Source organism: Lathamus discolor, chromosome 11 (genome assembly GCF_037157495.1).
Source record: "Lathamus discolor isolate bLatDis1 chromosome 11, bLatDis1.hap1, whole genome shotgun sequence".
NCBI lineage: Eukaryota > Metazoa > Chordata > Aves > Psittaciformes > Psittacidae > Lathamus > Lathamus discolor.
The window spans coordinates 10,775,111-10,836,058 of record NC_088894.1 but is presented as its reverse complement, the minus strand read 5'-3'; the positions used below and the strand labels follow the sequence as shown (position 1 = coordinate 10,836,058).

General features: G+C 37.5%; 1 long non-coding RNA gene across 1 annotated transcript; it reads left to right on the top strand.

The window, feature by feature from the left end:
- Window positions 1–14,281: 14,281 nt before the first annotated feature.
- Window positions 14,282–42,245, top strand: LOC136020636 (uncharacterized). The gene is made up of 4 exons (XR_010615429.1): window positions 14,282–14,380; window positions 19,912–20,068; window positions 41,755–41,860; window positions 41,960–42,245. It is a non-coding gene; the product is annotated as an uncharacterized LOC136020636 (long non-coding RNA).
- The last annotated feature ends 18,703 nt before the right edge of the window (window positions 42,246–60,948 follow it).

Genomic DNA, 60,948 nt, shown 5'->3' with positions numbered 1-60,948 from the left:
TTCGGTTGTGGAATAAAAGTCATTTTAGTGCCTTTAGAATCATAGAATCATAGAATAGTTAGGGTTGGAAAGGACCTCAAGATCATCTAGGTCCAACCCCCCTGCCATGGGCAGGGACACCTCACACTAAACCATGCCACCCAAGGCTTTGTCCAGCCTGGCCTTGAACACTGCCAGGGACGGAGCATTCACAACCTCCCTGAGCAACCCATTCCAGTGCCTCACCACCCTAACAGGAAAGAATTTCCTCCTTATATCCAATCTAAACTTCACCTGTTTAAGTTTTAACCCATTACCCCTTGTCCTGTCACTACAGTCCCTGACGAAGAGTCCCTCCCCAGCATCCCTATAGGCCCCCTTCAGGTACTGGAAGTTTTGTTAATGGGGGGGGAGTACCTACGTATTTTACCTGAATATAACCTGAAGGAATCAAAACATAGCAGAACAAAAGTGTGTAAAATTGCTTTGACTTTTATGCAAGAATTCGACTACGAGAAGTACAATTGTCAGACTTTTTTTAATATAGTTCACCTGAGAGCACAATCCCACAAATTCTGAGAGCTAAGGTATGTTACCTCTTGAAGGACAAATGAAATTGAAGCACACAGCCCTGTGCAGAATAGAGCTCTTTTGGAAGCAGTCAAGCAAATATGATTAGGTGGGATGGAGCTGTCCCCTCAGGAAGATGACTTGCGTTACTATTGTAATTCCCATACCTGCTGCTTCTCAATCTGACATGGTGCTTAGCTAGTGACTGCATCAGCATAGTCATGAACATCTTACATTTCTGCTACCCTGTCCTTTAGATTCCCTTCCGTGCTGGCAAGACAGTTCAGGTTGTGGACTGATCACTGAAATGAACAAAGATATCTCATCATTAAATTAGTATGAAAGTGAAAGTTATAACTGAGACCTCCAAATCTGAATGCCTATTCACCACGCAATGTCTATAATTTTGTTGAGAACTTAAACCTCTATTTCAGCTGTGTTCTGCATGGTTTATATGCCCGTATTCATGTGGAACCAGCAGTTACTGGATGGGATGCTTCAGTCACTCATTATCATGAAAATGGCTTTTGTTCATTAATCTGAGTCAGAGTCTCTTAGCTTTGGCAGTGTAGGTACATCCCTGCAGCGGGGCAGTGCGTGCTTTACTATAGAAATAAGATTCTTGTTTGTTCTTCTTCATTGATGATGGTGATATGTATTCCACACCTTGGATGTGTATTTATTTACTGCACAAACTGCTATTCTCTTGCTGACCTCAGTTAAAGCTAGATCTACTGAATTTTGCCAGGAATCTACACTATGATCTTAGTGTTGCTATAACCTTTGCAACTCTGGGACAAGATTAAGGCCCAGGAAGCAGAGTATCACATTACACACAGAATACTGAATCCAGATTTGAAAATCCAGATCCTCCTTAATAAAATTTAGAGCATATTGTGGCTTTCTTTTGGCTATTGTGTACCACTCCTATGTGTGGAAAGAAAGCAAAATTATTTTCATCCTTTGTTTTTTAAGGGGTGAAACATTTTAATAGGTATCACTGGGAAAAAGTATTTAGCTAGCTTTCCAAGCAGCCTTTAGGAGAACAATATGTAAGCTTTACATCTTTCTTCAACTTTGCATGTAGGCATTCTCAACTTATCTATTAGTGAACTCTCTTTAATTTTTCTTCAACATTTACCTTTAAATCCTCTGGTGGGTTTTTTGCTGTTGGGGTGGGTTTGGTTTTTGTTTGCTTTCTTTGGAGGTTTTGAGGGTTTTTTGGTTTGGTTGGGGCTTGTGGGTTTTTTGGTTGGTTGGGTTTGGGTTTTGGGGTGTGTGGATTTGGTCTTCTACATGGTCTATTTTTCCTAAGGTGGATTGCATCATTACTCACCTTCCAATGCAGTAATACCGATAAGCATATAACCTTGGGGTTCCACTTTCTGCAATGTCTCTTCACTGAATACAGTACCAATATTATTGAAGTGACATGTAGATTTCTATGGCACAGACTCAAGTTACCTGTATTTCTCTTCTTAACTCTAATTTACATGGTTAGAAACAAAAAAATTATCTAGCCCTAGCCATGATCCAATCTTGAATCTTGTTACTTAATACACAGGAATGAGTATGTAATGCAATTTAGTGATCAAAGTCAACATTTGCTATGTCGTCAATGTTATGTATATATAAAAAAAATTAAAAAAAGGAAAGTGGCGTTCAAAAAGAGGATAAAAATGCCTCTTGTAGAAAGCTGAGTCACTGAAACAAATCCGAAGACTTTGGTAATTCGGTTTATGTTATAGCCCATTAATTTATTAGGCCACAAGGTTAGAATGTCATGAGTAGATTTTTCAAAATGAGAGAGCATAGTAAAAAAGACTTTACAGATAATTTGTTTGTACTCCTAGCTTTTTCTGATATGAACTGTAATGCCATTATATAGAGTAGTGTTCTTTCTGACTGCTTGTTTTCTGTATATATGTAATGAACCTAAAAAGTAATGGTTTTGTTAACATTAATGCTAAGAAATGCATAAAGAAAAGCTTTAGTCATGAACAGCAATAGCAGGGTTTAGTGATAAGACAGAACTGAAGCATGCTACATACTGCTGGGTGCCATCTCCTGGCCTTTCTTTCATAAAGTACTACATGCGTTCATATGCAGTGAAATCTTATAGTCCAGCAGTCTAACCCATAATCTGTATCATTAGACTTTATAGGTTTCCCACCATTATTTTGACTGTAGCCTTATTTTCCCAGACTGTACCTTAGAGTATGCAGGTTTCAGCTACTTGAGGTTGCTTTTTACTTAGTTCATCACCCAGATAATAGTGGTCAGAAAAATAAATACTGTGAATCAAAACTGAAAATGAATCATCATCAGGGTTCTATCATTACCTTGGAATGTTTCAATGTGTATGAACAAGCTTGTAATTTGATCTCTAGCTTCATCATTGTTCTGTATTAATAAGAGATTAAATAGTCAAGAATTCAAAGTCCATGGCTGGAAAAAGCAGTTCTTGGAGGCAATTTTCATTTGCAGAAGTGTAATAATTTCCTCAGTTCATGTACACAGCACTTGATGTTCGCTATGTCACTGGGAAACAACATGCGGTAATACAGTTTTTTCTGGCCAGATTGGATCAACTCCAGTATCATTTTTCTGCAGTGATGAAATCTGCCTCAAAAATTGTGTCCTCAAAATGCATTTCCTAGTGGAATTGTGGAATATTGTGTATGCAGGGGGTGCGTGTGTGCTCTGATAAAGAGAATGAAATAAAGAACTGAAGGCTCAGCCATGCATTAGTATCATGGTTGCTTCTTCTGGTGAAGGTATTTAATGTTTAACTTGACATGTATCAACCTGTATTCCTCAAACTAAGCTTGGATACAGCTTATATGTTACACGGGAAGACTGTCATGATGCCCTTTCAGTTGTAAGTGGGCTTGACAACGTGAGAGTGGGCAATGTTAACTAGCATTCATTTTAGTTTTTTCCATTAGTCTTGGTGAGACCCATGTGTGAAAGTTATTTGGTAACTTTTTTGTTGCTTTATTCTAGTCTAATGATTTTATAAATATCTGTCTATGACAAACAAAAGGTATTAATAAATGTCTTTCTCAATGAAAAATAACAAAACTAATTTAAAAGAGAATAGGCAAAATACCAGGTACTGGCAGACTTCATCACTATGATTAATATCTTCCCCATAAAAAGTTCAATTTTCATACTCCTACAGGGTTTTTTTTTCCTGATATGTCTTGATCTAACATTTGCCATTGAAATAAATTTGCCACAGCTGAATTGATGGTTCGTTGTCACTCTGTGATCAGGTAATACAGCCAGGTGCCAGAAATGCTTGTTATTCATCCCTAAGTGAATGGTTGTGCTGTTACATTTCATCCTATTTCCATTACTCCAGTTCTGAATGTCATCCAAATTGTCCTGTAGGATACTCCACTTTTTCCTTTACATTGATGATGTCTCCTAATCAGGTTTCAGCGCCAAATATCACAAGCATTGTCCCAAGATTTTTTGTCAACTTAGTAATTAAAATGTAAATAAAATGGTCCCTAACACTAATCCATAAAAGAATTCCACCAGCAATGTTCTTCCCTAAATAGGGATTTAACATGAGCAGATGAGTAACTCTGCTGGAATCAGAGGAATAAATTTTTCTTATGGGTAGTTTTTATTCTGTTGTAGGCAAGGTAAATGACCAGTGTTGTGAGAAGAGAGAGCTGAAATTGATGGTGACTACTTAGATGCTTAAAGTTAAGTGTGTGCTCAGATTTTTAGCTATAAATATCACAGGTAAAATTTCTCTGTTAAACTTTTTGCCTAGAGTGGAATCTTGTTGCCTGAGCATCCTGTTACCAGAGCAACTTTTACTGGCACTGGTACAGTGCAAAAATCAGCTACTGCTTTCAGAACAGACAAAACGACATGAATGTGTGCATTAGGTTTGATTTTGTTAAACACTCATACCAATATTATCTCCTTCTATTTCCCTTATTTCATAAAACTATGGGCATTTGTTCCCATATCTGGAATTAGTAGGGAGCAGTGAACAGGATTCCTTAGTAACATCCAATCAATAGCTTTTGCTAATTGTTCAATAATGAACATTATTATCTGAAATTATTTGCAGTGAGAGGCAATGTAATGGTATCAGTGTGATGTCCACACTGATAGTAGATCCAGAATTGTAACAAATGTAGCTTTTGATGGTGGAAGACTTGAAGGAAAATTTGCAGAAACCTTTTGATTGAGCCTTTGATCCTCAGCTGTACTCAGATCATAGGTCCGACATGCCTGAAACTTCCTAGATTTAACTACCCCTGAAAAGAGAAAGCAATCTCAAAGCATGCAAGATAGGTTATTCCCATCTGAACAGAATTTAGGTAATATATTCCTATCTTTTGCAGCTGAATGTCCTCAGAAACACACACTCCAGTGCCTCATCAATTAGATTAGATTTTTACTTTTCAGAGTTTCATCTGCTGCTATAGAAAAAGAATTAATGAAATTATACCTAATTGTATGTCTAGCTCCGTTGGGTTTTGTTCAGTACTTTTGTAATAAAAATAGCAAGTACTAAAAATTGTCAATCTTAGACAATTACTGTACCATAAAGAACAAAAAAACCCATATACAAACAAGTCTCTTCATCAGGGACTGTAGTGACAGGACAAGGAGTAACGGGTTAAAACTTAAACAGGCGAAGTTTAGATTGGATCTAAGGAGGAAATTCTTTCCTGTTAGGGTGGTGAGGCACTGGAATGGGTTGCCCAGGGAGGCTGTGAGTGCTCCATCCCTGGCAGTGTTCAAGGCCAGGTTGGATGAAGCCTTGGGTGGGGTGGTTTAGTGTGAGGTGTCCCTGCCCATGGCAGGGGGGTTGGAACTAGATGATCTTGAGGTCCTTTCCAACCCTAACTATTCTATGATTCTATAAATAGGAAAGGATCATCTTCTCTTAAACTACAATGCAGATTATAGTATACCATATACAAGATTTTAATGTTCAATGCAATTAAGTCGTCTGCTGTGCTGTAAATTTTACTGAACATGATGGTGAAAATAATACAAAAACTAGTCAGGTATTCCCAGCAGACTTGGAATGCTTTTTCTGGGTGTCGCTGCATAAATTAGAATGAATTTTGCTTCATTACAGACAGTAAAAAGGAAGGATTAATGTGGAAATCATTTTCAGGAGGAGTTTCAAGAATATAGAAAACAGATGATCTGAAGGACCTCTTGGTCTTGGCTTTGGGTGTTAGTAGGAAAACTATGGTCTTTCTTTTCAGGATCTCTGACACAATTTTTATATATTCTTTACAACAGTTTTCTTCTGTTTGATCAGTCATCAGTGATCTGTTTGGTCAGACAGTGATCATCTCTGTTTTGCAACGCCGGAGATACCTGTTGGCATTATTATCTTACTTGGTGTAAATTGTATAAATCTTTACTCATGGACAGTTTCATCAGAATAGCTTTTCAGTCTGGAAACATATCTGTTTCCTCTCCTTAGGGTTAATCCTGTTTCACACCATATAATGAGGCAAAAGATCTGTAAAACAGAAAAGGTCCCTTAGATAAACTGTCAAGAATTGATTGTCTTTGAAGTTAGCGTCATGTGTGATCTGGTCTGGTCATTACACCAGATGTCCTTAACTGGCCACATAACAGTTCAGCAAATACCTGAGCATTTTGCCTGAGTACACTGGGGTTCATACACATTTCTGAGCCCAAGCCATGAGTTATATTCACATGCAATATAATTCATTTTGATACCTGAGCATGTGTTACCTCAGTCTAACATCAGGTATTTAGAAAAACCAAGCACTCATCAGTAGTATTATCCCTTTCTCCTGAATCAAAAGCATTTATCTACTTTGCTCAGTTTTCTACCTGCACATTTTCCCCTTAAATTGTAAGAAACATTCTTTCACTATTCTACTGGGAAATTTATAATCACATGGTCTCTTACAGTCCACTTTGATCAATATTTAATGTTTGTCAGCTTATCGGATCTGAGATGTTCTTCCCTACAGGCTAGTACCAGGCAGCAATAACCAGAGGCCACTTTTTATGCCGCTAAGTAAAAAATACAGACATTCTCCCATGTCATCATTACAGAGCGATCAATTATGATGAAAACAGAAAATAAAAGGAATGCTTTCCAACTGTACATTCTGCAATGCAACAGAATTTAAGATTTATCCAAATTGGTCAAAATTTTCACAACTAAAGAAAAAACAGAAAATTTACTTCATACCTACCTAACCTAAACAAAATTAAATCCCTCCATAAGAAGTTCTTTACTGTGAGGGTGGTGAGGCACTGGAACAGGCTGCCAAAAGAAGTGGCAAATTCTCCATCCCTTGCAGTGTTCAGTGCCAGGTTGGGCAGAGCCTTGGGTGACATGGTTGAGGGTGAGGCATCCCTGCCCATGTCAGGGGGTTGGAACTGTATGATCTTAAGGTCTTTTCCAACCTAAACCAGTCTGTGATACAATGATTATTAATTTTCTCTTCAGTCTTCTAGAGTTCATTGCTTCTTCTCTCTTCATGCATTCATTAAATACAAAAACCAGCAAATACCTCATTTTACTACAGCTTCCTGGGAGCTCTCAGGTGTATCACACACTCTGCTCTTAGCAGGGCTTACAGCATTGGCCCACAACAAAATGACAGAGCTATTCCTGAACGTAAACCAAATTCTGACTGAGGTCTGCAGTGTTGGCTAGGAACTGAAATTAATGCTAGCCTATTTCCTGTTTTCTCAGCTTATTACATCAAGCCTTCCGTGGATGTTTTGAAAATTAAATTAAAGGTCAGTTGAAAAACCAGCTGCAAGTGTGCCTCTAAATCTGAATGGTTCGGTAGATTCCTGTAAGAACTTGTCTAATATTATTCAGCATTTTAAGCACAGTTGCTGAGGTTAATTAGATTTCTGACCCCTAAAAATTTTAAGTGTCTCTGATGACTTACTCTCCAACAGATAATTTTGTGTGAGAAACAGAAAAAGTATAACAAACAGACTATGAATAAACAAACTCTTCATATTCATTCATATGATGACAGAGAATATGTTTCTGACATTTCATTAGATATCTAAATGTCCACAACATCTATAATAAACCACTTTGCAAGACATTGAAATGTCAGAGAAAAACACATTTTACATGAAATGTTTTTCTACCACTGAAGCTGTGAAGAAGTTACAGTATTATTTTAAAAGACACAGAAACAACAAGCAGATATTTTATCTTGAAAGTACTTTCTCAAAGGCTTCTGAACAGCTAGTTGTTTGCATTATAATGAGTGGAATTGTTTTAATTTATCACACAGGAGTTTGAAATATTAGTTTTACAGATATGCCAGCCTGTTCTAATATAATTCAAGTTCTGAGACTTACACCATTTGATGCATAACAAAACTGGAAACACTGGAAACATTAAATTGATTCTCTTACTGAGGTTCACCTGGCACATTTCCCTGGGATCTGAACACTTTTTACCTGTATTTAAGTGCAGCAGAAAACCTGTTCTAACCTATTCCCCACATGTACACTACTTCTTCCTTCCTTTTTTGTCAAACTGTTGACAATATCCTCTGACCTGCTCAAGGGATGTGCTGTGTACTTTACCCTTGTAAATCCACCCCGTGGCTGTGATCTGGTTAATGCAATTGCAGTGAAATGTAATGGTTTCCTATCCCATTTCACATTTTGGGAAACAGGAAAAAATTGCAACTCCTTTCCTTCATTCATAGATTTATCCAGTAGCCCATTGTTAGAAAGCTACTTGCCAAGACAAGTGTTGCCATATTTGCTTTGACTTGTGTCTCTGCTTTTTAAAGATAAGTCAAATACATGGTATTTGAAAAACTGAAATTATGGTCAGAATGAGATTCATTTGCTAGTCTTTTTTTATGGTGGCACAGCGTTGCTTTTGAAATGCTGGGAGGTTTTCCGCTTGCATCAGGAAGACCATTGTATAGTATGGCCATAAGTTAAATGAAAGATCTGCAAAGTTGCCTGAACAGCAGCTATAGAAGAAAATATATGTGTGTCATCATTTTCAGAATGAAGTTCAAGGGAAGAGACCATGAAGAAAATCATACAGGCATTGTACGGAAGAAGGCTCAGGCTGTAGGTTTGCTTCTCTGGAGCAGGTACTTCTGTGCAAGCATATACTTTTGCACTGTATTTCTTTACATGAGGTATTAAATATAGAACTGAACTACTCAGAAAGGATGCATATTCCACTTGACTTCAATAAACCTAGCCAGTAGTTCCTGTCAGTTTAGAAGTGACATTCTGGCCATTTGTTTGGGGACAGTGGCAACTTCAGGTGACCTGTTGGTAAATCCCTCCAAAATACTATCTCCTTTAAACTAGCATATAGAGAATGACAGCACTGCATAGAATTACATCATTTCCAGTAGCATCATCCCGCCTGACCTGTCATAACATCATGCATATTGGCAGAATGCAATTCCTTCATCCCTTTGTGTTACCAGCGGGGGTGGTTAGATGCTGCTTCTTTCCAAGGGCAGCTATTGTAAATGTCATTGCATTTGCACACTGTGTCGAAGCAAATACAGTTGTTTTCACATGTCAGTCAGCACTGTGTTTCTGCTGTTACCTGTAGTGTAAATGGATAGTTAATTAAATTGCCTTCATAGAGCTTTGTAAAAGATCTATTAAACAAAGAATCACTGGTATAAACAAACGAACCAGGGTCACGGTTTCAGCTCTTTGACCTCTTTAGTGGATTTTCTGTTTTTACTAGGAGAGCTTCTTTACATTTTTCGTGATGTGCCACCAATATTTTAAAAGTGTTGTGTTGGTTTGGGGTTTTTCTTTTGCTTTTTAAAAAAGCAGGATAAGATTTGGCACTGATTGTTGTTAGTCTGTTCAGAATACAGGAGGAAGGTTAATTAGCTTTTCTGACCTGAAGAGTCTAGTAAGGTATCCCTGGTGACTCACTAATTGCTGCTCAATGCATAATAGTGTCTGTGAAGCAAAGTGCATGAAGCTAGACACTGATAATAATGTTACTTTGATTTAAAATTCTATACCTGCAAGGACATAATGCTGTTTCAGTACAGCATGCACTCCACTGATAGATCTAAATATTCCCCAACTATTCATTTATTTTATTGGCAATGCTGGTCACTAATCTTAATTTGAATTTCTACCAAGAATAACTGTTTCTCAAATTGTAGGTAAAATGCTATTTAGGGTATCATGAAATCATATTCTGAAAGTATTTTCTCATGCATAATAACCATGTTTTCCATTAAGACTGGTACATGTGTTGGAGCTGACTTATTTAACTTTGATGATATGTCACACAAAGAAAATACCATTTTTAATAAATAAAAATAAAGAATTAGTGCCTGCTAGGAAAAATGTCTCTAAACCATGAAAGACACGGAAATTGTGTCATCTGTATAATGCTGTGAGACCAGTGTAGCATAAGGAAGTTTAGGAAACATGAAATCAAGCTCACAGAGTATTGGAGAGTTGTTCAGTGTATGTATCCTTTCTTTTGGTTCCGTGAATGTATCCTTCCTTTTGGTATCTATCAATTGATACACAATGATGAGGATTTTTATAGGCAGCATTCATCTGCACTATTAGTTCAGTTAATCTGTAGCTGTCAGGTCTGTTTTTTAAAAGTCCACCAGGGAACAAAATACAAATTTCCTCTTCTTAGAAGGTCCTGTCATGTAGTTTTCTTGAAAACCTTTTGTTTAGAACTATTATCTTTTGTTTAGTAACTATAAACACGTCTTTCACTTAAGATTTATCTCTGGTGTTAGCGATGCAGCTTTCTTTAAATAGGTATTCTACAGATACTTACTGGATCAGTTAGAAAACATTTCTTCAGCAATCTGTCCTTCCATAATAGATTCCCACATGAACTTCTGAGTCTCATTTGCAGTAAGTATATTACTTCCAGTTTCCTGGTCCGAGTTGGAAAAGCAAGTGTGTCATTCACAGTTTTGACTACCTACAATTTGCTAAATCAACAAGTGGCATTCATTCAGTGATAAACTATGGGCTTAATTGGTAAATTTCTAATGTATAATCCTGAAGTTCTGGATTAACCGAAGAAAGTTTATGATATATTTTCCCTCTCAGCATCTTAAAACATAGTTTTAAGGGTGCTTTTTTTTTATAGTTATGCTGATCCATCAGTCAGTTTATCCACCACCTTCCTTCCTTTCATCTATTCTGCTATTCTGAGCCAGGTGATAAAATTGAGCCAGACCTCTACATTAGGAGGATGCTGACCCAACAAGAAAACCTCATGTACCTTTGGCAAAATCTCTCTATATAGGCAGCTAGCAGTAGTGACATAGCCTGGAGGTGAAGCTGTAGAAAGCAGAAGTTCAGACACTTCTTCTATTAAGGCTGGCACATTGTTTATTACTGTTCTATTTCTGAGCTATAAATGAAAATAAATAGCTTGGATGATACATCTGCCCTGTCTACTGTTTCTCTGTTAGGCGAGCTTGCCAGTATTTCAGGCAGAAAGAGGACTGTGGATTATTAGTTTCCATTTCAGTCACAGAACAAAATACCAGTTCTGGAAAGGTTTCTGCTTCCTCTGGGCAGACTGTGGACCTCCTGCTGCGTGGACATACAAGGACATCAAATTCCTATTACTCCTGTTCTACAAGGAACATCATTCAATGCTCTATTGAAGGAATGAGATACCTAAGTAGTGTTGGTAGAAAAGCGTAAGAAATGGCTGGTCAGATATCCTTTTTTTTCTGTTCCCCTGCTAAAGGCAATGGTGCAAATGCCATAATCCAGCATCCTACATCTTCATACCTTCGTTTCATACACAGTCCCTCATGCTGTCTGTCAGCTATGGGCAACAACAGGAGCAACACAGGTTTTCTGTTCTGTTGGGCAGACTTAACCTACGCTCCTGGGAACACTAATGACTTCGCCTGAGCAATCTGCAGGATAATATCTACTAAATGAGCATTATGGAAACCATATCTTTGTCCTACAGTCTTCTTTTCCCTGTCATTCTATTTCAGCTCAGATATACAGTAGCTTGACAGATAAGACATTGCCAAATCACAAAAGACCTTATATATATCTTGAATTTCCTGACTTACATTATTAAGTTACAATCTGTTGCACAGAATCACACAATAGATGTGTTACAATGTAACCTAATAAATTACTCCCATGGTAAAAACCAGAAGACATGCAAAAAGTGACTATTCTTCTTATCAGTCAAGCAGTTCTCAAAGCAAACAGGAGATCAAGTCAGTTGAATTTAGCATGTATTTAATTTAACAAAAATTAAAGCAGATGTATACTAATGCATGCGATATTATATTTAGGCTTTTTCTGAAAAGTATTCTATCTGTAACATAACCCTTTATTTGTATTACCTTACTGCTCATTGAATTAGAATTCTTTTCATTACCTAAAATGAAACCCTGAGTTCTTGTTCAGGTCCAAAGTTTTATTCACCCCTTAAATATTGTGCATGATTTAGTCAAAGCATGACTCTCCTGCCCCTCTGTGCAGGGGCTTTATGGCACTTGCATAAAGTCTCCGGTATTGGTGTTTCAGACTAGGAAACTAGTAGCCTAGCTCACTGTTCATTTTTTTTTGATTACTGGGATAGTGAAGATTTGCTCCGTTTCCAGGCCCCTGTGCTATACAATTGTAAATCCGTGCCAACTCCAGCAAGATTATTTATTGCCATATTGGAGCTTTGCTTCATGCCCACTTTCGTAGTTTCCTTTGCAGACACTAAGGTTACATGCAGTTACAACATGGCTAGAATGAGCTAATGATCCCAGCCAGATTTCCCTTAGATCCTGAGATTTACTTTAAATTAATATATATGTTCTCTTTTGTCTGCATTCTGTTCATTTGCTTTATTCATTCTGGTTTTATTATCCTATTTTTAAGCCTTTCTTAACAACAAGAACTAGGAATACCATTTAACAGAAGTTTAGATTTTCATCGACTCGATGGTTTTGCTTTACAAATCAAATTACTTTCAGTAAAATTACATTATTTGGTACCAATGTGAGACAGTTTCTCTTTTGAACTTTCACTGTTACTAAAACTTATTTGCCCTTCTTATTGTCATATCCTTCCTTTAGCATTTTGTAGTGCAGTTGTAAAAGCATGCACAGTGAGGTATATTAGATGTTTCAGAAGGTGCAGCTGCTCAGTTATAGGAAACTTGGGGACAGTTATGTTTTTTGTCAGTACTTTGAGATTTATACTTTCAGAGGCACTGTTTAGATACTCAAGATTTACACAGATTTTATAAACCAGCAACAGGCAAAAACCAGTTCCAAGCCCAAACATGGAAAGTTTAGTGTGGTTTCTGTATCATCCTCTGAGATGCAAGGACACGACAACAAGAAGGCTGAAAAGGAAGAAAAAGATCTTAAAGATACGGTACTCTGGACAGGAACTTAAACAGTCCCATTTGTGTATAGAATTTGGGATACATACGCTTTATCTCTACACTGTATTTCACTAAAGTTTATGCCATTCACTAACCACAACAACTGAATCAAGACTCAAACCACCAGAATAAAAAGCAGATACATTTTGTGAGATTTATTCTTATATGCTTTTCAGGTGAGAAGCATTCTGCTAGTGAGCCTTTACTGCTGCCAGTTTGCCTACTGCCATTATGGAAATGCATAGTAAGAGGGTACCTCCTGAAGAACAAAACAGTATTGTCCTGAGACAGTAAGCACTCTCCAAGCTCAAAGGACTATGCAAAACTGATGCTTGGATTCCTTGAGATGGAAAAGGAAAAAGAAAAGGATTGAAGGGTGAGGAAGAAATGTTCTGCACAGAGGCAAACAATGTTCCAGTACAGCTGAGGCTCATGTCACTTCTGCATCACCTGCATCAGTGCATGGTACAGCAGAGACAGCAGAAATAAAAGGTCAGATGGAGAAAGAAGAGGGGAAGCTTGTCTTTCTTAATCCTTTTCTATATTGTGGCTTTGAGACAAACATCATGTCTTTTCTCACAATCCTGTTCTAAATGTCCTTCTGTGTGTACCTGATTCTTGGAGCCGGTGTCTCTTGTGTGGAGAGGTTATGAGTCTGATTCTATACACCTGAAACAATTGAAGCCTTTGCTTTGAGCTTTAATATAATTGGAATCAAGCACTAAACTCTACAGCCGTAAGCAGAAACAGATCAGTTTCCTCCTCTCTCATAAGCAGCCTATGCCCTAGAGGTGAGATATGGATTTGCCTGTATTTCAGGCCAGGTTTACAGAGCTGGCCTAGACCTACATGATCACTGTCCTTGCTCAGGCAACACAGTTTCATCAGAGCAGGTAACTTCTAGCTGGCATATTGTCCCTAGCCCAGACATGTGATGAGTTCAGGCAGTACTGGCAGACAAGCTGCATGAGAAGGTGTGACAAGAGAACGACTAACATTGTAAATGTTAATTCATTATTTACAGTGTAAGAAAAGGAGGGAGGTAAAAATTGCGGGCAGGATACTCTGGGGAACTGGCGTCTTACCTAGGGGAAACTGCTAATTTTTATCTGTAGTCTATCTGAAACTTCTTTTGTTCTCAATACAGCACGCTTTGTTTTCAATCGGTAGAGCCAGAGCTTTCACAAATGTTACTTGTCAAGGGCATCTGGGGGAGGTGATTTGGTTTTCTCAGGTTTCCTGGGTGGGGGTTCATGCCAGAGTTCTTCAATTTTTCCAGCTGGAGCCTCCAGGTAATTGAACCTGACAGCACCTGGAAGAAGGGTTTCACCGAGCATCTCATTCATTGTGTAGAGGCATTTTTATGTCATCCCTCCTCACAGTGTCTGAGTAACGAGGACGCACATCTTCTTTGGGGTTAGTTTTTTTGTCTCCTATCTTCCCAAAACACTGCCATAATCCTGAGGTAACAACACAGCAGAGGCAAAAGATATGCACTAAAATGGGGTTCTTATCTGCAGTTTTATTATCCCATGCAATATTCTTGCAGAAAATTACTTTCTCAAATGTGCTAAGCTGCTCTTTAGCTCTCCAGGGCTCTGTTCACAATTTTCTGTAAGTGATTTTTGTTTAATTTGTAGCAATATAGGAAGAGATATCTCTCACCCTAACTACCATCAACTTAATTGTAGCTATAGGAAATGTAAAGGCTATCTGACTGGTTTTATTACTGAGCGAAAAATAATGGGGCATTATTTGGTTTTCCATTTTTTGTATGGCACAGTAGCTAAACTGGTTTCTAAGTTCATGTGACTTTGTCCCACATAAAGCTTCATTTAATAGGAATTAATGTTTAGCTAGAGGAAGCTATGTTGCCTGTAGTCCTTTTTCCTAATTGCTAACTTGCCACCTGGAACTCAGTCATTAGAAACCATTAGCATGAAGCCATTTACAGGTGCTTGTATATGAAGGTTGCCTTTTGCTGTTCTGCTGCTTCTGTAAGAAAAGCTGTATAGACAGAAGTTGCTCTAGCAATTAACAGGAGCAGGCTAGCTGACCAGTTAGTGTGTTCATTTTGTGCACATTTGCACACTCCAGCAAAGCAAGGAAACTAGAACAGGAATATGAACTGGGTTCTGCTGGTTCTGTTGCAAGTTATATGAGATTTTATATCAGGTGGAGGCACAGCCTAAATTTCTGTAGAGGAGTATAAAGTATGCTTTATACTCTGCTGGCACACCTCTGCCACGTAGGAGCTTCACGGCAGAAAGATGAAGCAGAGGGGGAGCTCAGACTTCCACAGCCTTCAGAAGTAGGCTGGGGGTTAGGTCTAAAATGTTAGGGCAGCGGTTGTGTCCAAGGAAGCAAAAGGGTGGGGAGGTTGAAATACAATGCGTGGGTTATGAGGATATGTGGATCAGCAGAGCCTGCTGGATTCCATGGGGCATACTTGACCTTTGTGCTTCTGATGTAGAGGGCTCCCATTTTGCTGTGGAGAAATGCATTTTTCACCCTTATCAGCTGCATTCTAGGTTTCTGTTTTCAGAAAGGAAAAAAGTGTGTATGCTCCCCTTTGGCCAGAGAGGAACAAGAATGACCAAAAATGTACAGGAAAGACTGAAAGGTTTTGGGGATTATTTAGTCTGGAAAGTGATGGGTTTAGCCTTTACATGTTGCAAAAAGGAGAGAAATAAACCACTTTCCACAGGCATGATGGAAATGGCAAGAAATAATGGGCTTAAATTGCAGCGAGGAGCAGACATTCAGAAAAACTTCAATGGTAAGGATAGACGAGCAATGGCCTCAGTAGGGAGGTTACAAATTCTGTCACTGGATTTTTATTTTTCCTAAAACACACTGTACTGATGTCTCTTGGGAATGCTGTATGTACTTCCTCTAACGTGTAAGAAAGGACAATGTCCGTTTATGTGTTGCAGTTACTTCACATTCCGTCTTGTAATTTTTCTGCACTTTTATAGATGGGGAAGTAGGTATACAGAAGGCAGTTCTGTCAAGCTAGGCTCCCTCCTTAAGAAATCTCCTGTATAAGACCTGTTCTGAACAGATCTACTTTGCAGATGTGAGCTTGAGTAAGGAACACCCTAAAAGAAAACCTACTCAAGCAAAACCTACTCTGCCTGCTGAGAGTCTCCATTTCTTCTTTTAGGGCTTTTATTTTAGCAATATGTGTAGGATCTCTCAGCTTCATGAAAATGTGTACTGTGAATTTTAGTGTTACAGGGTGGGTCTGAGAAGGAAAGGGAAGATGCCTCACCTTTGCCATCTGTCTTATGTCTGTAGTATTTTTAGGTAGCATCTAGCAACTTGTTTTAACCTCATCTACTGTATAGGAAGTTGCTTCTCCCCCCGCCTCCCTTATTGCATCTTCAAGGGTAGATTCTCTGTCACATACAGAGAAGTACAACCTTCCTGGGTTTCGGAAATTCTGTGCAGTATTTCAAACTAACATGCTTTCACACAAAGATTCTGGCATGTTGCTTATTGCATCAACCCCCCAAAAGTACGTACTGATACTTTTTGGGTGGATTTTATAACAAATCTTGTTTGCAGCTTTGAAAACATTCCCCACATCCAATGAAAAGCTAAAAATATCTATGAATAAGTTAACACCTGAAAATGTAGGTTTCTGTACATGGCTTGCATAAACTGTGAAAGGAAATTTTTCATCATATTTGAATTTCATGCATAAATCTCCTTAGGAAAAAGTTCCATCCCAGTGACAACAAGTTTTAGGCTAAAATAAACCTTTTTCTCTGCAAATTGCATGCAAAAACTCTAATTTGAAATTACTAGACCAATAACTGCTGTTCTCCCCTTCCCCCAACCCCCCCATTAATCCCTCAATTCTCAAGTAAACCACTGCAAGAAGATTTTCCAGCAAACAAGTGATGGTTTTTCTTTGTACTTTCAGTGTGATTCCTGACTTAGTTTCTTTGAATAAACCAGTCTAATAGTGGTTGACATAACAAATTATGGGGTTTTTTCCCCTAGGTTTCTTATTTAATCTCTGATTGAGGTAAAAAAATGAGCAGAATGATAGCTTTTTAAAAAAATATTAAAAAAATATTTAAAAAGACACCAAACACACAAATTCAGACCCCAGACCCCAGGGTTTAGTCCACTGTAAGCAAATGGGTGATTTTATTAATGCTTGTGGAATCATTTGACCAAAATGTAACATAAACTAAACCATGTTTAGATATTCTCTGCTTTTCCTCCATGGTAATTCATCATAATGTATTAATATATATCATCTTTTCATACTATTAAGACTCCATACTGTGACTAATCTTATTCACTTTTACACTCCCTGAAGGAGCCATTACATTATACTTTGTGAATGAGCCTTTTATAAATGTCTCCACAGGGCAGATTGACACAATATACCCTAATGGCTGCTTGGAAGGTGTCGTAGTGTGTCCTGGGGATGATCTATTTAATAGCTTATTTATACTATACACTGAGCTCACAAAATGTATTGTGCCAAGAATGTGTGAAGTGGCATTCCAAGGGTACATCAGAGCAAGCTGAGCTATGATGTCCTTTGATGCAGTAAAACATCTATTTGGAAAATTCAGAGAAGTAGCTGGCCTGACAATTGACAGAAGTGTGCTTGCAGAGAAGAGGTAGAAAGAGAAATTTCTGCATTCTTCATTTATCTTGGACAATAATAAGCATGAGGATATAAACCAGCATATGCTTCTCTGAATCCCCTGAGATTCGGTGTTACAGCCCACCCGAGTATCTTTCTTAACTCTCTGCATAAGAACAGCCTAAGTGGAGAGTGTGCTGAAAGAGCCATTTGGTTGGAATATCTCCCTCCTATAAACCTTCTGTGGCTTTCTACAACTGAACACATTTTAGCATAGTTATGAGACTGCTTTAATTTGTACCAGCCTACGTGTTGGCAGCAAAGTCATGTGAAATTAATAAAAGCCATCAAGCACCAGGAAATCATAAAACTGTTTCTTATTTTCCTATTTCTTGTAAATTACTCTAGCCACCTTAATTCATTACACTTTCCATCAAAGTTCTATCATCAGCTCAGAAAAATGGTAATATTAACACCTGTCAAAACTTCTGTATTATTGCAGATCTGGAATTCTTGGTTCTTTGAAATCATGAGAATCTTGTTTACATGAGCTCCTTGTATGCTCATCTCCAGCCTGAGTCATATTACAAAAAATATTTGCAGGGCTCAAACAGCAAAAGGAGTTTTAAAAGCCACTACTGATTTCACTAATATGGTAACTCTGCTTCATCTGAATTATTTCCTTCCATTAATCCCTCACCTCATTTTTATAGGTTTAATCAAAAATCAAGACTCATCTAAGCGAATTTGACTAGGCGTGTAAGCCACTCCAAAACTGCATCTTAATTTGGTTCTGTTGACATAACATCTGACCTCACTACAGCAGATGGCAGTGCATGTCACTTTGGGCATGCTGAAAATATAATTATTTCTCTGCTAGTGTAGTGGCAAAGAAAAGGTAATGAATCAAATAGCGAAGTTTTAGGAAAGATAACATGCAAACTTGGAAACTACTGTACTTGCACGGTATTTTTGAGAACAAATCAAAATCTTCAAGGTATAATCACATTTTCCTGACTGCTCGTACCTCATGGCATTTTTACAGCCATTTGCTGGAGTAAATGCTCGACTCACACATAGCACACTGATTGTAGAATCAATCTCTGAATAGTCATTGGAAGCTTTTGTCTGTTTACTGTTCCTGAGTGAAGTTCCTGTTTTTCTCTTCACTGGTTTTAGTTTCCAGAAGTGTTTCTACAGAGTTTCAGAAGTTAGTTTCAGCCCAAGTTTGAGGTTTCAGTTCTGTTTACATCTTTATTCCAGTCTCTAATGAGACTCCTAAATGGTTACATATTCTGCATGTATTCATCTCACACATATATATGGAGTGGCTCTAAAAAAATATTAAATAAAAATCGTAAAATAGTGAGAATTAGGTTTTATCGCTCTCTGCAGCTGCCCCGTTGGAGGGTATAAAGAAGGTTCAGCCAGACTCTTTAAGTCTTCTTTAGTTCTGTTAAATACCATCAGTCTAATATTTCTGGCTGAAAAGAAGTCTTAATAGATGACTTCCAACCACTGAACATTATGGAAACTCTGCATCCATAACTTAAGTTCACTACATAAACTTATCTTGATTACAGTATAAGCAGTCGTGTGAATTCTCTCCAGCTCTGTGTAGTATGCTGAAAAACAGCTTTGCACTGACCATAGCTGCTTCCAGAAAGAAAACAATGTGTAAATCTTGAGAAAGAGAAATACAGCTTTAAAATGTATTTCTTGATTTAGTCCTCCATCACTAAATTAAAATTCAGTGGCTCGCTAAGAAAATGTTTTCTTTTTATGTGCTCCCATAAATTGTGCATTTCAATGCTGTATGTACCTTTTTTTATTATGGGGGAAGATTAAAAATAAAATAAATTAATCAACATAAGCAATATTTTGGCTCCTAAAAACTAGATTTTCCAGACACTTAGGCTGCATCAGGTCTGAAAGTGGAATATTGGAATGACTCCAAGCAATAAAACTCAAATATTATTAAAATTGTTTGTTTAACAAAGGGTATGAACATATATTAAGAGCACTGATTAAACTATGTTACATCATCTAGCAGAAACAAAGTACTACAAGACAAGTAAATGTGCCTGCCCTATGTGGCTCTTCCTCCTAATAACTTACCATGATTTTGAATAGTTTACTGGGCTGCAGTTTATGGCTTCATCATAATTCTTTATATTGCAAATTTCACACCAAGGACTACTATTTGTTACAAGATATGCCATTCCCTTGCAGTTACTTGTTAACAATCTCAATGGGCCTAAATCAGAGAATTAGATGGTTTTGTATAACTCATATTTTTGTAACTAGCATACATCCTTATTGTTCTTCTTTGCAGGATTTGAGAAATTGAATCCAGATGAAGCATAAATCATTCCTGACAACTGTACTCAGCAAGTTCTTTAAGCTGAAATCTCAGGATGCTTGCTTTGAACTTTGGGTGACCAATTTCATCCTTCATTGTTTTGCTGCAATACAGATATATTCAGCACCAGGTATGTCTGTCTTGAAACTACCTGTCCTAGTCACTCTTACTAAGATAGTGGTTAAAAGGCTATATTAGTAGGTCAGCAATGTGAGTGTCAGTATCTAGAGGCAGATATTAATTCTGCTACATTGAAGTACAGAAGGCAGAAATTCACACGGCACCTGGAAATTTTTCACCTAACGTATGCAGAAATGAGAACTAGGAGATGGCAGTCTCGAAATGGTAGGGGAAAGAACTGAGTAGTGTATTTGCTAAATGGAATGACTTGGTAACCACACTGCTATTACGGTGTAAATGTAGCTTGAGACCTTGTTGCTTATTAAGATTTTAAAGCTCTGTTGGTTGGGTTTTCAGCTGTATTCTTATAAATGCTTCCAATGGGAATTTAGCAGAGGAATAGAACCAATAACAAATTCGGAACACTTCAGATCTGACTCAAGGAAATACACTTCCCTAGATGGTGTGTTTTGGCTGTTCAGTTCTACAAGCCTCGAGTGCTCTGACCTCATATTGACATCAGTGGCACCACCATTTACTAAGCACTCACGAAAATATGAATTGTGTGTATGAAGCTGCAATCTTTAGTCTTAACTTCCTGTAACCTCATAATGTTTTTGTGCATAGCAGAACCGTATGAAGTGACATGTCTATCAAATAATGTTAAAGTAGAATGCATTTTTAGTATTTAGGTCACGTTGCATCAGTAGCCTTGCTGTTAAAACTGTTAATGATGACATACCTAGAAGTCATGTTTGGGGAATCAAATAGGTAAATGGGATGGGTGTTGACAACTCAGCAGGTATATCAATTTTTCTATAAGTCTGCTATTCAAAGGTGGTTAATGCCTTCTGCTGCTATTTATATTCGTTTCGAAAGACTGCAAGTGCTTGACACTGTATGAAGCTAGGTCTTACTGAAGGCTGCTTCACCTCCACTGCTCCTGTGGGAAATCTGGAATATGGAATTACTGTATTTTGCAGAAAGTATTTCCTCACCAAATAGTATACATTTTAAACCAAAATTACTTGCAGGGGGAGAGGGAAACTTGCTGTAGACTTTTATAGCAAAACTTTGGGTTTGGTTGTTTTGGGTTTTTTTTTCAACAAATGATAGAATTTTGTTCTAGGTAGGTTTGGTTTTGTGGGGTTTTTTTCCCCCCTCACAAAAGTTTCTTGGTAATTCAAGGTGAAGAATAACTTTCTCTCAACCAGCTTTATCTTCACAATATTAAATATAAGCATGCCTTTGACTTCTGTGAATAACAGTAAATGAATAGCTTTTGGCTGCTGCAAACATTTCTGTGGATCCATCTTCTACTTCTGAAAACTCAGCTTTTGATAAGAGGATATAACTCTTCTTAATTATGGCAGACTATTGAAAAGAAAAAGATAAGAACACGACTCTTCTTGCACAGATTCTTTGCTGAAAATTAGGTGGCAATCTTAAATTTCATTGAGACTGACACTTTCTTCAGAACATTACCTAGGCTGACTAATATTTGTTCTGTCTTTCTGAGCCCCCAAAATGCAAATGCAAGGCGTAAAAGATCTTTTTCACAACTTGACTCCAAACAGTTTATTAGAGCTGCTATAGTGCTAAAGGTACGGTGGGGCCCAGAAACTCTTATGGGAAATAAAATACAAGGTTTATTTTATTTTGTGAACCATGCTTTTCTTTTTTTTTTTTTTTTTTTTTACTATTTCATATATATTGTACACCTTGTGTTTTAGAATTCCCAAATCTGGGTAGGTGCATGTATTTTTTGATCGTTTGATAGAATCTTGCCTTTCAGTCTAAGATATGTCTACTTAGACTTGGAAGCCACATCTGCGTCATGCCCAGGGCATGATAGCACTTGTGATTATTTAGGAACACAAATGACTGTCTTGTCTGCCACTTAACCACTGCAGTCTGATTTCGTTCAGTAAATGTTGGATTATCAGTCTTTACCCTCATTAGTGATGTCTTGTGATTTATTTCATTTACTCTCACATACTATCAGAATTGTAGCAAAGAAGAGTATAGAATTTTCTGTGTGCAGTGATTTGTTCTAGAAGACTACTTTCCCATGACAGGTTGTATCACCTGAATACTTACCAAAGCTCATCACCTTTTGGTAGCAAAACTATTAAACTTTGCTTTTTTCCTTGTTGTTCCCTGGTTCTACAGATTATAATTAAACTATTAATTATGGTAGCTATTTAAGTGTGACAAATTAAGTTGACTATATGGCAAAGTCACTCAGTACCCTTGAGAAGTGCAGCCTTGGTTTAAAGATACGGCACTAAAAATGGAATATTTAACAACAAGCTCCATCCCCTGGTGAAACTGCAATTAAAAACCACTTGCTTCACACAGCACAGGGCCTATACATAACCTCTTCCTCCTCTTTATTCTTCTCACCTACCCTGTTTTGCATTTTGATCAAGGTTTTGTAAACCATTCACACTAATGTCATCTTACAGCTATTTTAAAGGCATAACTAAGAATCCTAATGTGAAGGTCAGTATATGGGGAAGTGACAGTCAGATGAAAATCAACACTATTGCATGGAAATAAGCTAGAACAAAAAGAAATCATTTTCACAACATGGGCAATTCCAGATTTTCATATTTGTTTTCTTTACCAACTTTCTGAAAATTTAGACAAACCTTTTCTGTGTAAAAATAATGAAATTGGTAAAAAACGCAAATGTAAAAATATTTGCTTTTAAAGGAATGAAAATTTTTAAAATAAAATTTTATCTTTATTTTTCGAATTAGTTTTTGTTTTCTTTGAATATTAAGGAGACAATGGCTTTGCTTTTAAAATAACAACAAAAAAATACAGTTGTTACCAAAAATAGGAACAGATATTTTTTAGCAATGTACAGTTTCACTGCCAGTAGAAATTGTGGTGTAGGTTTCTTTATACCTTTAAAGGAGTTTATAGCTTCAGTATTGCCAGACAAAGAATTTATTTTGCAGTAAAGATATTTCCTGTAAATCTTGTGTTACTTAATGTGTCCCAAGCCTGATAAACAAACTCCACAGCATTTTAAAGTAAGGAGAAAGTTTCAAATGCTGCTTGCTAGGAGCCCACACTCCAATTCTTCTGCCAGTTGGCATTTATCACCTTAGTTTTGTCACATTCTTTGCAGCAGATTCAACCTCGACACTCAAGTCACTTCTGGAAAGGCACTGGACCAAGACTCTTCCAAAAATTCAATTTTGTGTTCCAGTTCTGTTGTCCTTTGAGGTTCCAAGTATGACTTTGAATCTCTTTGACTCCGTTCTCCATCAATAAAATTGGTTGGGTTTTCTTTACCTTTTTTAGAGGATTTTTCTTGGCTTGAGTAAGTGCTCTCATTTTATTTCTGTTCTCTAAGTGTCTGCAATAAGAGTTTAAACTGAAGGAAGAATGAAGAAAGTGCTCTGTTTTAAAGAACAATTTTTTTTTAAGTGGTTCTGTTATTTCTGCCCCATTTAATGTTCAATGAAGCTGTTGAAGTAATTTGATTCTTCAGCTGAAGACAAGCAGAGGCTCATACTTGGACAACACTATGTTATTCAGTATTGTTACTTTATTGAAAATGCTGATTATATGGAACTATCTCGTGCTAAATTCAGAGAGGATAAAGTCATCTCTTCATAAGTATGTAACAGAGCTCATAAATAAGGAAGTCTGAAAGACAGCTACAAAATTCCTCGCATCTCAAATTTTGTCTCTGTCTAGAATGCACCTAGTTCAACTACCCTACTCAAAGCAAGGTCAACAAGAGCAGAGTATTCAGGACTGTGTGCATCTAGGAGTTGAATATTTCCAAGGGTGAGGACTCCACAACCTCTCTAAGCGACTATTCTGATGTTTGACTAAGCTCACAGTTTAACAACGGAATTCCGTGCCTTTCAGTTTGTTGTCCTTCAGGTGAGGCTGACTGGTCTGTAGTTACTTAGACCCTCCTCCTTGTCCTTCTTGCTTTCTTCCAGTCCTCAGGTATCTCCCCTGACCTCCACAGTCCCCTGTGTTTTCTCTTTAAATTCAGCAGCCAACTTCTGCTTTGGAGAATTTCTCCTTATAGTTTAAAAGCCCTTCTAGTACTTTGGGTATTCATGCACTGAATACCCAGTCCATCATGCTGCCTCTTGATCTTCACTTTGAAATCATGTTTTTGAATTTCAGGAAAATTCATGTTTTGGGGAGCAAAAAGGGGTGGAGGAATCAATCCCAGAATATTACTTTTCTGGTTTCATGCTGCCGAATCCGAAAAAACTCCCACTGACTTCAGTGAAATGAAGTCTTTTTCTTTATGGTTTCTCCCCGAACAAGTTTGTCTGTTGTAGTGCCAGTCTAAATTTAGATTTCTATCAGCAAAATCTGTTTTCTTCCTTTCGGGTGACATATTTCTGAATCTAGAACTCCTGAAGTTTTAAGGCTGGTTGCCTTAAGCCAAGCATTGTCGTTATAAGCGTAATAATGATTCAAGGTCCCCCTAAAACTTCTAATAGAAACATCTGTCTGTTAATGAATTGTTTGGCTGGGTCGCCAACTTATCAGACAAGACATGAATCCTTTTGTGGCTTAGTTGAGTAATTAAGTTCTTTGTTCACTGCACAGCCCTCACTTAGCTTGTGAACATCAGAAATCTAAGCAATGCCTTCAAGGAAACAACCTTCTCAAAGAATGAGTAGCCTGCCAAGGTATGGCAGTGGGACGGAGTAGTTGTCAAACCATGTCTTAATGTTTACATTAAAAAAGCCCAAGTAGTTACATGAAACAGTTGCATAAAAAGAAAGCAGAAAGGCTACTGTTAGGATGAATTAGGTAACTTGAAGCAGAGCATATGTGGATGAAGAGAGTAACCTATTAATCCAGTGCTTTAAGACACTGTGTAATATATGTTACAGGCAGCCTTGAGCAATCTTAAGTTATGATATCATCTGATTTTCAGTAGACTGTTTAGGACAGGTTGTTTTGATCAACTGTAAGAATAGGGGGTTTTGTTTCCTTTTATGTAACAATGAAAGTAGAATACTTTGTCTTGGCTTTAAGAGAAGAATTCCCAGAAATGGGCTGAATGGTGTAAAAGACTGTGATGCTGACAATGAAAACAAGAGACCAAACAGCCTTGGTAGACATTCAAAACACTAAGTATGTGGTTCTCTCTTATCAAATGGCAAGGGGGTGTATCTATGGGAGGACTGGTTGGTTGTTTCTGTGCCTGACAGTGGAATCCCAACGTAGGAACTGGCTGACTAGCACCACAGAATAACATATCCTCCTGCTGTATCCTGGGAGGGAAGGCTTTGAAGCCACAGTGTGGGTGAAGCTCTGCTTGCCCACACTAGCATGACAGTAAATGATACTTCACTTGCTTTGGTATCATTCACAGACATGGCATGTTTAAGTTACTTCTTGCTTTCTGCTTGTACCTTCAACTGCGTTGCCGCATGGCCATGCTTGTTGTTTACCTATGCACAACTCCTACACTTCACCTTTGAGAAAAATCTCTCTCTGTAGATAGCAATGCAGTGTTGGCATTCAAAATTGTCATCTTATTCAAGCTTCTGTGCTAATTTAGTTCTGTTGCATAAACTGATGTTGAACGCAGTTTACCTAAATTTGTAAAATAAGTTATTTCAAACAAGTATACTTACTTACTTGCTTGTACATGTAGTTCTGTCAAAGAATGCAGTGGATAAAATTCACTTCCCACAGAAGCAGTAGTGAATTAGAATAGCTCCATTTAAAGCTTTGGAATAAATAAATTTAGCATAAATAAATCCCCAGGCCAGAAATACATCTCTGAAACCTGAGCTCATTCTTTCTTTTCCTTGTTTAAAATAAAATTAAGCAAATGGTTGAATACTTTCCTAAATCAGGGCAGAAGACTGAAGTCTGATCCATTTAAGCTACTTGTTTAAGCTACTGTAGAAGTGGAATACCTGGATTCTTTTTGAAAGTAGTAAATCAATTATGAAAATTGAACAAATTTTTTTTTCCTGTTCAATTCACTACAGACAGTTCCATATAATATATTCTTAGCATATGTATCTGTACAGAGGTGAATGTTTATATCTGCGGTATCATGCGTGGTAAGAACAGGCTTTTATTCTGAACAGTGAATTATTCGTGAGGGGATCTGACATCTTCTAGGAAACCTAACTGGCGAAAGTAATAAGTAGTAATAAAACAGAAGGAATCTTTGTAATCTCAAGATTAATGGATAAAATGTTTATGCTGAGGGTTCTCTTCATCAACAAACTGCTGTTTCCACCTATTTGCATTTTAATGGTTACCCTAGTTCTGGAGTTAAAATTACAGACTTTTCCCAGCTGCTCTTTTAATGCTACATTATAATTTTGAGGAAGCGTCATACGTAATTATATTTAATAGACACAGAATTGATTGAAACACTTAACAAAAAGCCCAGACCTAATTTTGTAAACATGTTATTGTACAGTAACCCCCAATGAGTTTGTTCTTAAATCTCCTAATTAATTTTTAATTAAAAAGCTCAAAGATGCCATTATACTTCTTGTTGTAAATGGCAGCCTTATGCAAGCATAAATGACTTAGTTGCTCAGACAAATATCTTCCGTTAAAATCCACGTTAATGAGAACTCCTTAATACCATATTTCAGAGATTTTAACAGTGGCAGCATGAAAATAGTCTAAATATCACACAGGGGTTTGTTCTTTTTTATTCCTCCTTTTTCTTTTTTGTCTGAGAGATAGGTTTGTCCAGAACATAATAGGTTTGCACATGACAGGCTGTCTGAATTTCCACTTAGGCACATCAATCCTCTCCCCATTGCTACTACCAGACTATATTTAGCATGAACTAGCAAATGATAGGGTTGATCCAACTGATCTCTACTCATGTGAATGCAAATGGCTACCATATCAGTAAACTTTTATGCAGATTTGCTTCATTAAATAGGTGAACACTCCGCTTACTAAAGAAACACTAACGTACTCATGAAAAACACAGACTACCCAAATTTCCAACCTCACGGATAAGAGGGATGCAGCTTTCCAAGATTTTAGTCCATCTTCTCATTAAAATCAACCAGAGGATCTAAGCCAGTAGCTGAAACACTGTGTGTTGCTGTGGGGATGGGCTGATGTCACAAATAGAGGATTATTAATAGCAAAAAGCCAGAAGTGCTCCTTTTAGAGAAGCATCTTTAATAGCAGGGGGAAAACACTTGAGACAAAATCTCATTTGCTATGTTTTTCTTACATTTTTAACCAAAAGGGGATGGGAGGTGGAAATGCTGTGATTTCTATGGCTTAATTATCTGTCTCCTATATGATAATTAACACTGCACACAGAAGAAGCAGAATTTAGAAGGCTGGAAGTTGTAAGCTCAGTTTTGCAAAGCTGCAGTTTTCATTTTAAAACATGTAAAGTTTTGTTGTTAGGACAAGGGATTAAAAATAGTGATGTTTCCTCTTAAAACAAATTCACAGTAGCTTCCCCCTCATAACTTTTCTTATCGGGTTCTTGATACTGTCGAAATGGAAGCTGGCACTAAAATCACTCAGGCTGTTTAGGACTAGATTTTTTCTTTAACCATGCTAGGAATAGATGACAATACATACCTTCAAAACCAGGAATGTCATCCACTTAATTCAGTGTCAAATACCAGATGCATACTGTCCTTTGGGTGCAAGACAATATTTATTGTAGTGTATGTCCAGGGGAAGTGAGTGAGAAGCAGCTGCACGGTAGTTTGCTGCCAGCTGGGATTAAACCATGACATCCATCTATAGAAAGTACCCAATATATTTTTTACCTTTTTGCCCTATTTCTAAGAAGACAGATCCTCTTTTTTGAGCAGGTTATTAGTACTGATGCAATAATCAATATAACTGCTATGCTGGGAAACTTGTCTCGGAGGTCTTTGAAAGTCCTGTTAAAACATTTTTGCATTACCACTTCATGGCTGATGTGTTTTGTTATTCTTGCTTCAGTAAAATAAGCTGTGAGATAATTGGTGTCATCAGTTTCCGTGCACTGTATATTGTCATTTTGTGCTTGACTGAAGTATAGTTGTACTGGTGACTTACCTGTTTTGAAAAATCATATTCAGAGCATTTTTACTGCTGAAATTAGTACTCTTCTGGTGTCAAAAGTAGCAGTTCCAGAAACAGTCAAATCTTTTCCCATTCCTGGAATACTCCAGCTACTCCAGTATAGCTCAGCCTTTAAGATTTGATACCATAAATCACATGTGTTCCAGTAAACATTTCTAGTTGCTGATGGCAGACTTACAGCCAGGAGTGGTTGTCCTAACCTTTTAGGTGGTTGTTTTTTTGCTTAAGATCTGTAATAGTTACAGTCTGAGATGTAGCTGCTATTCAAATTATCTGTTCATAAATTGCGCACAGAAGATGTTTGCCTTTGAAAGAGCTTGATTGTGAGCGTGTATAGCTCATTGCACTCCAAAATAAAACTGGTCTCTTTTTCAGAAGCTGCTGCAACAAATGCAGGTAAATCAGTACTAGCAAACCGTGTGCTGTAGCTTGGCTGTATTATAGATCCTTATGAAACTAAAGTGGGTTACATAAAGAAAATAAAATACTTTTATCACTTCTTATATTGTCCTGGGCTCCTACAGTTCTGGAGATCTGTGATTCTGTTCCTTAACAGACCTCAGACAAAACATTCTCTATTGGCTGAGAGAAAGAGAGCAGTGGAACAGGAGTCTCACAGATGCTGTGCTTTGCCCTTCCAAAATGCAATGAAAACCCATTTTCCCTCAGCAGTTCAGGACTGACTTAGAGTCAGTTTCTCATAGTCCCACTCTTTCCAGTCCATAAATAACTCCAACCAAGGGGGATCTGGGTGGTGTGTTTTGTTTTAACTGTTTCTTTCGCTTTCTCCTCTTTCTCCCATTAGACAGACACTTTTGTCATCATTAATCTGTGCACAGGCCCTTTGTGTTTCCTACTTCAAGCTTTTGGAAAATCCTCAACTTGCATGGCAAGCCAGCTACAATGGCTGGTGTACAATTGTGGTTCAGATGGTGGCAACTATTTGTTTGCAGAAAAGATGTTTAAGTGTCTAGAAGGCTATTTTCAATTAGACTTAACTTGTAACAGTGCCTTTTGCTAATCTAAGAAGAGATTTCACCTCCTATCTTTCTATTATAGAGGCCAAAAGATGTGGTGAACATCACAGTAGAGTAGTAGCCAAAATACTGAAGTACTATGCGTTCACTTGAGCATCTCTTCTTTGCTAGTGCTTAGAATCTCCAATAAGAACACCAGCTGTGCAACTTGACCACCCATCTGATAGTACTTCAAATCTGCTTACCTTCAGAAATTACTTGCCTGTGTAATCTAATTTTACCCAATGTTCTGTTTAGAAATAAGTCCATTTACCGCTCACAGATTGTTAGTTTCGTGATTTAATAGTGAAATGTTGAAGAAAAAGCAGTGTTTCTCCCTCATAACTCATGCTTTCATCCCACTTGTTCATACTCCAGTAATTGAAATTACAGTCTTATAATTGTGCAGACATTGATGATTTTGAAAATGGAGGATTATTAATAGCATAAAAACAAGAAGGACCTCTTCTCAAAATGTTATTCCAGCAAAAAAAGAACCAGAAAAATATGCTTGATTATTTCTTCATTTTTTGTGCATTCTGCACATTTTAATTAGGCAGAAAAAGTAGATAAGATTTTCTTTCATCAGCGTGAATATTAGTGAAACTTAGCAGAAAAGAATCTTATGGAACATATTACAAGTAATGGACTTAGATTTTTGTAAATTCTATTGAGTTTAAGATTAAAAAAATCAAAACAAAAAGCCCCACCTTGTTTCAGAAAGTAAGTTTACAACCTGGAACCAGATCTTCACTGACATTTCAGTAGAAATTAATTTTTCATGCATTTAAGTAAAAAATAAGTACTTTGTTTAATTTTACAGAAAAGAGAAAATTTTGCAGGTATATAGATACTTTTGTCAGGTTGCCAAACCTGACATACATAAATACTTTGCAACTGACAGGATCTTCTGGTAGGATCTTCCAGTCTTTTAGCAAATTCTAGGTGTCAAATCTATGTATTTCTTAAGTGTTTGAATATATACTTGCAAGTGAAGAGCTGGACAGGAAATCTTTGCATGTTATTCTGCTGGGAGATCTGGGGGATGGATCTTAGCTTTGGAATTCCCATTTACCAGTGGTGCTGCCTCACAGCAGTCTTGCGGCTGGAAATCGCAGCCAAGCATCTGCCCTGGAGATGCTCTGGCATACGTCCTTCCTCTCTGCATGCCCAGTGTGTGGTTATTCCCAAATCCTGAGCCCCAAAGGGATTCAGATGAAATAGTTTGTCAGAGGACAGTATCTGGACTGCCAGTTAGGAAAAGGTGAATAAGCAACAGTGAAGGAGCCAGGGGACAAGATCACCAGAAAGCACTTTTAACACAAATAAAGGAAGTATCATCTGTAACACTTACCATAACTGCACTATGAATTAATAGAGGATACTTGCATGAGGATACAGTAATGGTATGAATGTACTTCGTGGCTCAGCAAGTTCTAAATTGCTGTCACAAGTAAGAGAGAATACCATGGAAATGACCCTTTTTCATACTTGCTGCTTTTCTTACACTCTTTCCCTGAGTATTTACTTTGTTGGATACTGAATATGGAGAGAAATGGCATTTTTGGCCTAATTCCATCCTTAGGAACACAATTTGACTTTTCCGTTGTACTTGATGTGGTTTTATCTTAATTTTGCATATGTATATTTAGCAAAAGCTATTAAAAATCAACCATGCTATGAGCACCTCATTGCTAAGCAACATCTATTCTTCCCTCCTATGTGCCTTCTTGCTGTTCCTTGAAAAATAAGTACAACAAATGTGTAAAGAGTGGGGTGCTCTCCTCTTTGTAGAATACTTCATAGAGAGGCGTAGCACGGAGCATTTCTGGTCATTTGTTTCTGATACAAACTACTGCTGCCGGCTGGTTCTTACCTAAAGCAGAAATGGTCTGTATCCTACTGCTGCATGCCTGGAAACTTTCCCTGAGATCTCTGCTTGGGCATAAATTCTTCCACACAGAACATTTTTGCAGTTTTTGTGTACTGGTGGCCATGTACTGTTTGGAATGCTTTGAGGTGCCCTACTACTGTGTGGTCTGAAGTACAGGAAGGTGGACCTTTACTTCACTTGCAGAAAAGGAGGCTTGTGGCAGCTTTATTCATGAACACACCTTATAAATGTGTTGGCATGTGGTGTATTGTTTAGGGATCTCCTGTGGAGTATTGCTATTAGCTATTTTCACATCGATCAGAAGACAGTAAAGTTGTAGTGGGGAGGGGAGAGGGAAGAAATGTGCTTTGTCAGCTAACTGCACTTCTGGAAAATGTTTGTCAAACCATCTGTTGTTTCAGTATCATTCTGGAATTACAGCTCTACAGTTCAGAAGCCTTAAAAGTGGTTGTTTGTTGTTGGGGTTTTTTTTGTGGTTGTTCTCTATGGTGATGCTGTATTGTTTCAGTGCTCTTGTGAATGCCTTCAGAAGCTACCGGTGTATTCCATGAACTATAATTTTACTTTGTAATATTGGTACTGTCTGAACACCACTGAAACAGCATTGGCAAGGTCACTTTGTAGAACTAAATGCTGGGTGTTAAATATGTTCATGCAGCTGTAGCACAGATTGAACTAGAAATGTTCGCTGGCTTAGAGTTTGTGCCTGAACTGCTATACATCAGATTAGGAGAACGGTAGTATTTTTATTCAAGAGTCCCACAGCAAACAAGAAGGCAAAATATTTGCCATTTTGTGACCATGTCTTTCAGAGAGATAACTTGAGATGCAAATTGATCTTTTTAAATTTTGTCAAGTTTCCGATGCTAATAGATGTAGGTACTTGAATTTCTCAATAGTATCATATTAAAAGCATCCTTAATTTCGTCCTTCCCATAAAGGTATGTAAACGCTGTTAAGTTACATATATCCTAATTCTATTAGAGCATTGCCTCAATTCCTTTGTGAATTCTGCTTATCTATATGAGAAAACAGTTGTGAAACTAGCTCAGATGTGAACTTGAACAAAATATTGCCCACTAAGGCTTGATGTGGATGTCCAATTCCAGAAGGATTGAGTAGTGTAGTCTGGGATGGCTATTTCAAATCCCCTTTTTGATTGGTGATTATAACCTTAGCATGTAATGCAACAAACCATTTAAAAGACACTGGTAATCATACAGATAGATGAGAGCAGAACTGTTGTGCAGTTGAAGTTTCATGCTTTGTACCTATGTACTTTTCTAGCTAAAAACTTCAGTGGTAATATTAGAATTAGAATAGTAATTTTCTGTGAAATAGTATAGAAGTCAGTGGCAAAACGTGGTGATATTTTCAAGATCAGCTCAGTAAACTACCAAACATTTGCATACGTGGAAAAAGATCCCAAACACCATGCTGTACTCCTCTCTGTACCTTTTTCATGGGCGGGTAAAGAGCAGGCAGGCAGTTAAGTGGAGAGTCATAGCTCCCCCTAATGTGCCAGGTAACAACTGAGATAGCACAGAATGAAAGCAGGTTGCAGAACAAAAGATACAGAATTCCCTTCCCCCTAGAGCAAGGGAGAAGCAGCAGCCACAGTATTGATCTCCTATTCAGAATTTATTCCTCTGTTGCTCCTCCACTGCAACAACATAATGCACTTTAATCAGAGCAAATAGTTAATATTCTGTTTAACCTACAGCAAAGTAAAAAAAACATGTCATGTGCCAATGAGGATACAGTCCATGTGCCCATAATTCTTCTATCCTTACTCTTCTCATACATTTTTAATGATCATTTTATGTTTTCCCCTTATTTCTTCTTCCTATGTTATTATATACACAAGGGAGAAGAACGAACAAAGTTAAATTGTTTCTTGGGTTTGCTGAGCTGCCTGGTGGGTAGATAAAAATAGCAAATGCCAGTGGCAAAGTCTCCCAAAAAGTGCTAGCACATTGTGAAAGTGCTAACACATTGTGCTATTGAATCAGCACTGAGAAATCAGATTTTCCTCATGATGCTTTCTTTAAACTTAAGGTGACCTTTACGAATGCATTTGCATCAATGTAGAGAACCTTATTACTTTGTCATATCAAAGAGCAAGTGCTGTCGCCCTGAAAAGAGCTCAGCTATGGATCCTGGAAATTCCTTCCTTTTTCTAGTAGGCTTGATAGGACATTATTGATTCTGGTACCAGAATAAGCAAGCCACAGACACTCAGTAATGAGTGGTATTGTCTTTAGGAAGATATGATTATACAGTAATTTATAGGTCACTACTGCAGAAAGTTCTTATTTGTGTAAGGCTCCATTGTATCATTTCTGAAAACTTTTCCTTACACTTAATAATTCCACCTGTTTTCCTGAAATTCCACAAACCCTGAGGTTATCTACAGCACAGACACTGATACAATTCTTAGGCAGGTTTAGGGTAGCAGAACTATCTTGGATATGGCTGTTGTCTTGCATATTGATTATGTAGGAAAAGTTCTGCCTAAAGGGTCAAATTCTTAAACTTTTGCTTGTGGATCAAATTAGCAGAGATTGAGAGTTGCTGTGCCACCTATTGATTTTGAAGTGAGCAAGCATTGCTCAGAACTTCTTACAGTCAACCTGCATTGATCAAAGTTCTTAATGAAAGTATTATTTTATGCTTCCATGGATTTTGAATGAAGGTTTATATTGCAAACTAGACTCAGGACGGGTCATGACCAGTAGAATTGACCAAATACTTAGAAACTTGAGTGCTAAAAATTTGACTCTTCAGTCAAAAACAATGTCAAAAAATTAAATATTTACAGCAAAATAGAGGAGGCTCTAGATGGTCAGTGACTTTGAAAACAGTAGGACTTAAATAGCTGCTTAAATTTGGAATTTAAAGAAGGAAAGAAAGCTGAAAAACTGAATTTTTTAATGCATTGTAGCTGGCTTATATGTATTCTGTGTAGACTAAGGGCAGAAGGAATATGATTTTCAAAAGGCAAAGACATGTTTTCAGCACAGCAGGTAGTGTTTCAATCCCTGTTGTTACCCAAGATCTCCATTGAGCTGTACATGTGCTTACGATATACAGTAGGAGGCACAGTAGCATCAAAGATTAGCATAGAAACAACTACAGTGAGCTGGAATAAAATTGTCTCTAACTTTTAGGAGACTCCCCATGCAGTATTCCTTGACTCAGGTTTTTTTTGTTATTGTATTTTGGTCTAATATGCGTAGCAAAACTGGTCCTGAGAAATCACTGTGGAAACTGGATAGCTAGCAGGTAGTGGTCTTATCTCAGTCTTATGTATTAGTTTAAACAACCAAGTAATACCTACAGAAATTTAAAGCAGATGGCATTAACATTTCATCCCATTTGTGACTGAAAGCCACTGCAATTTTTATTAATATTTAGAATGCAAGAATACCATGACTGGCATATAAGAAATATTGATGTCAACAAATCAGTATTTTGCTTTGTCAGGGCATTACTTTTACACTGATCAGGGCCTCTTGGTTTCTTGTTTAGTGATATTCACTCCTTTTTCTTTCTTGTAGCTTAATTCAAACATGAAAAAATGAATACATTGCCAATATATCAGTAGGTATTATTTTTCAGTATCTTCAGTTTATTCAGGAAATGGCAGAGATATTTATCAATTACTTAGCATTTATTTTACAAAGCAAAAGGATGATTATAAATAACAGTGAAAAGGCTTATTGAAGGCCAAAGGAGGTGTGAGTTCTGAATTATCTGATGATCAGAACAGTTGATGAATAATTCATTATCCCTGCCTTTTCCAGGAGCCAAACTTATGAGCAGTGGCCACTGTAATTGCGGACACCAGGTGTCATGTTATTAAGCTATTAATTTGCTTATACAGTGTCATGCCACATTATATCACATCAACTCTCTGTGTGGCCCAGCATAACAGGGATTTTTAAGTGTTGTAACGTGGTACAGCGCAACAGGGACACAAATCAAACCCAGCAGCACTTCAGTAGATCAGCTGTTCTGTAATGTGTATCCAGGCTATCACTGTGGATATCCATCTGTAATGAAACCATTAAAATAGAAGTGGAATAGAGAGAGTGCTGTCTGCTAGGCATCTCCATTGAACTCAGATACTTTGGGACAGACCTAATTAAATACACTAAGTCTAGGTCTGGACAACACACTCTCAAGAGTACTTGAAGGAGTAATACAGAGATGTGAGGTACTAGTCTGGATGATTTTGTGGGTGATTTCCAATTAGCTTATTAATTAGCAATTAGCTTAGAGAGGTTAACTTGCAAGTCTGATGGGAAACTAGCCAAAATATAATGGAGTCTCCAGCACTGCAAGTGTTGCTTCTATGACCTTAGATGGATTTTATGCTCTGAAGAACTAAAGCTTGCCATTTAAAGAAAGACATCTTTGCCTGCTCCCCTGGGTTTATCAGGAACCACCCTTGCCAAAACAGCAACCAAGCTGTATTGTGCAACTAGATGCTGCTAAAGAGTAGGAATAAATCAAAACAAAGCCCTAGTTCATTATTTAGTAGGGGAGGTAAGGAAGATTTCAGGATGTTGCTTTGTTCTACTCTATCACAACCTAAATGAAGCCGTTGTCAGCACAAATGCTAGAGTCTGTTGCAAGGGCTCTGCACTAAGCATACATAAGCAAATCATAACTGAGGAGCTGGCTTTTGCTTATGCAAGTGTTATAATCAATGAGAATTGGAATCACATTGTCATAGAAGTAGTTGCCCCTAATCTAGCGCAGGCATTTCAGTAACATGCCAGACATCATGTGTAAATCCTAGAACACAATATGCTAAAGGTAACATTTTCACCCACAACTCATACTTTCAATTTAGAATTTTTAGTTTCCTTTGTACACTAAAGAAATAACACATCTGACGTAGTAATCTGTCAGATTTCAGCAAGAAAATAAGGGCTTGGAAAATTGTAAAAGTTGTGAGAAAAGTTTATTCATGATAAGTTTATTGTCATGGGGAAAGAAGACTTTATTAAAGATATAAATTTAATAAAGTAATAACTCAAGGAAGAAATAAAAATCTTGATGAAGGTGATCCAAAAGAGCCTAACAATAAGAGGGCTTAATCTGAAGGCTTACAAAATCAGGAGTCAAATACAAACTATATAGAGCAGGTTCATGTAGCAAGTAATGAGCCTGCACCCCTGCGTAACAATGTCAGAGAATATATTCAAGGAGCATCAGGATGTAAATGAAAGAATTAGATGAGATTCTTGACACCAGGGATTAAGGGTTGTGGCATGAAAATAAGAAAAGGATCTGAATCAGTGAACACATGATTTATGTTGAGCCGATGGCTTTCCTGTTCTTAAGATTTTATTTGGTTTTTAGTGCTTTCCTTCTTGGAGGTAAAACACCACTATGGCTTGTGACCAGGCTCAGTCTCCTGCCTCTTTCACTGTCAGTCCATTTTCCTGTTTGTCTCAGTTTACTATTCTGCATCACAAAATTTCTTATTCTTTCAGAGTTACCTTTTAGGGAAGTTCACTCCAGGTCTGAGCACACTGGACCTTATCTTCAGAGGTACTCATTGCATCCAGATCCTCTAGAAGTTTAGAGTTTCATCTGAAAAGGAAGGTGTCAGCGGTCAGAGAGATCTAGTTTGAAATTGTTCACGCTGAAAATAGCTGTTATGCTACACGTTGATGGAGCACACCTGATCCCATGCTCTATCCATTTCCCTCCTTGCATTTTTCATTGCACTCTTTACATTTACCATGGGAGACCTAAAGTGGTTCTGTGGCAAGGATAATCCTGCATCTTTTTTCTATGGGCGTCTGAAAAAGTTTACAGAAAATACTTGACCTTGAAGTATAAAGATGTAAAGGCAGTGGATGAACATGGTTTCCTCTGATTTAGATTACAGTAAAATTTTCAAAGCTTCCTGACCCTTCTGATTCTTTCTTGTGGCTCTCTCAGCTGAGAATCACTGGTCTGCATGAGCCACCTGAGACATGAACACTGCTAAATTGAACCACTTTGCAGGCATAAGAAAGCACATTTAGAGCAGTTTGAATCAGGCACAGTTTTTTACTGTGTTGAGTGAGGGCGAGAGTTAATTAAACCTGGTCTTTCAATGGAAATTCTTTTAGCACATTTCTGGTATCTGTGGAGATGGTGATTGATGAGGCATAAATAGGCTGTTTTTACTGCAAGTTATTAACATTCCAGTCCTTGCTGCATCACCACTGATCCCGCTCAGCAGAGACCACTCTCAAGTGATGTCACTGCATATTTCTCCGCACAATTGAATCAATAGGTGAAGAGCACGATCATTACAATTACTACTGTGGTTAGCCCACTTCGCTACTTGAGGTAGTAAAAAATAGATGTTTCATTTGCCTAGTGGCAAATCCTCATTGCCAGCCTGTCAGTAGCAGGGAAGCAATATTTATAGTTGTCTTTAGGGAGCTCTATCCCATCGTGCAGTTAATTATGATAAACTGTTTTATTTGTAGAAGAGCTTAAAACTGCTTTGCACTGTGGCAATGTGTGACTACTATAAAGGAGCTGCTTAATTAGGATGGTCAAAATGTCTCCTGCAGTATGACAGGAAAAACATCGAGATGTGTCTCCTCTGAAAAAGAAAGGTGTGATTGTAGCATAATCTGGAAATGCATTTGTGTAATGACAACTGAAGACAAAGGCAGAGTTTTCAGTGTATTAGAACTGCAAACTGCACCAAGCATGCTCAGGTTTTCTCAGCAGCATAGGCAAAATTGGATTAAAAACCCCAGAGGAGCTAAGGCCCTAGCATGCCTATCATGTGGCAGGTTGAGACATGGACTTTCACCCAAGAGGAGTAACATGGAAAGTGAGACAGAGAGCCATGGAGAGCTGGATTATTGGTTTCTGTGGAAATGGAAAGATTGCTGGTGGCATTCACTGATGATGCTTAGTCTCCACACAGTGACAGTGGTTGCCACCTCAGCACAGTCCCATATGGATTATGCCTAAAGCTGTTTGGGTCTGCCTTGCTTCTTGGTGCTCTGACACAAACAAACAGGTAGCAGCATCATGGGAATTTTGTTGCCTCCCAACATCTGACTCCTGCCCCTAGGCCTAGGAGTAACCTGTAAGCATGTTAGCTAGAGTGAGTATGCACAGTCCAAGCTGAACTCGTATCTCCATTTCCCCATAGATCCACTATCATTGCTTAGGATCTGCATAAGCTCTGCACAAACAAACTGCTGAGCTCATGTAGAGTCCATGGAACTTAATGCAGATCCAATTTACAAGCATGGATTCATAGCAGGATCTGGTCATTAAGGACTTTTACAGCACCATGTGCAATCAGTGTGAGTCCTTACAGTGACTTCAGCAGATCCCAAAATGTTCTGAGATTCAGCACAAGCAAACAAACAGATAATTTATGGATGTTATAATGAAGGGTCTAGACGAGGGAGCTTGCTGGGGTCTTTTATTGGAGGAGATTCATTAGCATTTATACAGTAATAGTTGAAACTGCCTCTGCTGGCCCCCATCAGTGTCTTTCATCATGACACTGCAGAAAGCAGGCCTTGACAGGCCAGCTAAATTAAGGCTGTAAGAGGAAAAATATTCTTTTTCTGGGGGAAAGAAAGAAATTATAGTAATATATAATGCTCTACATGGAACATTCCCTTAGTACCCTCCCACTTCTGAGTTACTGTACTTGGAGATGTGATCATATATTAAGCACTATGAATTCAAGATCTTTTTATTTCTGACAGTTTGTCTGGAGCTGTTCTACAGAATGTGTTCAGCTTTTATATTCATCTCAAAACTGAAATTTATTGGAATGATACATTGGTTAGTATGTCTGGGAATATCTGAAAATATTGTACTTCTACTCTTCTCTTTTTGTGTTTCCTATACCTGTCAGAGGAGCACATGCACAGACATACACACTTTCCTTTGCAGTCAATAATGAACCAATTAGAGCATAATTAGAGCAACAATTGCTTTTCATTGCGCAAAATCATGAAGTCTCAAACGTGAGTCACAGGCTGTCTAGTGTGAGATGTGCAGGTCGTTTTCCTGAAGCTTTAATTAGGGCTTTTTGCTGGCATGGGATTTCAGAAACAGGGAAGTACAGTTCTAGACAAAGGAAACTCTTTTACTGGTCAGCTGCTAAATCAGGGGCAGAGCCACAGACAGGGCTGTGAACTCCAGGAATACAGATTACAGCCCAATTTCTTGATTCTTCAGTTACAGGCAATCAGAAACTTCAGAAACTCTCTAATGCTGCAAAGAGGCATTTTTTAACATAAATATTTTAGTTGTGTTTTCCAAATACTGCTTACTTTAAAATAGAGTTACAAGTTGGTATGGACCCAAAAACATTTTGTAAAATACAGGAATTACAGATAAAAAGTTTCCTTTTTATGAAGACAGATGATGTAGATAGATAATGAAAAGTTAAGGCTCTTTCATAAAGCTGTCCAAGTTTGAGGGTGGCTGGCTGAGCTCAATGGGATTTGAGAGCATGTTACTGAGTTCTTGGTACAGGGTGGTGTTTAATACAATCAACAGCAAGAACGCATTTAGAGAACATGTCTCTCAGGTTAAGATGCCAGTCTAGCTCATGGTACAAAAGAACTCAGGACAAACTCAGGTTGGATTAATGTAGGCAACCACTTGCATGGCTGCAGTGATACAGAAAAAAATCCATGCTGAGATAGTCCAATTAAAATTGTCTTTTTTTTTTTTTTTTTTGGGGGGGGGGATAAATCCAAGTCTAAAGGGGAAGGGTAAGGAGAAATTAATTTTTTTAGCTACATGGTGCTTGAATGTACTTTGAAAGGCTCTGTGTGCACGGGCAAAGAAAAGAAATTAATCTTACATAGCAATGAATATTTACAGTATTGGAAATTCCATGTAGGGTCCAGCTTTTGTTTCCTGTGGACACTGAAGCATAGTTTGCTGTAACAAAATAAACAGTTAAGTTGTTCTGGAGATGTATTTTCTTTCAGTTCAAATAAAAATTGTATCAGCGTGAGCATAAAGGTGTAGTTTGGGATGAGTGGGAAAAGCTCCAATTCAGCAATTCACCACTGCGAACAGTCTGCTATTAAAATGACTTCATGTGTAAGTGTGTTTCAGTTCTTTGCTCAGTAAAGACAGATGGAAGAATTTACTTAAATAACTAGTGAATACCTGGGGTTCAGTCACTCAGAATCATCCCTTCATGCAGAAAAGGTGGATTTTAAACACATGGCTAACAGTGGCTGGGGTAAAATCTTAGTTTGTTCAGTACTCATTCCGTGTTAAATATTAACCTTTGGAAAAAGGGTTTAACTTTACAAAAGGTTCAGGTAGCTTCCTTTTATTAAACTAATGCATTTTTTCCAGCAGATATATGGGGGAGTAAAACTTTTGAGATGAGTTTTTGAACAAAAATGAGTATGGCGATGAACTGTAAGAAATTCTGGTTTAATACTTGGTTGAAGAGCTGAGCAAACTATATGTCTTAACCAAACATAGGCATTTCTCTGTCTTTTTATATGCCACTTGAATTTGCGACAATGGAAATGCAGATGTAAATATGTCTTTTTTAATAAAAATACGAATTACTTGCACCAACTAATGGCCAATATGAATATGTTACCTTGTTTAAAGCAGTATTTGTCATTCCTGTATCTTCTTTCTAGGCATGCTTAAATAACTTGATACCATTTCTGAGAGCTGGATTTTATTATAGCTGATACATGTAGGCTTGCACACAACTTGACATGCACAGGAAAATGACAGGAAAGAGAAAAGCTAGAAAAACCTTTTTATTATTTTTTTTTTTACTAAGCAGTACATCATGTTACCTTCTTCAAATCAAAAGTTCTCTCCTCTATGTGTTAGCTTCAAAATACCCTCTCACACCGAATATCTATTCCCTAATTACAAGCTGAATCTGTTTAGTTGTCCATTAACTACTCTGAATCAGCATATTGGACCTTTTTACTGGGAAAAAACCCATCAAAACTTCATATTTCTGAGCATCTCAGATTTCTTCTTCCTACAGCAGAGATATTCCTCTGTAAGGATTTAATACCGCTTTTAGATTTATTTCCAAGACATCCCTACCAGGAATGCAATTTCACTTCCATGCCAGTATGTAGATCCTTAGAAATACCTATGTGAGATAAATTACATGATCACTTACTTAACATTATTGTCATATTACACAATTAAGAGCAATATATTGAGCAAAGGTTAATACATAGTAAAGTTGCCAGCTGGAAGTTTCTGATTTGTGAAGCTGTAAGCATGCACAGTTTTGCAAGTATCTTGTTTAAAACATAGAGCTATGATTTCTTGTTTAACTTTATTCGTGTTTTATGTGCTTACCAGATCCTGTGTTGCGCAGGATATTTACCATTTCCTGGTAAATCTGGTTCCCTATGCATTTTAGGATTTCTGCTGGTTTCCTGTATATGAAGAACTGTGCTGTTCATGAGATCTTTAGGTTGGTTTTATGAGCTGCAGAAAGTTCTGTTATAGCCACATAAACCACTGTGGTATATGCTTCTTTCTCACCTTGCCATGATGAGGATTCTCAAAAATTAGCATTATTGTAATCCTTTCAGACTAGAAAGAATAAGAAATAATGCAAAGAGCTCAGCTATCTACATCACATGGGAATCTGTGTCCTGTTTTTAATTCATTTTCTTGTATTTGTTGAAGATGCTTTTAAACCAGCATTAGTTATAGTCTGCTCAGCTTCGACCAGGGAAGTAGCTGGAGCAAAGGGCAAGACTTCGGAGATTTATATCATGCTGAAGCCTCCTTTGTAAGTCTCTAATTCCCTTTACACATAGCAATAGTGAAATCCAGTTGGAGATTATGATATTTAAATGCGAATGTCCTTTTCTTTTCTGTCTTCTTCCAGAGGGATGGATCACATGCTGGGAACCTTTATAAAAGAGAAATAAGGAATTAGTGATGCAAAGATGTTTTATGGGAGCATACTGCAGTCTGCTGATGCCTCATTGTTTTCTCACTGCAAACTGTGTGTGTATTTCTCTCATGACTTGCGCTTTTCAAGCTTGTTGCATGTAATTTGTCACAGTCTTATGAAAAGACAGTTCAGAAGTTTAAATGGTCTGAAACTAAAGTTGGCACAGGCCAAAGTTAAAGTCTACTACACCTGGTCATGTAGTGCCATGACAGGACTGATTTACAAGCAGAATCATGACTCAGTGGTCACATTCAGAATGCAAATAAAAGCCCATTCTTGAAATTTTTGATGATCAGTGCTCTAATCATATACATGAGCATGAAATTAGCTGGACAGACTGAATTGTACATGGGAAGCACCTTGACTGAAGTCCTAAGACAGGCTTCTATTACAATGATAGAAACTAAAAGCCTGCACTGTGTTTTACAGAACTAGAAGCTCTCTCTACATGTAAGAAATCTATGGAGAGCCAGGGCATTTATATGTGTGTATAATTTTTTTCTCATCCTTTCTTTTGTTTAAAATCAGGTAGTTCTCACATCTTTATCTCTTAAAAGAATACATCACTATTGATGTTCAGTGTAATTCTGGAACCGTTTTGTCAGGCTGAACGGATATTTATGTGTGTGAGAGTGCGCGTGTGCATATGTCTAAGCATATATATACATCCACATGAAAAAATCAATTTCAGGCATTAGGAGAATAAACACCAGCTTGGACCACATGGTAATCTCTTTTTTTGGTATACGGTCACTATTTCCGCCTTCATAATCCTCAGCTTAAAGCATAGCTAAGAGTTGCTTTATCTGTTGTTGCGACCAATAAACACAAAAGTATTCAGAAAATAATAACAAAGATAAATAACTTTGCAATAAAATTAAAATCTTTGCAAAAAATAAAATCCGGTACTTCCCCATTTATATTTTCTCACTGAATCATGTAGTCCCAAGCAGTGCACTCTTGTACATTTGGGCTGCATCATACAATGTAATTTTATATCTAATACTTTGCAGTGTGTCCAAAATATAACATCACATGCACAATGCATGACAGGGTGGTCGATGAATTACACAGAGCCTTTAAATAATATCGCTGTAAGTGTGATTTCATAGGCTGAGGCAATCAATCTTGCCATGTTGTGAGGAGTGAATTGTCAGTCAGGGTTAGATTTTATTTCCTTCCACCAGGAAGGTTTCTGAAGCTGTTACTTAATGCTACTTATTGTTGAAGGATGCCTGTTGAATATGTTTTTCCTGCGTGAAATTACTGATGTGTTCTGTGCGTCTTAAAGTTTAGATCTTGGTTAGCATAGCATTTTGCCAGAGTGCATTACCTGAGGCTGTAAGAAGTGTTAACAAGTGAAAGTGGAAACTTCAGAAGGAAGGAGGCAGAACTAGTAGGAGCAACAAAAGAATAGGTTTTGCATAAGAAAAGCTTGTCTTTGTCTTACCTAAGTATAAGTTCTCTTATCTTTCCCGTCTCACACATACTCCCACACACTTAGCTAAAATATGATTTGAAATGACAGCTTTACCATGTCTTCTGAGAGCAAACATAAAGCTGGACTTCCCTCTTTTTTCCATGCGAATGATTGGAATGTTTCTCCATATTCTTAAAATAACTGCAGCAAAGAGAAATGCTGTACTGACAGAGGAGATGTGATTTAGTCTTTGTCAGGTTTTTCACTGATGTTGCTTGCAGTGTGGTCCAAGTTGGCTGAATAACTGGTATAAGACACCTGTGCATTTCTGACAGAGTCATGAAGCCTTTTGGGGTTACAGCTGCCTCATTTCTTTAATGGAAACTTTGTGTAGCTATTTTGAGCAGTTATAGCTGGGCTCAAAACTACTGATCCATTTCCTATAGGCAGATGAAGAGATGGCTCTCGTCACATAGTTATTAATGTTACCTAGAGATCCAATCATGTTGTGTCAATGAGCCAAACACAATAAGACAGACATGTCAGTCTTCAAATTTGGCTCTTACTTTTAGGCATTGATCACTTAAGTCACTTCTCACTTCTCATTGTGTATCAGTTATTCACCTGGAAAGAAGCGAAGGCTTTATTGACTGCTGAAAACCTGACAGTTTCACAGGGAACTAATAGTATTCATTCACCACCAGCACATTGCAAAATAGGAAGTGAAAGTGGCAGAGGATGGACTACTCACTTCTCTACCTTATGCCAACCTCTGGAAGTTGAAGTTGAGGTTCTAATCTTTTTAGATTCTTTTTCTGAATTGAAAATAGATTAAAGGGAAAAAATAAATAAATAGGATAGCACAAAAGTCAGAAAACTTTTTAATTTCTAGGAATTCAGTAATCCAGTGGGGCAAATACATTTTTCACTTGGTTATAGCAAGCTTAGGGATAACGGAGACAGAAGAATTCTGTGTGAAATTCTGCTTAGTTTTTACCTAGATGCTGTCATCTTCTCTAGAAACAATTGCAAATGTGGGCCACAGACTTTAAATATGCCATTAATTACTAAACACTGCCTCCCTTGCACATAGTCAGTGAATTCCATAAATTGTCTTCGGTGCAAGGAATACAGAGAAATTGTGCCAACACTTTTCAGTTTGCAACTTACTGTCACTTCTGGAATCAGCTTGTGACAGCAAATGTTAATTCTCTGCTCAGTAGAAAGCCTCAGCACTGGTAAGCAGCGAGGTTAGCAAGAACAGCTGTCAGAGTTCAGTGCAATCATAATGTTTCCAGAGATTTTTATACTCCTACTCTGTTGTACAGAGGGAAATTTAACCTTGTAAATAGAAAACCTGTTGCATAAGGACCAAAGACAAAAAGCTAACCCTAATACTGGCAAATGCGTGGTATGCATATGGAATCCAGCAAACAGAAATTATTAGTAATAATTTAAAAAGACAGAAAAAGCCATTCACAGATGTAATTTCTTACATAAAAGCAGAACATGCTTCTGATGAGTATTGTACTATAATATTTATGTGTAACATCTTTCAGGAATACTTTCCCAGATGTTATTCATGTTATTTTAAAGTATTTCTCCTCACCTGCTTCCAGATGTTTATCTTGAGCGCACAGCATAATAGTGTTCAAACACCAAGTATCTCCTATTTATTGCCAGAGGAATGAGAATTTTATCATGAAGACATTACTTTCATCTTGCATATTCTTTACATATCAGGTTAGATATAAGGAAGAAGTTCTTAACTGTGAGGGTGGTGAAGCGCTGGCACAGGGTGCCCAGAGAAGCTGTGGCTGCCCCATCCCTAGCAGTGTTCAAGGCCAGGCTGGACAGAGCCTTGGGCAACACGGTCTAGTGTGAGGCACCCCTGCTTGTGGCAGGGGAGTTGGAACTGGATGATCTTCTGCATATGAAGCAAAGCCAAAAAAAGCCAGATTATTGTGTATGTGGGTTTAATTTCAGAGACTAGAAATCTGGACCTCTGTTTTCCCAAAAGCAAAAATTCGTGTTCATTTCATACACAGTTATGCTGTACATACAGATAACCAGTAAAACACACTGTCATCTGAATTATTTTTCTGCTTCTTCTTGTTAAATAGTCTTGCAGATGTGCACACATTGAATTAATTTTTGGCTGCTAGAATATTTAAAGTATGATCTAGCTTGAATTAGGTAAACTCAAGTCTCTAAACTTATGCCAAGAACTTATATTGGGTTTATATACTCTATTTTTAGATGCTTAATCTTCCGTGAGGATACATGTTTTTCCAGGGTTCTTTTTTTTAAGAATGGTGCTGGTTTGAATTTCCTTGATCTTTCTTTAAACATTTTATATTGATCTAATATATTTCAATAATTTCCTGTAATCACAGGAACAAATGCACAGTCATGATGTAAGAAGTGCCGCATAAACATCTACTATATTCCAACAGCCTGATTATTACTTACTTTTTGAAATAATATATGCTACTTATTAAAATATTAAAATATTACTTATTTTTTTAATAAATTTTCTTCATATAAATGACCATGTGCAACATCTGTTATCTAATGTGTTGTAAAACATTTTAATATGCACTCTTTTCTTCGGTGTTAGACGTTGAACTTATAGTTAAGACAGCTTTGAAAATCACCAGTTTGAATATTTGCTCATTTCTCTAATATTGGAATGGACTTTCGAGCCCAAATTAGTTAATTTAAATTCATTCATTAGAGTCAATATTTAAATATTATTTATTTATAATGTTGTATCATTAATCCAAGATTATTGCCTTGCTGTGCTAAGGTCAATGTATAATGAGAAACACATCAGGATCACAGACTGTAGATCTAAATAGTCAAAAGAAATAGAGAGCAGCTGTCTTCAGTCATGGGTGAAGGCCAGTAATAGCTGAGCCCACAGCAAATTTAAGCTCTCCTGAAGCTAAGGCTGGAGCTTGTTTTAATGTTTCGTGCTGCCTCTTAATTTTCTCTTTTTTAATTTCTGTGTTGTCTCACTTAACTACAAATGAAAGCCTCGAAGTCACAACATTGCTCCTTTCTGCCCGGCTGTAACCAGAAGTACTGGAAATGTCATGAGGAGCCAGAGTTTCACAGGGCGTTGTTGCCTGGCTCTTTGAACAGGAGCAGTCCTGGAAGCATTGATAATTTCTGAAATGCAGCTCAGCATTTTGCTGCTCATGTGAACAGGGCAATAGCTCCAAACCAGAAGAGATTTCCCCATTGTGCCTGCAAAATAAGGACCGTTAGCGAGACAGAAAATGAAGCAATTACCATATTCAGTCTAAAAAGTATCTTTAAGATTTTTCTTTCAAGTTGATATGCTGTGCTTTAATAGGGGTTTGCGATCTATTTTAATATCACAAGATAACTGTGAAGATTCCTGGGGCATACAGGAAGGTTATTCCAGAAGAAGATGAGATGTGGTTTTACAGCAGTCATACTAAACTGATTGGACACTTCAGAGTGGAAGTGCTCCATCCAGTATAGCACCATCTCTTCTGGTTTGGCATGTTTCATTGAAGAAACCAATCAACCAGTAGTCTTTTTTTCTTTTTTTTTAATGAGAAAAAGGGAAAGAGGACCATTCTCACCACACACATACAGTCATACATGTAATAGTGGTTCATCGTTCCAAGACAAAGAATAGCCAAGTGTCAGAGATCATTTATCACTTTAATAAATATTTTAAAGTACTTGTTAAAATTCCTGGGAAGTTATTACAAATAAGCCCCTAGGTATCACTTTGCATAATGAAATGGGGTGCTCTGGTATCTCCAGAGCATTCTCTCAAATAGAGGTCAGGATACACAGACTAATTTTCTCTTAAGCTTTAGACCTCGGTATCTTTAGGGTTCACTGATCGTACTTTGTGACCAGGCAGTTAAGAAAATACTGAATACCTGGGGGTGTTTTAAGATAGCTGTACCTAAGTACTGACTGTGTGAGCTATCTTACTCTTTCACACAAATCGTTCTTTTGTTCTTTCCAGCCATAAAAGACCTCAGATTACAGACCAGGCTGACTCTCTATCAGATGCAATCCATTTTGCTGTAGCTTTTTGCGTGTCAGAGTTATTTGTAGCAGTATCTCATACCAGGCAAAGCATACAACCACATTTTCTTAAAGGGGCATTTCAGGAGAGCATGATGAATCTTCATGGCAATTTATAAGGGACAAAGTAGTTCTTTGTCGGAACACCTTGTGAGAGTGCGACTTCAATATTGTTTCACTGAAGGATTTGGTTTGGGTTTTTTCTGTCTGTTCCCTATTTGTAATGTGGTTTCTTATCATAAAGTTAGGGAATCTTGAACTTAGATTGGAATCATTTCAGGTTTCTAGATTTGAAACCTTATTTATTAGTGAAGGAAATATCATAAACCAAATTTGTAACAATATCGATTTTAGCAAAGTATACTCGGTATCACTGGATTTTTAAAGAGTTGAGCACTGTTGAAAATTTGGGCCAAAGTATTTGATACTGAAACACTTGCAAACTGTGTTTATGATATAGCCCACTATAAACTATTTCCAGTCTGTTGTCCAATGTTTCATCCTTCACTTTAGCTCACCAAGAATACTTTGTACAACCTTGGCCATGTGGAGAATTTTGTCTTTATCACCAGTTTTTAGATACGAAGAGAGCTGAGTGCATGAAGTACATTGGATTTGCATTCCTATTCTACAGTTGGTCACCACAGAAATTCCTAGTCCACATTTTACCTGCTTTCACTGAGGGTTCAGCATGACAAAGGTGTTCTGCCACTATAGTGTGGCAGAACTAAATAGTCGACACTATTTAGGTTGCTGAACTAATTCGTGACATGAAAACCGAAGCAAACGCTTGTATTCTCTGGATTCCTAGCTCCAAAATTAGTTGGAACCGTGAAGTGTAGCATTTGTCTATGCTGTGCATAGCATTTCTGTCTTACAGTTCTCAAAACTAGCTCAAATATCAAAATCATGGTGCTTGATGGCAGCTTTGATAAGACATTAGCCTGCTAGTGACACCATGCTGACTTAACTGCGCTACTTTTGTACCTGCACCAGGATCTTCTGCAAGGCATAGGTATGTTCATAGTCCTATCGAAATGAGGTAAGACTTCCCGGGGTCTTGCACAAAATAGTGTTTTTAACTGCATACTGCATGCTATAACAAACCACCATTAGTTCAGCAATGGATCTACTGTCAGTTCAAATGTACAGCACCAGTCCTGACCTCTGCCTCCATTTTCCAAGATCACTGGGACTGAGTGACACAATCTGTGACCAAATCTGCAATGGTCAGCCTATTCTGATGGGTGCTGCCCAGCTAATTTATCAACAGTTCTTTGCCAGATTGTGACAATACAGACACTTTAGTCCGTTTTTCTTTTTCCTAACAAATACTGTTTTCACCTGAATCCTGAATACAAAAAGTGCTGAAAATTATCCACATCCATTATACGCAGTGCCTTCTAAATAAGCAGTCTCTAGAGAGACACTTGTAACATGATTTTTACTCTGCCTAGCAATTCTGCTAAAAGGTACAGTGCAAGAAAGAAACCAGATAAATTAAAACTATTTCCAAGTAAAGCAGAAACGGGAAATAGGTAAGGCATAATTATGAATAATGGAATTGTTGTTTCCTACCCTACAAGAAGCAGCAGTACAGTTCATTAGCGTGAACTGGCAGGACCTGTGCTTTACAATATTTTCCTGGGTACAGATGAGGCAAGGAGATACTGAGTAACCTGTTACGGCATCGTGATTTTCTTACTGGACTTGTACCAATTCTGAACTCAACTAGAAAACCTCCCCTATTATTTTTCTACTGCACTGCTTCACAGAACACCCCTAGTATTCTCTGTGGACTTTACTATGCACTGTGTTAAACTCCATGGAAACCTTATTGATAACAGCTAAAGTAATGGGGCTCATAATTTGTAACCTGTGCTACTAAACTAGGATGGTTTGTACTGTGTCCAAACAATACAATGAGGGTTTTGCCTATGAGGGTTTCCCCAGACTTTACAATCACAGGTTGCCTTATCCCATTATAATGAATTATAATGATTTACCACTTTCAAAAATCCCTGAAACATTAAGAAGTGGAGAAAAAACACATGGTCATGGCTACTGGATTTTACTCTAATGCCATTCTTTGTAAGACTATGAAAAATCATGTTCTTGAAGTAGCAGCCTTTGGTAGTATAAAAAAAAATGCAGTGTGAGCTCTTAGGTGGAATGCAGAAGCACCCAAAGGCATGTGCATCCAGCACTGAGAACCCAGGAGCAATTTTGACCTTTCTACCTGGAACTGGCTATTTCTTCAGTAATGTATTTCCCTCCTGCTGTTCAGGTTCTTTACAATACAGGGAATTCTTTGGTCACACCAGCAAACATTAGTTGCTATAGAAATGCAAAGTTGTTTACAGGTGCTGTATTGAATTGGGCTTGCTTCCTGGGACTAACAAGTTGGTTGCATTTATCTGTTATGGACAAAATAGCCTACAGCATTAAGGGGAATAGGGGACATACAGGTTAGAGGGGACAGAGTGTCTTGAAGCTATTCATCCGCTTTTTCTTTAAAGACATTGTCTTTTCAGCTGCAGTATCTTACACAATTCAATGTGAAACTTCAGCTACAAGCTCTCCTGAAATGCAAGCATTGCACTTGTTGATCTGTACATAGGAAGGGAAGAGCACAGAGGTTCCTAATATATGTTTGCATGCGTTCCCTGTTCCATGCACAAGGAGAGCATGTAGGCACCACTTTTCATGGCATGTAGAATTGCTGTTCATACAGGACCATGCTCTTCTATGTACTTCTGAGAGGACACACTGTTCAAGATCTTGCAAACATATTATTACAAACTTTGTTATAATAGCAGTGTATCTTCTTGATATTCAGAACATATTTAATAACATGTTAGGGTTACATTTTAGAGCCAAACAATCTGTTTCAGAGGCTTCAGGAGTCCACATTTGATACTGCAATACAGCTGCTTTCCAACATGAGCACAAGGTAAAGGACACAGAAGAGTAATTTCTGTCTGCCAAACAACACAGATCGCTTTTCTATACTTGCCTACTCCATGATACATTTTGGCTTTAATGACAGTACCTTACTGTCATAATAAAAAATATTGTAAGTTTTTATGCAGTCATTTTTCTAAGTTCTTTTGGCAAAACCCCCTATTGCTTGGTTGACAAAGCCATCACTTTATAAAATACTGTATTGGTGTAATGTGTTAGGTATATGTTAAAAAATCTACGATCCAACAATGTATGATTCTCACATAGTAATTTTGTAAACAAATTTTTCATAACTTTAATTTGATAAATCTTTGAATTAATCTCTTTGCTCCACAGGAGATATTTCTTTTAAATAGTATAAAACTGAGGATCTGGTCCTGCAGTGCATTTAATCGAGTATTTCATTTTTGTATACTGAGTGGTGACAGAGAGCTGCTATCAGTCTGTATGTGCTCCATTAAATCATATTTAGCAAAAAAGTAAGCATATGTGAGCAAGAAAAAGTGTGTCCTCCAAGGATTTAAATACTCTTAACTGATTTATATGCTTGACTTGGTTGTACAAGGTCACCTCATCACTGAATTCCTTTTTAAATATAAGCCTACAATGGTACATTTTATGTAAAGAAACTTACTGAAATAACTATACCTGTGCAGATACCTTGAGTGAGTTGAGACAGTTGAGCTGATCAATTCATGCTCACAGTACATGTCTTCTACCTGGCAGTTGAATTCAGTTTTATCAAAGTAACTAATAGACAAGCCACAAGGTCAGATGTTGCTTTTCAGGCAAGCAGGCAAAATCAAGATCTCACATAATCTGCTCTGATTGTCTGCTATGTCACATTTACGAGTGCAAGCCAGGAGGCAGAGATCTGGTTTTGATCCTTCCTCTTTCTGAGAAAACAGCTTGGAATTGGGGACTTCCCCCACTGTTTCTATTAGCTACTAATTTCTAACTCTGGCATGTTTCCTTAGCCTTATTTATCATCCAGCCTATTCCTGCCTATGAAACACTTCAGAGTGTGAGCTGGGAAGGTTTTATGGGAATACTTTGATATCACCTCTTTCACAGAGAGGACTTTGCTTTGTAGCCAGCTAAGTAGGTGTCTACTTCTGATAAGAGAGTTTTCCACCTTGGAAAACTGGGCAGCTCACAGAACAAGAATGTAAACTGTTAAGTCTGGGATTTCGGGGTTTTAAGAGCTGAAGTTTTCAGTTTTGATGCTGTCTTGCTTGTTCTGTCAGTCACACATTGACACCACCAAGGTGAGAAGCTTAGCTTCTTTTGTTCTGCAGTGTCTCATGTGTACTGTGTTCAGTCAGTATTGCTCCCGGAATCTAATGGCTACATGCCCACTCCCACACGTGCATAAAAATAAAACGTAATATCTAAGTAGAACAAATATTACTAGAGTTTTGGTATCTAAATCAATCTTTTTAAAGTTACTTTTTTGATATAAAAATTAAACTTAAGGTACTTATTTCAAGAAATTTGTTTTTCAAAGAGCAAAATGCCATAATTTGTTGTCAAATCAAATATAATAATTTCCTTTTTTCTTAGTTTAGATAGACCAGCAAAGTTATCTGAGTGTGACAGGAAAAAAGGTGAGGGGATTTTGATCCGTAGAAACAACAGTAAAACTCCTGTAACATGACAGTTGAGGCATGTTGAGTTTTCTCTTCCTCCCTCCCCCCTTCTCCTCCCCAAGTTAGGACTTTTCCATTACCAAGCTACCAGTAATCACAGAAATGCAACAGTGCCATCTCTAGGACAGACTCCATATCCCCTTCATTAAAGGGTATGTCAAGAAAGTTCAGTAAAAGACGACAGGGGATGCATGTGAATTCACCCTGAGACTTTTACAGAAAGTAAGATGATTGCAAAAAAAAAGGCTCATGTGTTTGGTTTTTTTTTTCTCCACTTGTTCTGAAGTCTGATGAAAGTGTTCAAAGTTTCATCTGAGCTTAGCTTCCCAGACCTCTTCGTCTTTGTAAGCCCTTTGCATTCCCTGGGTGTTTTCAATCGGTAAGAAAAGACCTGCAGCTTTCAGCGCAAATCGTTCCAAGTGTTTCAGAATGCAGCCATGGATGACAGTGAACCAGAAGCCCAGGCTTATTTTTTCACATTCAGATACAGCTGAACCACTGCCAATATTGTTGGACTGGCATTATTATACATCCTTCACATCCCAGCTCTTTTCTTCAATGGTTTGTTTAAATTTCCCACACCAGCATTTTTGTTTGTTTAATTAGCAAATCAAAATGTTTGCATTATAACACCAAAGCACTCGATCAATTCTGTTTGAAATCTTTCAGTTCATTTTCTTCTCGTATATTTTTAATTTCCATTGGTATTTGATAAACTGTCACCAAAAATAAACTGAATTTTCCAAAATAAAATTCAGTTAGGATAATTTTTATTAAGTGTGTTGCAAAATGTATATAATTTGGAAATTAATGTATGAAACAAAATTTATTACAGAAAAAAGAACCCATAACTCTACATTTCTTTAGCATTCTGTGGATGGAAATATCTGCATTTATTCTCTGTTAGGTTCACATTTTCTGTTTTCTAAAGTGTGCACTTTATTTCAGAACTTCTGACACAGATTTATAACATTCTGTTGCTAATTATCCATTTATGTTCTCAAGTTCACTCTGGAAATGCTCCACAATATGCTTCATTTAGAAATGGTGTAGATTTCTGGTTCTAGGTGGCCACTCTCTTTAAATTCAATTATACATGGTACTAAAGAGCACATTTGCTATGGATGCTACAAGAGTGAAGGATGGTTATCCTTCATCTATTCATCCTGTACGATGCAGTATCACCTGCATTGCACATTAAAAAGACTCACTCACTTGAAAATACAAATGTTATGTGCATGCCAAAATGAGAAGAATTTGCATCTAGGAGCTTTTCCCCAAGAGAAGGTAAATAATATGTTTAACCTCTATTTAATGTATTTGGGAAGAAACAAACTTTGAGCAAATTATATTTGAGGAAGGTAGTTTCTTAATTGTCTCTTTCTCTGAAGAAGTTGCTCCTGGCAGGTTTGCAGAAAGAATGTTGTGACAAATGAACTCCTCTTCTGGAATTTCTCTTCTTTTACCTGCTCTAATCTACATCCATGAATACTATATATTCCTTACAGGACATAATACTGTTGGTTTTATTTCAAGGAAGTTCATGAGAGGAAGGTTAATGAAATGAGTGTTGTCTTGGTGATTGTATAGAAAGAGTATACAGTAAGTCAATAGAATAAGAGTCAGAAGATGAGACCAAACTACTATTTCATAGATTCTCTTAAGCTGCAAAATGTCTTAAGAGACAGTGAGCTAGAAGTGTTGTATGCAACATCTTGCCACAGTCTTCATATATACAAAAAGATGCTTCTGGATCACGACCATTTTCCTTTCAAATCTTGCCAAAGCAACATTTGCTGCTTCTCCTGTTTACAGAAAACTCTGCTAATTTGTTTCCAAAAAGTTAAATAAATTTCCTATATAATACATGGTATGTTGAGCTTTCCCACAAAACCTGGAAAATTTGAGAGCCAAAAGCATTCCTATTTAAAAGCAAATGCTATCATAGTCTACCTGCCTCCTTTTTAAACACTTTTAATTTTAAAAAAGAAAAGATCTTGATTGTCTCAGCTCATCAGGCCATCATAGTCATTTCCCAGTTAAACAGAGCACTTTGCAAGGACTGTGGAATATTCTTGTAGCCTTTCTTTTCTTGGAAATGAGAAAAGAAGGGTTTGGTTCTGCTTCATCTAACTTTCTCCAGCCCTCAGAAAACTAAATCATATTGTTTTCTCATCAAATCCTCCATTTCTTCTTCTTCCTTTTGTTATCATTCTCATCAGAGAAAAAACCTTCTATTTTCTCCCATCAGGTAGGACCAAAGAAGACCGCTTTAGTCTTCATTTACTATCCTTTTATATATAGCCGTGGGGTCACAGCCACTTCTCCTTACTTTTTAATTTCTTTCTTTGCCATTCAATAGAAAAGAAATACAATTTGCTCCTGGTCAATACCCATGTCAGGTTATTGGATCATAGAGTTAATTCATCTCTGTGCCATAACTCATGTTCCATCTAGTTCTGCCCCTACCTCACCAACAAGTGGTGCCCTTCATTGACTCACCTCTTGTTTAAAAATTCCATAAATGAAAGAAAAGGCAGAAGAGCACAATATTTAATCTTTTTTCTTCTGCCTGATCTGAAGGAGGTGGGGAAAGATCTTATGCAGCCCTCTTCCCTTTCTGAATAACACTGGTAGAATCCAATGAGGGTTCTCATCTTTTCTTCCTTCCCCCTGATTCTCCTTTTAGTTCAGTATTATTTTGTTGTACGGATTTCCTGGTTTGTGATATGCTGACCACAACTATGTGTAACAGCGTGAGACTACTCAGACACATTCTGTCTTATACCTTTAGCCAAACCTTAATAGAGGTCCTATAGTTTATTGCGGACATAGAGAACTTGGAGAGCTTATGGGCATTAGAGAAGGACAGTGCAGATTTCCTCTGTCTGAAGGATTCTTTCCAGACTTCGCCACTCATTTATGGCTTTTTGTGATGCTGACTCAGGGATGTCTTTGGTAGTCTCATGGTTGATCTCTGCCTACACTCTAGTATCTTTCTAGGCTGACAGTCCTGTTTCTATTGTGATACTTTGTCTATTCATTTAAAATGTTTCTGCACAACATCTGTCCCCTTATTTTTCCTCCACGTTTTACTCCACTCTAAGTGCTTATTTGTCACTTGGTTACATACTGTATTTTCATATGCATCCTGATGATTAGTGATGCATACAAGAGCATGAGCAGTCAAGTTGTATCCAAAGAAGACATTTGTATGTGTTATTGACAGCAAAATGTTCCTTGGACAGCTCTCCAAATACTTACATGCATGCTTAATTTCCATGAGAATTTTATTTTTCCTGTCAGTTGACATCAGTGGAGCTGTTCAGGGTAATGAAGTCACATACGATTACAGGTTAGGAGCTAATGAAATAACAGGGTCTGTGGCTATGCAGAGCGATTCAGGCAGTGAGCTCTGCACAGTCTGCCCCTTCTTCTTGCCTGGGGGCCCACTGAAGTGTCAAGTTTGCCTGTATGACAATCTGTGTGAAACCATAGACTGGACCATAGCAGAATGAAGTTCCTACCTTCGCTGGGTATATGGATCTTTATAAGTATTTGGTGGATGAATTGGTGTATTTTTTTCCCTGGAACATTCGCCGTGGCTGGACCGAGGGACATTCCCTTCCAAGAAAGATCCCAATTCTGTGGGGAAAATAAAAAAACACCAAAACCTCATCTTATTCCATTCTATCTAGCACTTTTTACAGCAGTACAAAATGAATACAGAGGAAATGTACAATTTTCATACACCTGAATAGTACTGATTTACATACAATTTGTAGTAATGAAAAACCACAACAGAACAATGAAAAAATGGTCCTCATCTTTTAAAGCCTGCAGTAATCATCCTTCTGAAGTCATTTGTGTTGTACATACTACACAGTGCTCTGTTGTGTGTCTGTTCTGCTTGTAAGCCGACATATTGTTGAATGATGGGTCATAAAATCCCCAGAAAAGGTAACAAACATATCTCAGTCATCTGTCTATTCTTAGTCTGGCTAAAACTGTGTAATAGACATGATTTACAACATTTTGTACAATCTGTGCAGATTAGGAAGAGGGATCTCCATAATTATATAGGCTTGCTGTTACTTAAATATTTACCAACATTAAACACCAAAGGGGCTGTGCAAATGATCCAGGGGATTCATATTGTTCTAAGCTAATATCCGTTGTACAATATTATGCAAATTACATAAACTTTATTTTGTTGCTTCTGCTCTGAGCAGCGTATCCCAAGGCAGCTATTCACTAAGTTGAAACAGATAAAGTTTTAATAATAAATAGTGATGATGAATAAGTCAGAAAGTTTATGCAATGCTAATGTACTTGTTGGCCCCAGGGTAGTTTATTAGATAAACAAGCAACATTTTATAAGTTGCCTGCACATAAGTTGCTTTTGTTTCCCAGGAAATGTTTATACAATAAATTATTTCAAAACCTTAGGTGTTAACGAACAGATTGTGTTCACTTTCGGTTTACCACAATGTTCCTGAGACTTCGGATTTAAACGGTCAAATTCTGCATTTGTTTTGCTTTATCAAAATGATGGTAGCATGAGAAATTAATTTGCTACAGGATAAGGGACCAACTCATTCAGCTCTTTGATGTAGAATTCTTAAGCCAAAAAAATAAAACTGCATCTCTTTTCATTAGTATTCAGGGCATTTTTAGGACTTGAGATCTTAGAGTGAAAATCAGATAAAATAGTCCAAGGAATACAGGAGTCCCAGTATACCCAAATTATACCTTAGGCCACTTAGTCTTGACCTCTAGTAGACCCACTGAAAGGCATTTGTAAGATGAGGAAAGAAGCCCCACTAAATTAAAAAGGAATGAAGCATAAACAAGCTTATTTAACCAGCATGTTGTAATGAAATACAAGCCAAATGCATTAATGACTCTTTCTGCTCTGTGTAGTATGTTCCATATAAAAGAGAGCCATATAGGGCTCTCTTTTTCTAGAGTGCATTTTGAACATCTGTATTCTAGCTATGTTGAAAATCCCCTTGACAATACATCAGCTCTTAATAAACACAAATCACCATCATTTGGATCCTTGCTGGATTTTCTTTTTTTTTAATGTAAATAACAAAGCAATTTTATACCCTTGCACAGAAAGAACAGATGGTGCACTGGTGAGAAGGGTCTCTCATTACATTTTCTTGGATTTTGCAGCAGTGGTCTATAGTCTGTATAGTTATTGCTGGGCTGCTGTGAATCGGGCATGGAAGCATTTACAGCACGGGACATGGCTGCAAGAATTTTGGAAGAAAGGCTGGTTTTCTCTCTGTATTTGCTGTCTTAGTTGATAGGATCAGTCACAAATTCCCGTCATTTCTACTATTCTTATGGGTGGATGGATTCTGAATCGCTGCAAAGTTACCAGGAATATAACGCCTACAGAATTAGTGAGAAAAACAAATAGATAGGAATTCGGTTTGGTGGTGAGAATTTTGCACTACAGGAGACAAGATTCCCATTTCTGCCCCTGCCAGTTTCCTACCACTAGTTAAGCCATTTGCTTGCTACTGGTAGGGTTTAGTTTTGAGGGTTTTTGGGGGGGAAGGCGGGTGGAGGTTCTGAAACAGGCAGGAGAAATGACATTTTAATTTTAAAGGAAATTATTTCAGCCTCACAGATAAGAAGCAACTTAGAAAGCTCTTCCTTTTGGCTGTACATTAGCACACCTGTGCTCATATTTATTTCAGAGTGAAGTACAAAAACATGCAAAACACTAACAGAAAAACATAGATTAAGTTTTTAAAACTCAAAAACTGAACTTCATAGAGCTTGGGCAGTTTCAGAACAGTGAAAAGGACAGAGGCAATTTTAACTAGCTATCTATTCCCCAAAATTACTTTGAACATTGAGATATTTGGTGCACACATATACAGGATCCAACATGCAGCTTGCTCTTCCAAGTATGGGAAGCCTCTTTCGCTCACATCCTTGTTCTGTATTGTGGAGAAGCTCCCAGTAACTTAAACAGTTGACGAACCTCGCATGAGGTCTCTAGAATATCACCTCAGTGTTTGTCGAGTGTCTTTTTTCTGTTTGAATTTTCCACATTAGTGATTGTTGCTATGATACATCAAGCCCGCTGGTAGCAGCATACAACACGATTCATTTCATGGGCAGGAGATTCCATGACAAAGACTTACCAGAGCAGGAAATTAGGAAGATGCTGTTCCTGAAAGCCATAAGAATGCACTTGAATATAATTTAAAATAATTTACCCTTACAAGGAAATAGAAATATTTTAGATGAAGAAAAGTCTGGCAAAAATACATCCAGTTGTACTTTTGGTATGCGCTGTGGAAACCATCTTTCACCACACTTGTGCCGTAGATGAGCATTAAAAATTTCTTCTGAAAATGTTACATACCCAAATTATTTTAGTTCAGACCTTCTGGAAACAAAGTGTCTTGTCTGATGAAAACAGAAACTAATTATGCACTTCCCCCACATTCTTTCATCATTACTTTTTGTTGGTAAAAGACACTTTCATTCATCCATCTTCCACATCCTCCCAACTACATTACAATAGTCTATTACAGGCCTTTATTTCTAGAGTGAAAGGTCCATTAGTTTGCAAATTTCTGCAGAACAGCTGAGCATACTAACTTTTGTTTTGACATCTGAGAAAAAGATGTTCTTCAGGAGATAATGAACCAGATCCTCGACAGATATATTACAGAATAATTGTTTGGCGTGACATGAGTGGGAAAGAGATGGAGGGGATGATATGCCTTGGGTTATAAATTAAGGAAAACAGTATTTTTAATGAAAGTGAAATGGAATTTAAAAGGTTAAACAGAAGCTAAATAATAAGTATGTACCAGAACTAGCAAAAGATTACTCAAGAGATGGCCTTTCATAACATCAGAATGATTATAAACTAACCTAAATCTTCACCTCAGAATTATAACATTTTCCAAAAATGCTTGCAGATTTTAAAGTATGGCCCCAATACTTGATTTCTGGTTTATGACCTTGATCCTCTCTTCTTGGTAGATCACTGGTGACACTGTGTGTTTTGAATTCATCCAGCACTGCAGTTCCAGGAAGCACAGTAGCTGGTTATGTCTGGCAGGGAGTTGACTTGTTCCTGGCTTAAACCATAATTCTCATGGCATGTGAAGGTTACAATTTTGCCAAGAAATAATTATGTAAAGTAAATACGTGTGCATGCTCATATAGGCTTACATGTCCATGACCAGTGTGCTTATAGACCCAAGAGGAAGACACTCCTTTAACAGCTAGTTAATTCCACTATCTTCCTGCAAACAACAAAACTGCTCTTTTTTTTAATGTATAATATTCCAGTCTCTCTCAGTGAACTCAATGGTAGGAGGATATTTAGACACATTATCTGCGCGCCAGTTTGCACAGGGCTGCTGAAATCCACCAAAAAAAGGGAGTTTACAGTAATCTTCAGAGGATTTACTCAGCACTCTATTGAAAGCAGAAACGACTTGGGATTAGAATTCACATTGTTTTCACTAGTGAGATGCACTCTTGAAATAGCTGATAAAATATCAGTTATGCTGTATTAAGTGTAGTATATAAATTGAATCAATCCCATACATAATTGCTCCTTTCTTTCAAACCAAACGAAACATGTACAACCCTCAACAGCCTGATGCGTGCCTTAAGGCTCTGTTTTAACAGCTTGCATATAATTTGCATTTAGCCAACATCAGCTATGACAATTTTTGCATTTGGAAATACCACAAGGCAAGTACACTGGATAAAAAATTCAAGATAAATTAGCACATCTTACCAATGATACAGCAATAAAACCTGCATTATGTCACTCAGCTGCATGCAGTACAAAAATGTAAAGCCATTTTTTCAGCTACTCTCATTAGACTCTAAAGTTACTGGCCAAATTCTTGTTTCCTAGAGTTGACATGTATAGGGCAAAGAAGGTAACATAGTTTGAATTCTCACTTTGCTGCAGATTATTTTTGTTATCCTTGCAAATTGGAGGGGAGAGATGGGTGTGCATTCTCAGAGACATAATACATGTATCGCCCATGGTTTCTGCCCGGAACAGTGTGCAGGCAAAGAGGTGATGTGCTGAACTCAGCTTTTTATTTCTTGCCTGGTAACCCATCCCTCTGCTCTTCCTCTTGAACTGTAACTCTCACCAGGGCTAGAAACTTGATTTTTGCATTCGCAGAAAAGAAGAAGAAAAATCCCAAAATTCATCAACCATGAAATCCATTAGAAATCATGCTGCTGCATGATAATCAGTGACTTAGCAGCTAACAAACTACTGAAGATTTCACTGATTTTGTTTCTCTTAATTAATCTAAACATTAAATATAGGTGAATGTGTCCTTGCAAAGAGTTCTTCTGTGTTATCAATGGGGTATCTTCTGCAGCTAAACTTAATTGTATTCAGAAGTTTGTACAATGGTAGGATTTGTCAGTGGCAGGAGCATCTCATGGCCTGTGTTACTTATCCAAAATAACAGCTTTGGGGTTCAGTTCTGCATGTGAAATGAATCAAGACATCTCCTTTAGTTTCAGTATATAGTGGATGAAATATTGGCCATATACCTTTTAAAAGTGTTTCATTACAGTTTCTTATCTTCATATTATTCTGTTCCTTAAAAAGACTTTTTTTTCTTTGGGAACTAGCATATGAGTTATTCCTCTTCCAATATTCATTCTTCTGCTAGCACGGCTTGCATGAAAACAAGTCTCAGCACTTGTAAAGTGATTGCTCTAGGAAAACCCAGAAGGGTCTGACAGTTATGTTCGCTACCAATAGATCATCCATGAGTAGGTTAAGA